Source organism: Salvia splendens, chromosome 4 (assembly GCF_004379255.2).
Source record: "Salvia splendens isolate huo1 chromosome 4, SspV2, whole genome shotgun sequence".
NCBI lineage: Eukaryota > Viridiplantae > Streptophyta > Magnoliopsida > Lamiales > Lamiaceae > Salvia > Salvia splendens.
Genome location: NC_056035.1, coordinates 19,286,054 through 19,346,922, shown reverse-complemented (window position 1 = coordinate 19,346,922; position 60,869 = coordinate 19,286,054). Strand labels below are relative to the sequence as shown.

General features: G+C 39.1%; 1 protein-coding gene and 1 pseudogene across 1 annotated transcript; one reads left to right on the top strand and one right to left on the bottom strand.

The window, feature by feature from the left end:
* The first annotated feature begins 52,161 nt into the window (after positions 1 to 52,161).
* Positions 52,162 to 54,590, top strand: LOC121801337 (annotated as a pseudogene).
* Positions 54,591 to 54,717: 127 nt separating this feature from the next.
* Positions 54,718 to 57,338, bottom strand: LOC121801336 (ACT domain-containing protein ACR10-like). The gene is made up of 6 exons (XM_042200808.1): positions 56,958 to 57,338; positions 56,651 to 56,866; positions 56,075 to 56,180; positions 55,608 to 55,938; positions 55,238 to 55,522; positions 54,718 to 55,064 (listed from the first exon to the last, which is right to left on the bottom strand). The coding sequence occupies exons 1-6, from the start codon at positions 57,109 to 57,111 to the stop codon at positions 54,927 to 54,929; spliced, it is 1,230 nt and encodes a 409-aa protein (XP_042056742.1). The 5' UTR covers positions 57,112 to 57,338; the 3' UTR covers positions 54,718 to 54,926.
* Positions 57,339 to 60,869: the final 3,531 nt, after the last annotated feature.

Below are 60,869 nucleotides of genomic sequence, written 5' to 3'. Positions count from 1 at the left end.
AACACTAACAGGTATATTACTTTTGTTGCTAAAAGACATAAAATGATACTTTTAGCTGATAAGATGATATTCTTAGCTGATAAAATGATACTTTTCTGTATGTATGAAAATATAATTCATTTTTATGTTATATTCTGAAGGTATTGCATGATTTTTGCTCCATTCACTGGAAAAGATAACCATTCCAGAGCAGTTACATTTGGAGCTGGATTGTTATCAAGTGAAGGTAGAGACTCATATGCTTGGTTGTTTGGCTATTTTGTTCGATGTATGGGGGTAGCACCCAAATTGATTATCACTGATCAAGATTGGGGATGAAACTTGCTGTTCAACAAGTACTTTTACAAACAAGGCACCGATGGTGCATGTGGCATATTATGGTTAAGGTGTCAGATAAGTTGCCCAAATCCTTGCTTGGTAATGAAGATTTCAAAAACGAGTTGAATGCATGTGTTTGGTCTGATTTGTTAGAGCCTGGTGAGTTTGATATAATATGGAATGATATAATGGAACGGTATGGATTAGAAGACGTGCACTGGTTTGGATCGATGTTTGAAGATAGAGAATTCTGGGTTCCTGCATATTTTTGAGATTTTCCCATGGGGTCGCTTCTTAGGACTACATCGATGTCTGAATCAGAGAATAGCTTTTTAAAAAACTACACAAAGCCTCGTGCAAATCTTGTACAATTCATCAATTTCTTTAACTGTGCTGTGGGAGATCAAAGGAATGCCAATTCACGATTGAACTACTTGGATTACTCAACTATTCCTGATTTGTCAACCCAATTGCCTATTGAGAAGCATGCATCTACAATCTACAATGATTCTATTTTCAAACATGTACAACATGAAATAAGTACGGTATGTGAGATTGTTTCGATAACTGTTGAGGATAACATGAAGATGCATAAGGTCAAGGACCAATATGGTAGAACATGGGATGTTAAGTATGATTGTAAGCAAGACACATTCGACAGTGGTTGTAAGAAGTTTTCCAGAATTGGTTTGTTATGCTGTCATATATTTTGTTTGTTAAAGAATAAGTCTGCTAATCTCATTCCTGAGAAATATTTTAGTCGAAGGTGGTTGAAGAGCTCTTTACTAAAGGCAACCCATGGTCTACCATCTGAGGAGATACAACCATTTGAACGTGTGCTCCATTTTTAACCTTATTTGTAAAAACTCTATTTTTCAGTCAGAGAAATGATAGTATTTATTGTAATAATGTTATCTTTTACCTTGTAGATTTGGATGAAAAGCAGGAAGTTAAGAAAAAGTTGTTCTCCAACTTTTATCGATTAGTCCAAAAGTCTGAGGGAAGTATGGATCATCTGTCTTTGTTATGTGCTGGTCTTGATGATTTGCAAGAGCATATATTTGGAAATTGTGCAATACCTTCAGTCATTGAAAAGAAAAAGATGGTTGAGGAATTTTATGGAATGACAGTACCTGATGTAATTGATGTACATCCTCCAGACGTTGTTAGAACCAAAGGATCAGCTAGTGACAAAGTATCAAAGAGGGAGAGTGCAATAAGGAAAGCAAATAAGTCTCTACGACGGTGTGGTAAATGTCATTAGATGGGTCGTCATGATTCAAGAAATTGTGGTAGATTTAATGAGAAGGCAGATTGAAGCCATTTGATATAAAATGACACTTTCAAGCGATAAAATGCTACTTTTAGCAGATAAAATGATATGTATTTTTGGTGTATAAAATGACATTTTGTGGGATAAAATGATAGTTTCAGAAGGTAAAATGATAGTTGCACTTGATAAAATGATGGTTTCAGGGGATAAAATGATAGTTTCAGAAGCTAAAATGATAGTTTCAGATTATAAAATGATAGTTTCTGTGTTTATATTTATTAAAACCGTAGTTTATGTGTTTAGATTTATAGTTGTTTCACTGATGTTAAGTGATTATGAAAACCGAAGTTTCTGTGGTTAGATTTATAATTGTTCCACTGATGTTAACTGATTATGAAAATCGTATGGCCTTTGTATTATGTTTACATGGTTATATTTATAGTTGTTTTGCAAATAAGAGTGAAGTGAAATCATAATAAGAGTGATGTGTTTTGTGAACAATAGTGAAGTGTTTTGTGAACAAGAGTGATGTGTTTTGTGAAAAATAGTGAAGTGTTTTCTGAACAAGAGTGATGTGTTTTGTGAACAGGAGTGAAGTGTTTTCTGAACAAGAGTGATGTGTTTTGTGAACAAGAGTAAAGTAAAATCAGAATAGGAGTGAAGTGTTTTCTGAACAAGAGTGATGTGTTTTGTGAACAAGAGTGATGTGTTTTGTGAACAAGAGTGAAGTAAAATCAGAATAAGAGTGAAGTGTTTTCTGAACAAGAGTGAGGTGTTTTGTGAACAAGAGTGAAGTAAAATCAGAATAAGAGTGATGTATTTTCTGAACAAGAGTGATGTATTTTCTGAACAAGAGTGAAGTAAAATCTGAATAAGAGTGATGTGTTTTGTGAACAAGAATGAAGTGTTTTCTGAACTAGAGTGATGTGTTTTGTGAAAAACAGTGAAGTGTTTTCTGAACAAGAGTGATGTGTATTGTGAACAAGAGTGAAGTGTATTCTGAACAAGAGTGACGTGTTTTGTGAACAAGAGTGAAGTAAAATCAGAATAAGAGTGATGTGTTCTCTGAACAAGAGTGATGTGTTTTGTGAACAAGAGTGAAGTGTTTTCTGAACAAGAGTGTTGTTAGAACCAAAGGATCAGCTAGTGACAAAGTATCAAAGAGGGAGAGTGCAATAAGGAAAGCAAATAAGCCTCTACGACGGTGTGGTAAATGTCATTAGATGGGTCGTCATGATTCAAGAAATTGTGGTAGATTTAATGAGAAGGCAGATTGAAGCCATTTGATATAAAATGACACTTTCAAGCGATAAAATGCTACTTTTAGCAGATAAAATGATATGTATTTTTGGTGTATAAAATGACATTTTGTGGGATAAAATGATAGTTTCAGAAGGTAAAATGATAGTTGCACTTGATAAAATGATGGTTTCAGGGGATAAAATGATAGTTTCAGAAGCTAAAATGATAGTTTCAGATTATAAAATGATAGTTTCTGTGTTTATATTTATTAAAACCGTAGTTTATGTGTTTAGATTTATAGTTGTTTCACTGATGTTAAGTGATTATGAAAACCGAAGTTTCTGTGGTTAGATTTATAATTGTTCCACTGATGTTAACTGATTATGAAAATCGTATGGCCTTTGTATTATGTTTACATGGTTATATTTATAGTTGTTTTGCAAATAAGAGTGAAGTGAAATCATAATAAGAGTGATGTGTTTTGTGAACAATAGTGAAGTGTTTTGTGAACAAGAGTGATGTGTTTTGTGAAAAATAGTGAAGTGTTTTCTGAACAAGAGTGATGTGTTTTGTGAACAGGAGTGAAGTGTTTTCTGAACAAGAGTGATGTGTTTTGTGAACAAGAGTAAAGTAAAATCAGAATAGGAGTGAAGTGTTTTCTGAACAAGAGTGATGTGTTTTGTGAACAAGAGTGATGTGTTTTGTGAACAAGAGTGAAGTAAAATCAGAATAAGAGTGAAGTGTTTTCTGAACAAGAGTGAGGTGTTTTGTGAACAAGAGTGAAGTAAAATCAGAATAAGAGTGATGTATTTTCTGAACAAGAGTGATGTATTTTCTGAACAAGAGTGAAGTAAAATCTGAATAAGAGTGATGTGTTTTGTGAACAAGAATGAAGTGTTTTCTGAACTAGAGTGATGTGTTTTGTGAAAAACAGTGAAGTGTTTTCTGAACAAGAGTGATGTGTATTGTGAACAAGAGTGAAGTGTATTCTGAACAAGAGTGACGTGTTTTGTGAACAAGAGTGAAGTAAAATCAGAATAAGAGTGATGTGTTCTCTGAACAAGAGTGATGTGTTTTGTGAACAAGAGTGAAGTGTTTTCTGAACAAGAGTGTTGTTAGAACCAAAGGATCAGCTAGTGACAAAGTATCAAAGAGGGAGAGTGCAATAAGGAAAGCAAATAAGCCGCTACAACGGTGTGGTAAATGTCATGAGATGATATATTGGGCTTATAAAATGATACATAAGCTGAAGAAATGACATATAAGCTGATAAAATGATACTTTAACGTGACAAAATGAAGTCAGTATTCATTCTTCCTGCCAAAGTCGGTGTCTGAATGGCTTTATCATCTTAAACAACTTTTTTCTTGCATTTTATACCCTAAAACTATCATTTTATCCCATGAAACTATCATTTTATACCCTGAAACTATCATTTTATCCCCTGAAACTATCATTTTATCAAGTGCAACTATCATATTACCTTCTGAAACTATCATTTCATACCCTGAAACTATCATTTTATACCATGAAACTATCATTTTATCCCATAAAACCATCATTTTATCAACCCAGACTATCATTCTATCCGGCAAAACTATCATTTTATCAACTTAGAGTATCATTGTATGCAGGAATGTACATACCAACAAATCAATAAAATTATCATTTTATCAACTCAGAGTATAATTCTATTCGGCAAAACTATCATTTTATCAGACAGAAGTATCATTCTATCCGGCAAAACTATCATTTTATCAGATAGAAGTATCATTTTAATCAAACAAAACTATCATTTTATCAAATAAAACTGTCATATTTCGTTTATATAAGGGCAAAATTGTCATTTCTTTATAAAATTGGCGCGTCGAAAGAAAACGTGAACTAGACGCTGAATTCAATTTCTCACACACTCAAACCCTTCGAATCGCATCCAAACCCTCCGAATCGCATTCAAACCCTTGCTTCTTCAGTTTCAAAGGAAAAACAATTCATCCTCCGAAATATGACGACGGAAAATGCTCTAGTATCATCGAAGAATGGTTGGATGAAGTTTTTTACTTATTTCACTTTTGTTTTTAATCGATTTTATCATTTTGCCTGCGATTCTCGTTTTTTTAGATTCTATAGTTTTTTAGTCTAGATTTAGAGTTACATATGTCAGCATGATGAATTTACTTGAATTTACTTTATATAATGACATAAACCGTTTAACACACTGAAATCTTTTATGTATTAGGAAAAAACATTCGTGATGCTTCTGCTGATGATGATGATAGACAATTAATGATGGTTTCAGAAGATAAAATGATAAATCTCATGTTTATTAATGATAAATCTTTAAATTGAAAATGATAGTTTCAGAAGGTAAAATGATAGTTGCACTTGATACAATGATGCTCTCAGGGGATAAAATGATAGTTTCAGGGGATAAAATGATAGTTTCAGAAGGTAAAATGATAGTTGCACTTGATAAAATGATGGTTTCAGGGGATAAAATGATAGTTTCAGAAGGTAAAATGATAGTTTCAAAGTATAAAATGATAGTTTCAGGGTATAAAATGATAGTTTCATGGGATAAAATGATAGTTTTAGTGGGTAAAATGATAGTTGCACTTGATAAAATGATAGTTTCAGGGGATAAAATGATGGTTTCAGGGTATAAAATGATAGTTTCATGGGATAAAATGATAGTTTCAGGGTATAAAATGCAAGAAAAAAGTTGTTCAAGATGATAAAGCCATTCAGACACCGACTTTGGCAGGAAGAAGGAATACTGACTTCATTTTGTCACGTTAAAGTATCATTTTATCAGCTTATATGCCATTTCTTCAGCTTATGTATCATTTTATAAGCCCAATATATCATCTCATGACATTTACCACACCGTCGTAGAGGCTTAAAATGATAGATTCAGTGGGCAAAATGATAGTTTCATGGGATAAAATGATAGTTTCAATGGGTAAAATGATACTTTGACTTTATATAATGACATAAACCGTTTAACACACTGGATCTTTTGTGTATTAGGAAAGAACATTAGTGATGCTGCTGCTGATGATGATGATAGACTATTGGCAGATGAAATAGAACGTATAATAAATAACAAGAAAAGAAAGAATGATGATATAAGTAATAGTAAGGCAGCTTCAAAGAAGGGCAAGAAAATAGTTGTTCAAGATGATACAGCCATTCAGACACCGACTTTGGCAGGAAGAAGGAATACTGACTTCTTCGTTGACATGCTCGAATCTCTAAACAAGAATCAAAGAAGAGCTGTTAGAGAGATTGGGTTTGGCGCACTCCTAAACTTCAATATAAGAAGTTTCCCAAGATCATTGGCATATTATCTGATTTACAACTTTAACCATAAAAGTTCATCAATTAAATTGAACAGCGAGAAATCACTATTTTTAGATGATGAAGATGTTCATATAACTCTTGGGTTGCCGATCAGATCTTTACCTATGAATAGGATCAAATTTCAGAAACATATCGACGTCAAAATTCAAATTGCTAGATTCTGTAAAGGTGGAGAGAAAAAAATGGTGTCAGCGTATGTTGTAGAGCAGATGATGAAAGATGAAGAAGGTGGTGAGTGGTTCAAATGGACTTTTATGGTTCTCGTGGAGTATGCCTTGATTAACACTCCTGCTGATGGAAATGTGAGTCCACAAATTTTAGATTACATAGCTGATGTTGAGAAGATAAAAAAATACAATTGGCGTAGCTATGTCATATCTAAATTGCTTGAAACACGAAAGAGATGGAAAAGAAACACAACAAAGATATTTATCGGACCAGCTATCTTTGTAGTGGTAAGAATATATTTGTTTTCCATTGTCTATGAATCTATTTACAGAAAAACTAATATTTAGTTTTTGTTAATGTAGGCTTGTTACGTGGACATAATTGTCTTTGAAAAAAAAAATGGTGCTAAGATATTATCCAACAGTTAAGAGATGGACTGTCGAACTGCTGAAAGAAAGACAAAGAGTAGAAATGAATGATTCAGATTTTGGTATCGGTCATAAGTATGACCGATATAAAAAGCAACCACATGAAGAGAATGATGAAGATGATGAATCTGAAGATGAAGATGATGAACCTGAAGATGTAAAAGCTTTGAAGATGAATGATCATGATGAAGAGGGAACAACCAGTGGAAGTCAAGTAAAGACTTTCATAGATCAATGGAAGGAAGCTGCCAGGGATTGTAAAGCCTCAATGTCGAAGATGCTTGATGTCCTTGAAGCAGCGCCCGATGAACTCAGGAACCTTGATAGCTTTAAGATAATCTGTGATACAATAAGAAATGCAATGAGATTGAGAGAGGAAGGTGTACAGAATGTTACAGAAAGTCAGAAAACATTGTAACATGCTATGAGCAATGATGAAATTGATGATCCTGAATAGATCGATATCATGATTGAGCTAACTAAAGCTGCTGAGAGGACATTTATACTGAAAATTAGGAATGAGTTCCTTACCTTTACTCTGATACCGGAATATGACCAAACTCCTGACGAGAATCAAAATATTAATCGGGAAAAGGATATGGAGAAGGAAAAAGATGATGAGGTGGAAAAAGAGCAAGAGAAACAGAATGAAAGCGAATAGGAAATGGCTAATAAAGCAGCTCGAGAAGAGAAGGAAAAAGTTCTAGAGAAAGAAGTTGAATTCTTTCACAATGATGAATATGAGGTAACTTTTAAAAAATGATAGTTTAAGTGCATAAAATGATTGTTTATATGGTTAAGATGATATATGTTTGATGATGTTTTTTGGTTGTTCTGTTTTATTTGAAAAATGATACTTTTGCATCATAAAATGATAGTGTAAGGGGATAAAATGATAGTTTCAAATGATAAAATGATGCTTTTGCATAAAATGATAGTTTCGTTGAATAAAATGATAGTTTCAGTGGGTAAAATGATAGGTTCAGTGATAAAATGATACTTTTGCATCATAAAATTATAGTTTCAAATGATAAAATGTTACTTTTGCATAAAATGAGAAAATGATAGTTTCGGGGAATAAAATGATAGTTTTAGTGGATAAAATGATAGGTTTAGTGATAAAATGAAATTTTTGTTTCATAATGATAGTTTTAGATTTTTGGCTGATAAAATGATACTTTTGGCTGATAATATGAGTTCCATTGGGTAAAATAATATCCCTTATGTCAATAACAATTTATATTTTTGAATGAAAGCATGACAGAGCATATACCATAATATCCACTGTCATGGAGGATGTGCATGGTGAAATAGGAGATGATGAAGTTTTAAAAGAGAGAGAAGAATTTTGAAAAAGGCCAAAGGAAAGAAGATGGTTTCCCAAGAACCTCCAGTTGAAAAGGAGAAAGTGGCCAGAACAACAAAGAAAATTGTTGAAGCACTGTGTTCTCCCTACAATGTCAGAGCAGTAAATATAAAAGGAAAACTGAATAATGAAGAGAAAGAAATAATGTACTGGTTGATGACACATGAAGAAAGCGAATAGTAAGTTTTGAATTACATAATTATATTCTTATTAAATTCTTTTAACTAACATTAAATATGATTTTGAATTCAGCTATGAGATGGTTTATGAGAACAACATGATGAGCATGTTCAAGATTGATTTCCACAGCCTTGCTCCACGTACATACGTCAGTATCAACATCATAGATGCATGGGTTGTGTACCTCAACTACCATGAAAAATTTAAATCAAAGGCATCACCGAGTCGTCTTTTCATCAACACCACACCTACGGTACAGTAAACGAGTAAATAAATAATAGTGTTACATTAAAAGTTAAATTTATTTACAAAAATGTAAACATGACAGGTATACAATATTACTGCAAGGAAATCTGAATGGACTCAAGTCGAGGCTCAAGAAAAATTTTGCACAGCGTTAAATGAATTTGTGTCAAAGATTGACAATTTCAAATGGGAAAATTATGACATGGTAAGTCATAATGAGATATACATTACAGAACAACATACCTATATTTTTGAAAATGACATTTGTATATAATGTTTTGAAAATTAGATATTCTTTCCGATCTGGGCACATGAACATTTTTATATCATGTGCTTCAATCTCAAAATGCAAATGATGGATGTGATTGACAATGCTCTGATTAGTGAAGAGTTGATTAAGAAGAAATATGGAGCTGCACCAAGTATGCTGGTATGTTTAGTTAAATGCATTCAATATTTATTAGTTAAAATGCATTGAATATCATTTAGTACGAAACATAATATCATTTTTAATCAACCTCATGTATGTTTTGTGTTATTTGAATAGAAACATTTCTTCCGAATTTATCTTGGAGATGTAGTTAATCCATCAATGGGGAGAATTGTCAAAATGTCAAAAATCAGACACATGACTATGCCATGGTAGAACTATACAAATAAAGTTGACTGTGGAGTTTATGTGATGCGCCATATGGAGACTTATATGGGTGGTGATGTTCGTAACTGGAATTCGAGCTTAACGAAGAAGGGGACAGAGCCTTTCACAAAACTCCGTGCCAAATATACTAAAGCATTACTTATTGGAGATACTAACAAGAAGGCTTTTGAGACATTTACAATGATACAACAGAAGTTTCAGAACGATAGCAAAAAATGGGAAATCGATGTTGAAAAGATGATTAGAGAATTTGAACCCCCTAAAGAGAGCTAGTAGTTGTAATAGTAACTTGTAAGACATTTTGTCACGTTAAAGTATCATTTTATCAGCTTATATGCCATTTCTTCAGCTTATATATCATTTTATAAGGTTACTGTCATTTTATCCGCTTACATTATCCTTTTATCAGGTTAAAGTGTATATAGTTTCAGAGGGTAAAATGATAGTTGCACTTGATAAAATGATGGTTTAAGGGGATAAAATGATGGTTTAAGGGGATAAAATGATAGTTTCAGGGGATAAAATGATAGTTCCAGAAGGTAAAATGATAGTTGCACTTGATAAAATGATAGTTTGAGGGGATAAAATGATAGTTTCAGAAGGTAAAATAATAGTTACACTTGATAAAATGATAGTTGCACTTGATAAAATGATAGTTTTGGCTTATAAATGTTAGGTTTACTGCAAAACTAAAATGATAGTTAAAACTAAAATGATAGTTTTGCCGGATAGAATGATATTATGAGTTGATAAAATGATAGTTTTGCCGGTTAGAATGATACTCTAAGTTGATAAAATGATACTTTTTGTCGGATAGAAATATACTATGAGTTAATAAAATGATACATTTGGCTTATAAATGTTAGGTTTACTGCATAAATAAAATGATAGTTTTGCCGGATAGAATGATACTCTGAGTTGATAAAATGATAGTTTATGGATTTGTAGGTATGTACATTCCTGTTTATGATGATGCTTTGAAGCCAATGATTGGTATGAAATTCAATACATTATGCAGTAAACCTAACATTTATAAGCCAAAAGTATCATTTTATCAACCCAGAGTATCATTCTATCCGGCAAAACTATCATTTTATCAACCTAGAGTATCATTCTATCCGGCAAAACTATCATTTTATCAACTCAGGGTATAATTCTATTCGGCGAAAGTATCATTTTATCAACTCAGAGTATCATTCTATCCGGTAAAACTATCATTTTATCAACTCAGAGTATCATTGTAATCAAACAAAACTATCATTTTATCAAATAAAACTATCATATTTCGTTTATATAAGGGCAAAATTGTCATTTCGTTATAAAATTGGCGCGTCGAAATAAAACGTGAACTAGACGCTGAATTCTATTTCTCTCACACTCAAACCCATCGAATCGCATCCAAACCCTCCGAATCGCATTCAAACCCTTGCTTCTTCAGTTTCGAAGGAAAAACCATTCAACCTATGAAATATGACGACGGAAAACGCTCTAGTATCATCAAAGAATGGTTGGATGAAGTTTTTTACTTATTTCACTTTTTTTTTTTGCTATATTGATTTTTTTCCTCATATCCATGAAGCTGCTGCAGCCGAAATAAGGTCTAAGATGCGTGAGGATAGACCGCAACAAATTGCTGCACCTACAACTGAAATAAGGACAAAAAATCAACAAGATGTCCTTCGAACAACAACTTCTCCAGAAATAAGGTCCAAAAACAAACATGATATGCAACAAAAACAGAAACCAGAGAGTGACTTATTTAATTATTTAGTATCTCAGTGAATAATTTTGAGCTATATTAAGTGTGTATTCATGAATTTGACCACTTTTTTTGTATGTCTTCCAGCCTCAAAGCGTGGGAGGTCACAAACCAACGATGAAGAAGAAATGATTGCCAGAAAGAAACAGGATAAAAGAAAGAGTGTTAAAGATATTAGTTGTAAAATTAGAAGACCTAAATTGGTCGTAAAGATAGGGGTGAAAGTTCTGGTTGATGCCATTGAGAAAATGAACTCCAAACAAATAGCTGCTCTGGAAGAGATGGGTTTTGGACAGCTTGTGCATTTGAAGACACGATGTATTCCTGCTGACATGGCATTTTCACTACTTGAAAATTTTAATAATGACAACTGCTCCAGAATAAAACTTGTTGATGATCAACCATTACACATCACTGAGGAGGATGTGTATGCTACATTGGGACTGCCAAGAGGAGAGTTGATGATTAAAAGAGAAAAGAAGCATGAAATGAATGATGTGATGAAGACCATTGTCAAGGCTAAGAAGAACAAAGCAATAACCCCAGTTGATTTGCAAGAGCAGCTTGATAGTGATGTAGAAGGTGGTGAGTGATTTAAGAAAATATTTCTTATTCTGTTGGACAATGTTCTGATCTCACCAACTGCCAACGGAAAATGTCTTGGCCGTATCTTGGACGATATTGGCAACATTTCAAATGTGAGGCAGTACAATTGGTGCAGCTATGTGTTGGATACGCTAATCACAGCACATGATAGCTGGAAACTCAAGAACAAATCCACCCCATTCACTGGACCAATCACTTTCCTCTTGGTGAGATTTCTATTTTAACCACTCCTTTATAGTGAAGTAAAAACATGCTTAGAGTGAAGTAAAATCATATTTAGAGTGATGTTTTACACGGTTAAGTAGTAAATGCATGGTTAAAGTGATGTGTTATTTATACATGAGTCAAGTAAAATCAGAATAAGAGTGATGTGTTTTGTGAACAAGAGTGAAATAAATTTGAATAAGAGTGAAGTGTTTTGTGTACAAGAGTGAAGTAAAATCAGAACAAGAGTGATGTGTTTTGTGAACAAGAGTGAAGTAAAATCATAATAAGAGTGATGTGTTTTGTGAACAAGAGTGAAGTAAAATGAGAATAAGAGTGAAATGTTTTGTGAACAAGAGTGAAGTAAAATCATAATAAGAGTGAATTCCTTGTAATGCATTTTATTATTGATCTGATTTTGCAGGCATGCTATGTAGATAGGGTTGTCTACAGAACAAGACTGGTGGTTAGAAGATTCCCAATTGTCCGTAACTGGACAGAATCTATTCTTAAGGAGAGAGGACAAATGGAATTCGATAATGGAGGCACCATTGGAAGAGGAAGCATAGAAAGTATCATTGATCCTGTCTCCATTGAATCTTTATATGCCAACAAGTATTCAATAACTGTCACTACCTCTGTCCCTTCAACTGAGGAAGCTCCTTTACCTGATGAAGCCCCCCTTCAACTGATGAAGCCCCCTTCAACTGATCAAGTTCTTTCGTCTAATGAAATTAAAAGTTCAATTAGGGAGGCTGCAGATGCTATTAGTAAAATGATGAGGTATATAAAGAATGCTCCAGCAAATACAAATGACACCAATTGCTTTAAAGTTGCAGCTATAAATGCAATAAAGATGGTTGGTGTGGAGGTTGATCAAGGGGACCAAGCTGTGTCTAAGCCAATTGAAAACATGACACAAGCTATGGAAGAGGATCAAGAAGATGATCCAGAATGGATTCAGCTTATGGAAAAAATGATGGAAGCCCATGATGAAAAATGCAAATTAGTGAATGAAGGCACATCAATTTTGCCTGATATTAACTTGGGAAAGAAACCAGTAAGTTGAAGATTTTGGGAAATAATTTATTTACTTTTTTTAGTTTTTATTCTTATGTTTATCACATTTCACTATTTGCAGGAGACAAATGAATTTTATGAAGATGTAGCTAAAGCAACATCATGAAGGTATAAAAAAGTGCTTCGAGTGATATGTTCCATTGTTAAGTGAGGTTTCTGTGTTGCATGTGTATAGTGATGTGTTTTGTGAACAAGAGTGAAGTGAAATCAGAATAAGAGTGACGTGTTTTGTGAACAAGAGTGAAGTGTTTTCTGAACAAGAGTGATGTGTTTGTTACAAGAGTGAAGTGAAATCAGATAAGAGTGATGTGTTTTCTGAACAAGAGTGATGTGTTTTGTGAACAATACACATCATTCTTATTCTGATTTCACTTCACTCCTGTTCACAAAACACATCACTCTTATTCTGAAGTAAAAATCGTGTCAATATTGATGTGTTTTCATTTCTTATTATGAAAATAGGAAGACATTGTGGATGCCCAGATTGCATTTGCAATAGAAGCATGCATGGAGATATATGCTGATGATGATTGTGTTCAATCAGAGTTGAATGTATCTGGCAAAAATCCTTCAACCGAAATAGTAGTTTACAATCCAGACATGGTAAGTGTTAAGCAATGATATATCTCATCCATTCACCAACACTTTTAACAAACATCAAGTGAACTATATGCCTTATATAGTGAAGTTTTCATATCATTCTTGCCCTGACAGTCAACTGCTAGGATTGAACAAATGGAGATACGTTCAAAAGCTGAGAAGAGAATATCAGCTGCATTGAAATCTCCATTCCATAAAAGGGTGGTCTAGGCCAAAACCAAGTTTACCTTGAAGGAGTCACAAATCTTTTTGTGGATTATGACAACATATGAATCAAATGAGTAAGATATATATTATAGTTCTGATTTAGAAGAAAAATATACAAAAGATGTGCTAACACACACACATATTTGAACAGGGACGCCATAGTGTATGATGATAATGTCATAATGGTAACAAAAAGATAATTCTGTTCACTATTGCCACGTACGCTAATAGAAGTGGGTGTGATCAGTGCATGGGCTTCTTATTTGAATAATATGGAAGAATACAGGGCTCTATCTTCATCAAGACGCCTCTTTTTCACAACATACCCATCCGTAAGAATAATATAAATTTTGAAAAATTTATTGCATGGTATATGTTCATTATAAAGCATGTTTACTTCACTACTAATCATATTCATTTCACTATATGATATTTAAACTTCATTAGTATATATGCACTATATTCTGATTTCACTTCACTCTTGTTCAGAAAACACTTCACTCTTGTTCACAGAACACATCACTCTTACTTCGATTTCACTTCACTCTTGTTCACAAAACACATCACTCTTACTTCGATTTTACTTCACTCTTGTTTACAAAACACTTCACTCTTATTTCTTATTTACAAAACACTTCACTCTTATTCTGATTTCACTTCACTATTGTACACAATACACAGTTCATTAGTTCTATAAAACAGGACACAAAGTGAATTATTTCCATCCAGATTTGACTTGTCTCATCTTTCAGCTGTATACAATTGTTCACCGGCCTGATGGGGTCGACCTCATGACTCTAATTGATAGATTCTGTGACAATTTACAAACTGAGGTTGAACAAATTTCATATTTCAAATGGGGCGATGTAGATTTGGTAAATACTGAACACAATTGATTCTTTGTTATATTCACTAATTGTTTTTATTCTGAAATTATTATTATTATTATTATTATTATTATTATTATTATTATTATCCGTGTAGGTGTTCTTTCCAATATGTGCTGCAGAACATTACTATACCATATGCTTCAGATTTAGTACTAAAAGTATAGTGGTGATTGACAATTCGAAGAATGCTGACGATGAGGACGTATTAATCAAATATGGTTGCATACCTGTAAATGTGGTAAGTATACATGATATATAGTGAAGTATTTTTGTGATTAAAGTGAAGTATAGTACTCTTTATAGTGAACTACATCTGATATTCATAATGATATATTGTAGAGATTGTATTTTTGTCATTTTTTGACAAAAATGGGGTATCACAACCAAAGCAAATCAATAAAGGATGTGAGCATAGTAAGGCTCAAAATGCCTTGGAGAACAACATCAAATGTAGAAGATTGTGGAGTTTTTTTGATGCGACATTTGGAATGTTATTATGGTGAGCGTGAACAAGATTGGAAGTGTCGATTAACTGCAAGAAGCAAGGGAATACTCCAAAGACTAAGAGCAAAGTATTGCAGCGCATTATTATTGTTGGAAAAAAACAATGAGGCATTGAATATCTTGTCACTAGCATCAAAGCATTATGAAGAATATGGGAAAACAAATAAAATAGAAGTGGAAAAAATGATTGTAAACTTCAAGCGTTTATGAACTATTGTAGAAAACTTCATTTAAATTCAATAGCAAGTACTTATTGTACATTAATATCTTGTTTACTATTTTATCCACTGTTGTGGTGTATCTATTTACTTCACTGAATAAGGAACTAGTGTTTTGCGAACAAGAGTGAAGTAAAATCCGAATAAGAGTGATGTGTTTTGCTTGATAAAATGATACTTTTACTGATTTGTAGGTATGTGATGATGCTTTGAACCCAATGATTGGTAGTTAAGATGATACTTTTGGCTTATAAATGTTAGGTTTACTACATAAAATGATAGTTTTGCTTGATAGAATGATACTCTGAGTTGATAAAATGATAGTTTTTGCCGTATAAAATAATACTCTGAGTTAATAAAATGACACTTTTGGCTTATAAATATTAGGTTTACTGCATAAAATGATAGTTTTGCCGCATAGAATGATACTCTGAGTTGATAAAATGATACTTTTACTGATTTGTAGGTATGTACATTCCTGTTTATAATGATGCTTTGAACCCAATGATTGGTAGTTAAGATGATACTTTTGGCTTATAAATGTTAGGTTTACTGCATAAAATGATAGTTTTGCTTGATAGAATGATACTCTGAGTTGATAAAATGATACTTTTGCTGATAGAATGATATTATGAGTTGATAAAATGATAGTTTTCCGGATAGAATGATACTCTGAGTTGATAAAATGATACTTTTGGCTTATAAATCTTATGTTTACTGCATAAAATGATAGTTTTGCTTCATAGAATGATACTCTGAGTTGATAAAATGATACTTTTGCCGATAGAATGATACTCTGAGTTGATAAAATGATACTTTTGCCTTATAAATGTTATGTTTACTGCACAAAATGATAGTTTTGCCGCATAGAATGATACTCTAAGTTGATAAAATGATATTTTTACTGATTTGTACGTATCCTCAATCCTCAATGATACTTTTACTGCATAAAATGATAGTTTTGCTTCATAGAATGATACTGCATAAAATGATAGTGATTGGTATCTATTTACTTCACTGAATAAGGAACTAGTGTTTTGTGAACAAGAGTGAAGTAAAATTCGAATAAGAGTGATGTGTTTTGCTTGATAAAATGATACTTTTACTGATTTGTAGGTATGTACATTCCTATTTGTTATGATGCTTTGAACTCAATGATTGGTAGTTAAGAAGATACTTTTGGCTTATAAATGTTAGGTTTACTGCATAAAATGATAGTTTTGCTTGATAGAATGATACTCTGAGTTGATAAAATGATACTTTTGCCGATAGAATGATACTCTGAGTTGATAAAATGATAGTTTTGTCGGATAGAATGATACTCTGAGTTGATAAAATGATACTTTTTGCCGGATAGAATGACACTCTGAGTTAATAAAATGATACTTTTGGCTTATAAATGTTAGGTTTACTGCATAAAATGATAGTTTTGCCGCATAGAATGATACTCTAAGTTGATAAAATGATAATTTTGGCTTATAAATCTTATGTTTACTGCATAAAATGATAGTTTTGCTTCATAGAATAATACTCTGAGTTGATAAAATGATACTTTTGCCGATAGAATGATACTCTGAGTTGATAAAATGAAACTTTTGGCATATAAATGTTATGTTTTTTGCATAAAATGATAGTTTTGCCGCATAGAATGATACTCTGAGTTGATAAAAAGATACTTTTACTGATTTGTAGGTATGTACATTCCTGTTTGTGATGATGCTTTGAAGCCAATGATTGGTAGTTAAGATGATACTTTTGCCTTATAAATGTTAGGTTTACTGCATAAAATGATAGTTTTGCTTCATAGAATGATACTCTCAGTTGTTAAAATGATACTTTTGTCGATAGAATGATACTCTTGAGTTGATAAAATGATAGTTTTTGCTTATAAATGTTAGGTTTACTGCATAAAATGATAGTCTTACTTGATAGAATGATACTCTGAGTTGATAAAATGATAATTTTGAAAGGATTGAACTTTTGACAAATCCAAACTTTTAAAGGATTGAACTATCATTTTATCCCTGAAACCATCATTTTATCAAGTGTAACTATCATTTTATCCCCTGAAACTATCATTTATTACCTGAAACCATCGTTTTATCAAGTGCAACTATCATTTTACCTTCTGAAACTATCATTTGCTAAATTTCAATGAGTTCAAAACAGTAGAGAGCATAACTTGTCACTTAAGTAGAACAAAACACTACTCACAAAATCAGCACTCAAATAAACTGCTTCGAATCTGCATTACTGCTGTACACAATAATATGGAATAAGGTATGAATTGATGATACAAAACCAAGTGTGTAGTAAATTCAAAGTAAATTCATCATGATGTCATATGTAACTCTGAATCTACACTAAAAAACTATAGAATCTAAAAAAATGAGAATAGATGGCAAAATGATAAAATCGAGCAAAAACAAAAGTGAAATAAGTAAAAAACTTCATCCACCCTTTCTTCGATGATGCTTGATCGTTTTCCGTCGTCATATTCCAGAATTTGGATGGTTTTCCTTCGAAACTGAAGAAGCAAGGGTTTGAATGAGATTAGGAGGGTTTGAGTGTGAGAGAAATTGAATGCAGCGTTTAGTTCATGTTTTCTTTTTACGCGCCCAATTTTATAACGAAATGACAATTTTGCCCTTATATAATCGAAATATGATAGTTTTATTTGATAAAATGATAGTTTTGTTAGATTAAATCTAGACCACATTTTAAAAATGTGTGGTGGAGATTTAGTTATAGGGTTATCACACAAATTGGGGTTATCATTATAATGCACCCCTATATATATAGGGGAGCGTTATTCTCCTATTCATCTCTTAGATCCTTTATTCTTCTTAATATGGGCCGTTAGTATATATATATATATATATATATATATATATATATATATAAAATATATATATATATATATATTAAACAATTGATAATACTAAAATATAATATTATACTAATAATATAAGTTAGTTTATAAGTGCATCCACAATAGGAGGGCCGCGGCTCCCGGCCGAGAGGTGGCTCGGGCGCGGCCCCCTATTGCTAGGGCTACAGATAGGCGCGGCCAAGGGGGTAGCCCAAGGGAGTGCCACAGAGCCAGCCCGGCCGCGGCTCTTGGGTGCGAGGCGCGGCCCCCTATTGCGGTGGTCGAGAGCCGCGGCCCTTGATCATTTCCGATTTTTTAAATTTTTTTTCTTATTTTTATAAATACACCATTTTCTCCATTTTTTACCCCATTCCAAACTTCACTCTTTTCAATTTATCTCAATTCAACTTTTAAAATATGGATTCCGATGATAAACAGTATAAACAAGCGATCGATCGGGAGTTCGATGAACTGGTTGCAGCGGTAGAACGTGAAGCTGACGAGGAGGCGGTGGCGGCAGTCCCTTGGCCTATCCTTTATCGGCAGACAATCGGCCGTGACCATGTTGGGGCCGACCTGCGGTTGATGGAAGACTACTTCGGTGATAACTTCCATTATCCGCCGGAGATTTTCCGTCGCCGATTCAGAATGTCGCAACAACTCTTCATCCATATAGCGACGTGTTTGGCGCAGCGGTTCAGGTGCTTCACAGCGGCCGAGTCGGTTTGTCGACATATTAGTAGTGTACCGTGGCAATTAGGCAGCTTGCCTATGCCGAGCCCGCAGACATGTTCGACAAATATCTACAGATGGGCGAAACGACTGTCCTAGAGACGCTGAGACAGTTTTGTAACCGGAGTATCTACGGAAGCCACCGGCCGATAAATGCCAAAGATTGATACATATGCATGGGACTGTGCACCATTTTCCAGGGATGTTGGGCAGCATCGATTGCATGCACCGGGAGTGAAGGAACTGCCCGGCGGCTTGGAAAGGGTAATTCACTTCTGGATTCTAAGGGAGACACCCACGATGATCCTGGATGTCGTTGATGACTACCGTTTGCGAATCTGGCATGCGTATTTTGGTGTCGCTGGGTCGAACAGCGATATCAACGTTCTATAATCGTCGCATCTCTTCAATAACGAGTGTTGGGGTGAGGGTCCGCAAGTCAGATTCGTGGCCAACGGCACGCAGTACAACATGGCATACCATTTGGCCGATGGGATATACCCTCCCTGGCCCGTGTTTGTCTAGACGATCCGGCAACCGGTTGGGCCGAAGCAATCCTATTTAGCGCAAAAATAAGAGGGTGCTAGGAAGGATGTTGAGCGAGCTTTTGGTGTCCTCCAATCGCGATGGGCCATTCTACGGTGCCCGGTACGAGTTTGGCACGAAAATGATGTCGCCGACATCATGATTGCATGTATCATATTGCATAATATGATAATAGATGATGAATGATTTGTTGCAGAGCGCTGGGCACCGGAAGAGGGTGCTAGTACAAGTCACCGTATTGCCACCGCCTCCCTGCAGATGGGTGTACCACGTAGTAATGCATACTTGATTCAGCGGTTCACCAATGTGCGGAGGGAAGCATCACACACGACACTGCAGGCTGATTTGGTTAAAAAGGTCTGGAACTGTAAAGGAGGGGGTGCAACGTGATATGCGTCCGCGGTGTTGTTTTTGTGATGTCGATAATTTTCGCTTGCGGACACCAGAGTTCCGCGGATTTCCGACGACGTCCGTCGTGACGTCCGCCATTGTGGGTTCTCGATGGACGTCCCGATTTTTAAATTTTTTATAATTATTGTGGTTGTCCGTCGGGATGTCCTTGGGGATGTCTGCCATTGTGCAGTGGGATGTCTTTATGACGTGGTCGTGCAGTGGGATGTCATTATGACGTGGCAGGAAGTATTTTTGGGAAGTCCGTCGGGATGTCCGTTGGGACGGATGTCCCAACGATGTGGAAGGAGGTGTTTTTAGGAAGTCCATTGGGACGAATGTCTGTTGGGACATCCGTCCAATTGTGGATGCTCTTATAGACATAGGAAAAATAAAAAGTTGTTGCTTTGCAGTCCTAGAGTATAGACATAGATGTACTAGACAAGCTTCCAAACTATAAACAAATTCTATATATATACCAGAAACAAATCATAATAGTTCAATTCAATTAGCATATTTTGACTGATCTGAGCAAGTAAAAAAATGCACAATGGCTCAATGTTTTCTACCTTTTTATCTTGCCCAAGCAAAAACTGCCGGAGCACACAAGCCGGCAGGGAAGGTGAAGCAGGATGGAAGGAACCCGGCGAAGAAAGCGGTGGAGCGAGGAGCAGGGCCGTAGGCGTGGTGGCGTGGTAGCGAGGCAAGGCGAGTTCGGCCGATTGAGAGAGAGAGAGGAGGCGCCGATTAGGAGAGAGGGAGAGGAGGTCGGAAGGAAACCGGCGAAGCAGGGCGGTGGAGCGAGGCGGCGTGGTGACTATAAGAGAGAGAGAGAGGAGCGCCGACTGGGAGAGGAAGAGAAGAGGCGTGACTGTGTGAGAGAGAGAGAATAGAGAGGGAGGAGGAGAGAGGAAGGATGGCGCCTTTTTCATGTAGGGTTTCTAGAGTAATGAATGTGTTTTTGGGATTTATATTTTACTTTTATTCATTTATTGGATTGTATTTAGACATCACCACGGTTCGGGAACCGGCGGTTCACGGTTCGGAACCGCCGGTTTCGGTTCAAGAAATGAGTGAACCTGAACCGGCCCGGACAAGGTTCGGCGGTTCCGGTTCGTGAACCGTGAACCGCCGGAACCGCCGGTTCGTCCGGTTCGGCGGTTTATTTTAAATTTTTTTTTATACATTGTAAATTTGTAATTCAAGTAAAAAATGTAAATATATTTGCATAAATAAAATTAGAATAAAGCGATGTACAAATGCAATTTTATTGATACAAATTACAACTTCAAAATTACAAATTACAACTTTAAAATTGCAAATTACAACTTAAAATTTACAAATTTCAACTTTAAAATTACAAATTACAACTTAAAATTTACAAATTACAACTTAAAAATTCTAAATTACAAAAGACTTAAAGTCTTGATTACAATTTACAAATTACATATTAGAAACAAAGGGGAGAAAAAAGAAATAAAGGAAAAGGACTTGAGCTCAACTTAAATTTAAAATTTAAGTTGAGATGTCTACGTATCCTCAATGCTCAATTGCATTTTGGAATCAAAGTCCACGTAGTTCTCTTACCTTGCTTACCTATTTGGCTTGATCGGAGGAATTGGCGCCTACTCTTTTTCGTCGGGGAAGTAGTCTTGGTCGGGTTGTACTACTTGATTGTCCCAATCCGGTTCTTGGTCTCTAATTTCGGCGGAGCACCAATCATCAAGTAACATGGTGGCTTCCATGTTTTGCCCGATGAGTCTACTTCTTCTGTCGTCCAAGACGTTGCCTCCAACACTAAAGGCGGACTCGACGGCGACAGTGGAAGCCGGAACCGAAAAGATCTCCTTGGCCATTGATGCAAGGATGGGAAAATCTTTCTCGTTTGATACCCACCAATCTAGGACGTTGATTTGTTGGGGAACGAGACCTCCTTCTTCCTCATTGAATGAAAAGTGTGAGTCAAAATATAAATCTAACTCACTTGCCAAATTTGTCGTCCTTCCTCCGCTGCTGAAGCCGTATAGGTCCGCCAATTGGGATTGGGAGTCGGGGTCATCAACTTGGAAGAAGCCAAAGTTATGTGTTTGACGGGGGGGTCTAGGTCTCACTTGGTGGGTACTGTTGTACTTGGCTTCGTAATCGTGAAAAAGAGCCTGCAAGTCGAACTCAAAACTTCTTTGGAGGGTTGGGATGTGGGGGAGGTTTATTTGGAATGTTTGGGCTAGGTTTATTTAGTTGTCGTCCTCGTCATTTTGCAAAGCTCGGAGTGGTTCAAGATCAATAGAAGTCAAATTGTTGTAATAAAATTCTAAAATTTTTAAAGTACCAACTAGTTTCCACTTTGGATCCAAAACTTTGGCAAGCAAAAAAACCGTTGGGATCTCATTGAAATACTTGAGCCATTTTTCAACCATGTAATATAAAACACACATTAACTCAATATTGTTTGTGGAATTTTTCATTGCAGTTTTAAAACCAAGTGATATGTATATGCAATGTTCTAAAACATGAACAAATGTGCAATAATACACACCCGATAACTCAACGGTGGCATTTAAAAAACCTTTGAATAATTTAAATAAGCTCATGTTTTGATCCCAATAAGAAGAGGTTAGATATAAATCATCAACAGGGAAAGTTCTATAAAGACAAAACATCTTGTACACATAAATTTAATATATGACATACATCGTTGGTGAAAATACTTACCACTTATCACCGGGGAGCAAGCCGCAATTAAATCGGGTATACCGAAAATATCTTGTTGCATAACTCATAATCATTCAAAACTTGAATAATTAAATATGCAATTGCTTGTGCGGTGTGTGGTGAAGGAAATTGTCTAAAACCAATCAAATGTTTATTTAAAGACCAACTATTGTCTATAAAATGACATGAAACTCCCATGTAAGAATTTCGTTGGAAAGAATCCGTCCACACATCGGAGCAAATATTAACTTTGTGCCCCAAGTTGGATAGAAATTTTCCAACCTCTCTTTTTTTATCAAAAAACTGCCGGTTGTTAGATCTTTGAGCAGTTGAGGGGGGAATTCTTTTTGTTGCAACATTAAAAGCGGTTTGCATAGTAACTTCATATTTTTTATCTTTAATAAAATTGAACGGCAAATGTTTCATTGCCGCCCATCTTACCATGGCATCGGTAATATTTTTGGGATCATATTTAAATAGAGGCGTACCTGTTTGAGACGATGAGCCGGCGGGGAAGTTTATTTGGCTTTGGGACTTAGTATGCCCATATTCCACGGGGTGTTTTGTCTTCAAATGGCGATGGAGAGTACCATATCCCCCACCGGTTCCAAATGGATAGACTTTATCGCAATAGTTGCAGTATGCTTTGAACTCACTTGTCTCCACGGTAGTGGTCGGATCATTAGGATTTGAAATTACCACCGGGACCTTCTTGTAATGTTTGGTGAAGATATCGGATTTCAACTTGGGAGGCATCTTCTTCTTTTGTCGTCCTGCGGAAGGAGGAGCATCGGCCTCTTCATCATTTTCGCCAACTTGGCCGGTGCTAAAAGGGGGGAATTGATGCGATCCATCATCGCCTTCGTCCGAAGATAGATTCACATCGTACTCGAAACGCGAATCCGAATGTGAATGCCCCCCTTGTTGGTCGTCGTCGGCGAGGGCAAATACCAAGGCCGCATTTCGATCTTCTTCCTCCTACGAAAATTATACAACTAAGTAAAAATACTAACACAAAAATAAAACACATAGACACATAGATGTTCAAAAATGACATTATGAATTTAATAAAAATGAATTAACAAAAAACAAAAACATATTAGAACTTACTTGTGCTCGAAGAGCGGCTCGCCTTCCCACCTCCTCCGCAACTTGTGCTCTAGTAGGGGCACGTTGACGACGAGTATCACTTTGATCTTGGGCAATTCCCTTGCCCCGATCACCACCACGACGAGATGAAGACATGATATTTATGGAAATTGAAAGTGGAGAATAGAGAGTAGTGTGATTGTGTGAAGATGATAACGTGAACAACGTGAGTAAATTATGAGCGCAAATAACGTAAACAACTTAAGAGAATGAGGATAGAGAATAGAGAAATTGAGATTGAGAAGAAAATTTCTTATTAACACCAGAATGGGGTGAGTAGAAATGAAGAGGATAGGGGGTATTTATAGGGGAAAATTGTGATTAAATTTTTTAAAAAAAGTAAAAATTTGAAAAAAAATGGCGGAACCGCCGGTTTTCGGTGGAAACCGGCGATTTTTCGATGGATTCAAAATTTCAAATTTTTGAAAACAACGGCGGAACCGCCGGTTTACCGCCGGAATTGCCGGTTTTCGGTGCAACCGCCGATTTTTGGTATAAACCGCCGGTTTCGTCAACGGTTTTCTGACGAAAACTGGCGGTTTCTGAACCGGTTTCTGCAAAGGCTAAGGGTAGGTCAGAAATAGGCCTGAAAAGTTGTCGGAACCGCCGAACCGCCGGTTCCGAATCGGCGGTTCCGGTTAAACGGTGGTTCTGAACCGCTGCCGACGGTTCGGTCACGGTTCCGGGCCGGTTCGATTCGGTTTGGGGACCTCTAATTGTATTGGGTGTGTTTGGTTGCTGTGCAAGTGTAAATCCACATTTGCGTGAACCTAGGCCTTTCATGTAAAATGGGATGGTGTTTCTCTATTTATTTGTGATTGGTTGTTAGTATGGACTTTTGTTAGAGCATCTCCAATGATTTTAGGTTAGTCATAGGTCAGCCATAGGCTAGCCACAGCTCCTTCTGCCACATCATCAGCATTAAAAACTCCTCCTGCCATATCATCAGGGCAAGCAACTAGACAAGTAATAGGCTAGCCACAACAAACAAAATTATAAAAAATAAATAATTAACAATCACACAAAATACGGAATTAAATTTACGACACAGATACGAGAAAATTCAATAATAATAGTAAAATTTAAAAAAAGTACATTAATTAAAAAAATTACATTAATTTTAAAAAAAAAACATCTTCCACACACGAGCCCCCGCCTCCGCCTCACTCCTCGTGGCCATCGTCGTCGTCGCCGCCGTTGTCGCCGCTATCCGGGACCCCCACCTCTGTGGCATCTGAGCCCGCGTTTGTGCCCCCAACCGTGCCGCGGAGGCATCCAAATCGACCCGCATACTCTCGAACATTGAGTGAAGAAACCTCTTCTCCACGGGTCAGTTGCCGCCCTTCATTCAGCTAAGATCTTGTGCATCTGAGCCCGTGTTTGTTGACGCGCGAAGAAGGCGAGCTCGGTTGGCGACGAGCCAACAGGGTGGGATACCGACTGGACCTCCTAGGACCCCTGGACGACCCCCCTCGCTACTCGTTGCGCCCGCCTTTGCTCAACCGAGCGAGTACGGTGAGTAAACGATGGAGGGGACGAGAACTCCTGAACATCCTTGGGGAGGTCGTGGGAACCGCCGCTGCTGCCGCTGTAATCACTGGCATAGTTCAGTCGCTGCTTCTTCGGCTTGCCAACATCAGAACCTGCCCAAAACTTCTCGGAGTCCAACAAGACCTCATAGCAGTTCCAGTAGGTGAACTCCTTATAAAGCCCGGGCACGGGGAAGGCTTTCTCCACTATCCTCCTGCAGTCATCGTCAGTTTGGCCACCGGTCTGCATGCGGAGGGCGTTGGTGTACAAGCCCGAAAATCAGGAGACCGCAGCCCTGATTCGGTCCCACCCCTTCCGGCACTCCTCCCCGCTGTGTGGCCTCCCCTCCGGGCAAAAAATGCCTTGTAGGCTGCTAATATTTTAGCCCACAAGTTGACGATCCTCTGATTGTTCGAATGGAGGGGATCATCGCAAACACTCACCCAAGCCTTGGACAGCGCGACGTTCTCCGCATCCGTCCACTTCCTTCGTGTCGGGCTGTCGTCATCAGCCGGCTGCGACGACTCGCCGACCACCCTTTTGCCCTTCCCCTTACCCTTCTTCTTCTTTGGTGTGCCCCGACCCCGCCCTACTCCCCCGTTTGAACGGGAGTGTCCGCATCCTCGAGATCTATCCCCAACTCCACTAAGGAGAAAGTCTCACACCCAGTGAACTGCGTGCCCGATGGGGTGGATGTGTACGAAGAAGCTGTCAAAAAATCAAAACTGCATCCTGCCACCCCGGCATCATCTGCATCCCGGGTTGCATCCTCGGTACCCCCTGCCCGCCCTGCATCCCCTGCCATCCCGGCATACTACCCCCCGGCTGCCATCCCGGGCATCATCTGCTGCCAAGGGTACATGTTGTAGTACCCGGCCATCGGACCCCATCCACCTCCCACCGGTACCGTGGGAGTTTGAGACCCGCTCGTCACTGGAAACCCCTCGTTGTTGTTCTCCATTTTACTTTATTGCTCTTGTACAGAAATTAAATGAGAGAGAAAACTCGTTAAAACAAGCGGTGCGAATGAAAATGACGTGCAAATCGCGTATATATAGTGTTTCGAAAATTTTAAAAAAATGTGCTGGCCGATCGCTCGCCGATCGCCCACCTACAATGGCGGCCAGCCGATCGGCGAGCGCATCGGCCAGCCCCCGAGAATTGGCGTCCGCTCGCCGATTTTTTTGTCAATTTAGCGCTAGCCGACTTCAATGGTTTCGCCGGTCTGCTAGCCGCCATTGGAGATGCTCTTACTATGAGTTTTATGTGTTTGGTTTTAGTTTGTGGATTCATGAAAGCATATGTTATTTTCCAAATATTCCCATATTTAAAATTATTTCCGAAACTGGGAATTTCACAAAAACTAGCTTTGAGGTATAAGAGCATCCACAACGCGCGCCGCCCGCGTTCCGCGTTTCGTGTCGGAGCAACGAAACGAGCGCGCGACGCGTTGCGGACATGCGTTCCGTGCCCGTGCCGTGCCGTGTGCCGTCGTCGCGAGACGCGGCACGGCCTGCGTCACCACGCGCTTCGGCGACGTGGTGCGCCCTGCGTCGTGCGTGACGCCCACTCGCCGGCCCGCGAGTGGTCGTCGTCATTTATGACGCAATAAATCTTTTTTGTTAAAATTCAAATTTATAAAAAAATAATTAAAAATGTGTAAACAGTAATATTGTCGTTTTATATCCATTTTTTCTTTTTTATTTTTTTACTTTGTAAATACTCCTAATTCATCCTCATTTCACACACAACTATACATCTATTCTTCCTAAAATCAACTTCATTTCATCTCCAATATTCATCTAACATCTCATCAAAAAATGTCCGGCGACGGCAACTCCGGCGGTGGCGGCTCCGGTGGGTGGGATCTTAACACGTTTACTGATTGGGATACCATGTACAACACACTTGGTGGTTCCGGTTCGTCGACGCCTGGCACGACGGGTTCGGCGACGCCGGGTGGGTACCAACCACCCACTTTCGACGTGGATTCATACGCTCGACCCTCCGCCCCGCGGTATTCACAGGGATTATCCCAGATTCGGGAGGATTTTCCCGTTGAACCCACTCTGGGAAGAGGCCGAGGCGGGCGAGGAGGAGGAGGGGGAGGAGGCCAAGGCGGTGGAAGCTCCAAGGCGGAGTCGGAGGCGGGCGAGGAGGAGGAGGAGGAGGAAGAAGAGGAGGATCTAGGTCGACATCCGTACAACAACAACGAAACGATGGCGGTGTACAACGCCTGGATCACCGTCTCGTACGATCCCATCGTCGGGAATCAACAAGCCCACAAGCGCTTCTGGGAAAAGGTTACTGTGATCTACCACCAGATTAAGCCGAAAGGCTCCCGGAAGTGCACATATACAATGCTCTGCTCTCACTTTGGCCGAGTCGACAAACAGGTCAAAAAATTCTGCGGCATCTACTCGACTGAAGCGGCGCACTACCAAAGCGGAGCTTCGGGAGCCGACATTCTGAGGACGGCTTTGCGCGTCTACAACTAGGACACCGGCAAACAATTCAGATTTGTTGATGTTTGGCAGGCTGTCAAGGACGAGGAACGGTGGGTCGGCGGTGTCCGCTCCAGCTCGTGCTCAACCTCGAAGCGCATGAAGCACACGGCGAATACTCGTCTGGTGACACCGGTGAGGGCAGCGGCGGACAAGAGGGTGCACTGCAGGAGTTTGCGGGTACGGCCGGCGATGACGGGGGATCTAGCCGTGCGCGCTTTCGGCCGCAAGGGACGAAGGCGGCGAAGGCGGCTAGAGCGAGGAAGGGCCTAGGCGAATCAAGCCAGGCAGGCTCGGGGGGAGGCTCGAACACCCTTATGGCGGTGTACATGACCGCCACAATGGCGGACACTTCCCGCTTCTCGCCCTCCCAATACGCGGCCTGGTGGAACGGAATTGTGCATATGGCAGCACAACTTGGCCTTCCGACTCCCCTTCCACCTCGACCGCCTTCAGGGGATGATTCGCCGGCGGAGTAGTTTTTTTATTTTCTTTAAAATTGTATTTTAAATTATGCAACGTTTAATTTTTTAGGATTTTAATTGTGTTTTTTATTTTTTAGAATTTTAAGTTGTAATTTTTTTATGTTGTGTGTTTTTTAATGAAGTGTGTTTGTTTTAATTGAATTGGGTTGGAAATAAAAAAAAATGAAATTAAATGAATAGTAATTTAAGAGAATCAATCTACTTAATTAATCTTATTAGTCAAATTTTATTTAATTAATTGTTCAATGAGATAAATGACTAAACCCATTTAATTAAGTTGAGACAACTAATCAAATTAGTTTAACCCAAACAAAGCGCATTTCTATTTACTACAGTAAATAACCTAAACCCATTGAATCAGGATTAATTATATTAAATCTAAATTAAAAGCGCCGCTTTGTAGTCTTCTTCCTCATAAGGTTTTATCTGCGGATTACCTTTTCTCCACAATCACATCGTCCAAAGAATCTTTTGCAATCCTCCAGGTAAAAATTCTTCGCCACATAAATAAAACAATTAAATTTGCAGGCATCAATCGATTCCCTGTTTAGGCCAAAGCAGCCACGCCTCATTTGAAATACTTAATTAATTCACTAAATCTTTAGAAATGTTATTAATCAAATTGTGATGACAAAACCCATACAATCCCAATTCGCCAAGTGTGGGGTTAAAATAGAATTTCTAGGAATGGAGGTTTCCATGCAACAAATGAGTTGCAGAAAATAATTTGAGTAATCACGAGTAAGTTTAGCAAGGGCAAAGGGCGAAGGGTTCTTTCTGGGATATCAACCTGCTGCAGTCCAAATCGGAGGCTTGATCAACGGTGAGGCGGCGCTTCAATGAGATCCATGGTAACTGGGGAGTAGGAAGGTATATGGGAAAAAGAAAGATTTTCTACAACTAATAATAAAATAATTTGAAGGAAATAAAATACTCCCTCCCTCTGTCCTCAAATTTTGTCACAGCTTGACCGAGCACGGATGTTAAGAAATGTAATTGAAAGTGAGTTGAAAAAGTAGGTAAGTATATGGTTCATACTTTTAAAGTATTAATTTTATAATAAAATGTGGGTGAGAATAAGTTAATGGAATGTGGATCCACTATAAAAAATGATAAAAAGTTAAATGTGACAATTTTTGTGAGACGGACAGAAATGGAAAAATGTGAAAAAATTTCAGGGATGAATATATATATAAATATTGAAAACTTGGATTCTAGGAAAAATCTATAATTAATTTTCTTTTAATTTGTATACAGTTCTAAAGTAAGAGCTATATTATTATTATGTTTTTAAAAGTAAGGTTTAATTTTGGATTACTAATTTATTATAATTTGTATAATATCATTTGTTTAAAAAAATTAAGTAATTAAATTTATATGTTAATTTGCTTTCTATTTGGGTCAAAATTAGAATTTTATTCATTATTGTACTCCCTTCATCCCACGTTATTTGAGCCTTTTCTTTTCGGCACGAAATTTTAAAAAGTTGTATTTAGTGAGTTAAATAAAATATTATCGTACATTTCTTATTTTTAAAGTTTACGCAATAATATTAGTTATTATTAGTACTGAGTTAATTAAGAATGAGTAATTAGTACGTGAAAATTATATGGTCTGTGCAGCACGGGTGATGATACTAGTATAAATAAACTAAAAGTTATTTTATGCTGCCAACCACTCAAAGCCATCCCCCAGGCGACATTTCTCATACTCTATTTGATAATTTAATATTATTTTTATTGCAAAGGGTTGTAAACACACATGAACATTAAAGAGAGCTATTTAATTTATTATTTATTTTTTATGTGTATTGACCAAAATATCCTATTATGACCAGCCATAATGTGGCCACATAGACTTATCCTAAAAAATACTAGTCTCTAATGGACAACACAAGTTTTGATGTGAAATTGGTAAAGTAAGAAGGATGTTGACAAAAAGTGGGTAGAGTGTGAAACAAAACATTTTTTATTTTAAAAAATGAGACTATTTTTTGTGGACATCCCAAAATGCCAAAATAAGACTATTTTTCATGGATAGAGGGAGTATCGTTTTCTTTAATGGTTATAAACACCCTTTAAGAAGTTTGTCAAGAAGATGTGGACATCCATATTGTATTTAATATCTTAATCTATTTGGGATATTATGAAAATGATCACATTTCAAGACTTCAAACCAAAATGGGAGATCGAATAAAAAAGGTTGTTGCATCTTGGCACTTAGATATGTGGCAGGAGCCCAAACTTTTTCTTTCCACGATTGAAAATTTGAAGAACATAATTAAGAGAATGGCAAGACATGGGAAACATAAGGAGAATAATGGGAGTATGAATACAAATGAGTTATAGCATGGCGAGCATGTCCTCACCTAGTATGATACGAGCATATTCCTAAATTATCCTCCTATCTATATTATTTAATTAGTTATTGATTTACCATATCTTTTCATAATTATTAGGATTATTTTCTTGTTCCTTAAGTTAGGGTATCCATTGTTATTCATTTTAATCATTCAAGAAATATCAAATTATCTTATTTTCCTTTTATCATATTTTACATTCTTTTGCAATCCTAAATCTTTGTTTGAGCGACGGGCAAAGCTCCCGTGACTACCGTTTATCCCTCCGCCGATCGCCTCTAGGACGCCGGAAACTTAATAGAGTATGTTGTCTTCACCTAGGGGATTGTCTTTTTAGCTGGGCGTTTTTTTTCCTGTTGTCCCTTTGTTTTACTTTTTTCCTCTTCTTTTTTTTACTTTTTGATAAGGCCCATTTCATGCATCGGTTTAAGGGTGAAATACATGCTACTTGATCGGTTTATCGCGCAAAACAAGTGTTAAATGTGCAGAAATACCACTTAACCAAGGTAGCAAGGTGGAACTGATCAAGCAAGTACAAAAGGTGAAAAAAGGCCAAGAATCGGGGGAGTTGATCAAGGGGGAGCGGTCAAGCAGTTAGGAGGGGACCGTTGGCTTCTAGAAGAAGAACACGTGAGGAAATGAGCTGGATATAGCGCACCATTCTGTTATCAAGGACGACGTTCTAGAAGGGGACACGTGCTGGAATATGAGACGCAAGGACGGAGCTGAGTCACGAATCTGTTACCAAAAAGCGTCGTCATTCTAGAAGAACAACGCGTAGCAATCAATGAGTCGCTCACTCTCAGAATGAGCGAATATTCCCTGTCAAGATCGTTATCCAGCTGGCTGCCGAATCGAGCTTATAAATAGAGGGTGTGCCACCACAAGAAGGCATCCGAGACATTACTTTCCGTCTAATTTAACTTAGCTTAGTTATTTAGTTTAGTTCATCTCTCTAGCTTAGTTTAGTTAAGCTCTCTAGCTTAGTTTAGTTCAGTTCTCTAGCTTAGTTAGATAGCTTAGTTTAAAGGGCGACCGAAAGGGAGCGCTGCAGAATACTCATTTCTGTTAGCGTTATCTTAAGTTTCCCGCTGAGATTTTTCTCAGTTTTTACCGCTTTCTTAGATTCTAAAGTGTTAGCTTAGTTTAAATTTCACGTTGTACTCAGCTTTTAGTTTAATCAAAGTTATTTTCGCTATTAATCCACGCATTTACTTTTCTGTTATTACCTGCAATTCACTTGATCCAGTAGTTAAATTTCCATTGATCAAGCTAGCTAGTTTAATTCTGTCTAGATTAAAACTAGAAGTTAAAAACTCCCAAGTTAAAGTGTGGCAGCAGCCAACCCTCCTGTTCACTACTCACACACTCGACACACCAACTTCTATGTGGGATCGACCCCGAACTTGCCGCTTTACTGTTAAAGTTGTGCAAAATTGGGAGTTATAAATTACTTTGGCAAGACGGAAAGGGCGAGAGCTAGATTGCATTGATTAAGTGGCAACGACATTTGCTAACTGATCCAATCGGTTCGGTTATCATTCCATATAACTTGATCCGCATTCTATTGGTGTTTTCGATCTCTTTCCAAGTCCTTCCAAAATGGCGCCGTTGCCGGGGAAGTATGGTGTTACTTTATGTTTGTGCGTAGTGCGTAGGTGTATATAATTTTGTTTCTCTTTTTTTTTCCTGCTGTTGATGAGAATGTACCACCAAGGCGATTACTGGAATCATCCATTGATATTCAGAAGAACTAACGCTCAGTGGAGAGTCCAGGAAGCCGGCGTAGTGACCACTCATTACAGAGCCACACAAGCAGCAGCAGCCACCGAGCATAACACAAACCCACCACCACCTAAACAAGCAGAAGTAAAAATGGCCCTTGTCCCTGACGACTCAGGAATTGGCTCTCTACACGCTCATGATGAGAGAGAGCCCACACATGCCATCGCCGCTATTCCTGGAATGCGGACCATCGCAATCAAATCAGGAGTACTGGCCGTTTTGTCCCATTTCTATGGCCTTTCGAAGGAATGTCCGTATGCTTTCCTGGAAGAATTCTGCAGATACTGTGATATTCAGCCCGTGCCAGCTGGATCCACGTCCGAAGATTACAGGCTTAAAGCTATTCCCTTCGTTTTGAAGGGCGATGCGGGTGTCTGGCTGTCAAGGCTGCCGGAAGGATCCATCAGGACGTGGGCTGAGTTCCGTATGATATTCCTCGATCGTTTCTTTCCAGCATCGAAAACAAGTGCCATGAAAAGGGAAATTACAGAAGCCAGACAGGAGTATGACGAGCCCCTCGGCCAGTACTGGGATAGGTTCCAAGGGTTGCTTCAAGCATGCCCTAACCACAAGCTGTGAGAGAAGGAGATCTACTCGATCTTCTATAGCGGACTCACGGTGGACAGCAAGAACGACCTCAACCTCGCAGCACAAGGGGATTTCTCAAAAACCCTTTTTAGCCAAGCTAGGAATATTTTGGAGAGGCTGATTGAGGCTAAGCGGTCGTACGAAACATCTCGAGGGCAGTACAGAAGAAAAGCAGTGCACGCAGCTGAGGCGCGCAACGATGAAAAGCTGGAGGCTCGATTTGAGCAGATGGAGAAGAAACTGTTGGAAGTAGTAGAAAAAACGAGACCGCCGCCACCGCCTGCACCGAAGGAGGCACAGTATGTGCCGCAGCCGCCACCGCCAGAAGAGCATCATTACTATTACTGCGAGTTTTCCCCTGAGGTAGAGCAAGTAAACGCCGTAGGCCACTGGAACACAAATGGCAACTGGATCCAGGGGAAGCAGAGAGATGCTCCGTGGAAGGACCACCCCAACTTCAGATGGACTTATCAGAATCAAAGCCAACCACAACAGGTACAGCCCTCTGACGGGCAGTCCAACTGGCCAGCTCGAATCTTGGATAGACCAAACACTGGAGGGAATAGAATGCAAGGAGGCCAGACAGGTTGGTCAAGTGGACCTCAAGGGAACTGGTCAAGTGGAAGACAGCCTAACTGGTCAAGTCGACAACAGGAAGTAGAATGGGGGTACCAACACCAAGCCCCTCAGTATAGCAACCAGGGTAAGCAACCAAGTAATCAAATGGTGAGTTATGTCCCGCAGTACCACAGGGGAAACCAGCAATCCCAAGGGAACCAACAGTACTTCCAACGAAACCAACAAAATCATCTGTCCCAGAACCAACCAGAGCAGTATGGGTCTTCCGGTTTTTACCAGCAAGGCCATGGAGGAGGCCGATTTAATCAGAGAAATAACAGGCAGCAAAATGAAGGTCCAGGGGATATGATTCCACACCAGTCCCATGATGCTGTGCGAGAAATGCAGGAAGCCCAGAGAGAATAGAGAGCTGCATTAGAAATGCTTACGAAGCAGTTATCTCAGGTCGCCATGTCACTGGGCGAGCTAAGAGGTAATGAAGGAAAGATTCCGGCTACAGTGCAACCTCCAGCAGGGCGAGAGAATGTCAACACAGTCTCTCTGAAATCAGAAGGAGTTTATCAGAGCTCAACTGCAAGTTTTCCAGCATCCAGGACAAGTCTTAATAAAAGCCTTGAATCAAGAGCCCTTGATCAAGTCATAGCGAAAGAAGAGTCAAACATTTGTGAACAGGGTGCTGAAAAGAAGAGGAAGGTCGAAGCAGAGGAAGTGACCGGTATGATCCAACCTAGTGATCTTCCCTCCAAGAGAACTGACCCAGGGGTATTTACGCTCCCAATTTCCATCAGAAACGTTCAAATGGAGCACGCAATGTGCGACCTAGGGGCTTCCATCAATATTATGCCATATTCTATATACAAGAGGCTGGAGAATGCTAAGCTCGTCAAAACCGATATGGAAATACAGCTAGCAGACGGGTCTTGCATTTACCCCGAGGGAGTTCTGGAAGATGAAATCGTCAAGGTGAACAGATTCATGTATCCCGCCGACTTCTTTATTATAAAAATGACGGAACCAGGAGCAGGGGAATCTATTGAGATCCTTTTGGGGAGACCTTTCCTATCCACCGCCAACACAGTCATTGACGTCCTCCATGGGATAATTAATCTGGAGTTTAAAGGTGAGCGACTTACGGTCGGCATTAATGAAGCGGTAAAAAAGCCATATGGCAGAGAGAGCATACAAACAGTAAACGCTATCAGCCCTCGGAAATAGGAGTATTCGAAAAAGGAATCCTTCGAAGAGCCATACTCTGGTTACACTGAAGATAAACAGCTGAAGAGAGAGGCAGCAGAATGGTTTGATACGACAGTGACTGGAGCAATGGATGATCAAGCCATTAGAAGGGCAATTATGGAATTTTGCCAGCCGTCACAACCAGCCGAGGCAAGAGAGATTACTCAACCAAGAAGGGTCGAGAGACCACTTGACCAAGCCTCTCCATTAAAAGGAATGCTGAAGAAGGAATCCTCGTTTACAAGGCAACTACCTGAATCGTCGAATGCCCTCAAGGACATGCCCGACCAGGCGTATCACAGTCCAGTTGAACCAAGTCTACATGGACAGGAGGTACAATCAAGAAAAAAACTGAGGCTGGGTGAAGAAGGCGTCAAGTGGAAATCAGCAAACCCGATGGAAATAAATCTGAATTTATGCATGCACCCATCCACGAAAAAAAAGGAAGTGACCAACTTTTCCTCGAGAAAGGAAGAACTCATCGGTAAACAGAGGAAGCTACCATTCCAGAGTCAAATCAAACTAATGACAGGGAAGCGGAATTCAGAATGGGCAGATCCTGAAACCATCAAGGCGAGCACGCACCAAGGAGACACCCCCAGTTCGTTCTTTTTCGAGGTGAATGGTCCTCGGGTTGAGCCCTACAGTGACAAGACCAAAGTGGGAGTGGTGGAAGAAATTCCACTAACCTTCCCCAATCTCAACCATTGACAGGTAGAAGGAGTGATCGGGTATTCATGGATAGTTTGCTTGATCAAGCGACAAATTCTAAATCTCTTAATCTGATCAAGTGACATTCCAAGGAGACATGGTCAAATCCTTGTTAGTGTAAATAGTTTTTTTTTAGTGTGTCAAGTTTTTCTTAGTTAATAAAAAAATCGGAAGTGGAGGAAAGGAACTGGTCAAGTGGAATTATGTGAGCTGCCATCGGGATTTAATGTTCCACGTGATCAGTACAAATTGAATTTAATTGGTGGTGCAGTGATTAAGTTGATAAGAGCAGGTGATGATAAGACGTGCGCAGTAATTAGAGAGGTGTCAGGCGCCGACTATTGAAATGAAAGGACAGCCTGGAGAGAGGAAGGAAGCGTATCGGAGAAGCTTTGCCATCTGGCATTCTGAAAAGGCGCGCCAGTACGTGAAAATTCGCAGAGATCTCAATAGGCAGGGATCTCAACAGTCGGAGTTTGAGTATAAAAGGGGGTTTTCCGAATCTCACTTTCTATCAACTGCCTTCAGAACCCTTGTGCTATCCTCATCTAATTCTCTCCAAATTCAAGTCACCAGCAAACATAATCAGAAAGAAATGCAGGGCAATCAACTCGAGACCTCCAATACCTCCTTGTTTTCTTCAGGATCCGGTCTCAACAGTAATAATCAGAGATACTTTTCACCACCGAGTCCACCAATCACCAAAACACCATTATCGCCCCCTAGATTCATCGGCCCACTCCAATATATGGACCCGGCTGACATAGGGCGTGTGGACTCTGTGCTCAGAAGTTTTCCCGTCGGCACTAACCCTGTGGAGATTTACACTGCCCTAAAAGCTCGCCTAAGAATTTCTCGATCTAAAGACCCTGCTTCGCCACCATCAACAGAAGGGATGCCTCGTCCTAGTGACCTCCTTCTACCACGAAAGGAGTCAGAATTTAACCTCTCATTGACTATAGAGGAAGACTCCATCCCGAGAAGGACGCGCCACCAGACAATGAACCAGCTACTTCTTGAAGCTGAGGGTTCAAGGCAGCAAGCAAGACTGTGGAGAGCAGAGGAAGAGAGCATAGAAAGGGGGAAGAAAATATCCTTCCTTCCCCTAGTACGGGCCACTATACCAACCAAGGTATGAGGCTTGCTAACGCTGCCAGCATGCTTCCCCCCCCCCCCCCCCCTCGAAGGAAAAAAGAATAAAAAATATACCAATGAGGAGGATCTCCGATAAACACGAAGTCTTAGAAGCAATAAGGAAGGCCTGTGTAATGAAGGCGATAAGGAAGGCGCGCAACATTCCCCTGATTCAACAATCTAGAAGGCAGTAGTATCACCCTTAACCCTGTTTCTTTGTGTAAATTGTGTTTTTGACTCCGTTCTCACACTTAGTCCTGTGTCTGGACTAAGTGTGAGAAATTTATGGAAGTTGTTCTCTGTTTTGCCTATATCTGTTTTATTTTTTGTGTGGTTATTAGCATGTTTTAATTGTTGGCACTGCCTCATACTTAGCCTAGTGTCTGGTCTAAGTGTGAGAAGTTCCCTTGTTTGTTGTTATGCCTTCTCCTCCATCCAGTCCCTTGAGGACGAGTTCATATGCAGTGGGGAGGGGGACGGGTTAGTTACAATAAAATCATACATGCTAAAATTTTTCTCAAAAATAACAAATTCCAGGTAGTAATAGATAGGCAATATGCATGAAATTGGATAAATGGAAGACTTGATTACTTTTTGGGAGAGTTAAAAAAAGGATTCAGTATGCTCACATGTAAAACTTGATTGCAAAAACTTGATCAATTTGAATGACGCAAGTATGATGGAAACGCTCAATTTCTAAACCAACTGTGAAGCCTCTCTATATGTGAGTTCTAAGTCAAAAGTAGAACACTTTCTACTATTTTTACAAAAGAAAAAATTACGAGAGGCTAACTTTTAATATTGAGATGAAAATTGCACAAGTAGTAATGACTAAAGGCATTAGGACTTAACCATTTGAGCCGTGTTCTTCTTTCGTTCCACAAACCCGCCTCATTAGTCAAGGCACCCCCTAGTAGCCAATTCGAGCTCATACACTCTTTCCCTTTCTTTGAAGCCTTAAAACCAACTTCAAAGTTTCATATCACATGAGGAAAGATGGTCAAAGAAATGAAGTTTGTCAAGGGAAACAAAAGGGGGATAGCAATAAGAATGGTCGGAATAAAGGGTAGCCGGGTTGATCAAGTTAGACAATCAGGTAGATCATATGAAAAAAAGGGGGGCAGGAAATAGTTGTAACCTGACCCAGGAAATCAAAAGTAAAAATAATAATAAGCCGAAGGTTATAAGGCTAAAGGTCGAAATCTGACCAAGAGGGAGCACCAAAAAATAAATATCTCAATTCTAATCCAGCGAGTTTAGTAAAATCTTTGGCCTTTCGACTCATGTGATTTTTCTTTAAAAATTTTATATTTAAACTTAGAACCCCTAGGACCCTAACCTAACACGTTACTACCTCTGAGCCCCGTTACAACCCAAAATAAAGACCTTAAGGAACTATCTTGTGTAGTCCGATTCAAAGTATTAAATTTGTGGCAACACCGAGTGAACAGTCCTAACATCTCTGGTGAGAAAGGAGTGACTGAGTGAATCCAACAGTGGTTTTTAAATTGAGCAATCTTGACAAGCTGACACCTTGATCAAGCAAAGGCGAAAGAGAAGGAACAAAAGCTACTGACAAATGGATTGACCTCGACCTCGGGTATGATTGTTGGAAAATTATCCGGTCTAATGCATACATGTGAATACGTGTTTTTATCTTAAAAGTTTTGTTTTTCTTTTCGTTTTCCTTTACTAGTGAAATAAGTAAACCATGCCTGAAATTTGCCTTATCTTTTTCTTTTATTTTTCTTTATATTTGAGGACAAGTATGTTTAAGTATGAGCAGTTGATAAGGCACATTTCATGCATCGGTTTAAGGGTGAAATACATGCTACTTGATCGGTTTATCGCGCAAAACAAGTGTTAAATGTGCAGAAATATCACTTAACCAAGGCAGCAAGGCCGAACTGATCAAGCAAGTACAAAAGGCGAAAAAAGACCAAGAATCGGGGGAGTTGATCAAGGGGGAGCGATCAAGCAGTTAGGAGGGGACCGCTGGCTTCTAGAAGAAGAACACGTGAGGAAATGAGCTGGATGTAGCGCACCATTATGTTATCAAGGACGACGTTCTAGAAGGGGACACGTGCTGGAATATGAGACGCAAGGACGGAGCTGAGTCACGAATCTGTTACCAAAAAGCATCGTCATTCTAGAAGAACAACACGTAGCAATCAATGAGTCGCTCACTCTCAGAATGAGTGAATATTCTCTGTCAAGATCGTTATCCAGCTGGCGGCCGAATCGAGCTTATAAATAGAGGGTGTGCCACCACAAGAAGGCATCCGAGACTTTACTTTCCGTCTAGTTTAACTTAGCTTAGTTATTTAGTTTAGTTCAGCTCTCTAGCTTAGTTTAGTTCAGCTCTCTAGCTTAGTTTAGTTCAGTTCTCTAGCTTAGTTAGATATCTTAGTTTAAAGGGCGACCGAAAGGGAGCGCTGCAGAATACTCATTTCTGTTAGCGTTATCTTAAGTTTTCCGCTGAGATTTTCTCAGTTTTTACCGCTTTCTTAGATTCTAAAGTGTTAGCTTAGTTTAAATTTCACGTTGTACTCAGCTTTTAGTTTAATCAAAGTTATTTTCGCTTTTAATCCGTGCATTTACTTTTCTGTTATTACTTGCAATTCACTTGATCCAGTAGTTAAATTTCCATCGATCAAGCTAGCTAGTTTAATTCTGTCTAGATTAAAACCAGTAGTTAAAAACTCCCAAGTTAAAGCGTGGCAGCAACCAACCCCCCTGTTCACTAATCACACACTCGACACACCAACTTCTCTATGGGCTCGACCCCGAACTTGCCGCTTTACTGTTAAAGTTGTGCAAAATTGGGAGTTATAAATTACTTTGGCAAGGCGGAAAGGGCGAGAGCTAGATTGCATTGATTAAGTGGCAACGACATTTGCTAACTGATCCAATCGGTTCGGTTATCATTCCATATAACTTGATCCGCATTCTATTCGTGTTTTCGACCTATTTCCAAGTCCTTCCACTTTTGGTTTTGTCGAGTTGCATCCGGTCTTGGAAGATCTTGGAGAGCTTGTGAGGGCTTGTTTTGCTTAGACTCTTTATGTGTATTTTGTAGCAGAGTCTTGCCAGTTGCTTTATTAAACATTTATTCACTATTTTTTTTAGTTCGAGCATTTTTCTTGTATATTAAAATATGACATGCTGTATAGTCAAGATAATCTCAAATCATCCTTAAAATTGATCATGCAGTCCCTATATTACATAAATACGTACTAATAATATGCTGCAGAGCTCGAGGAGCCAACAGAAGCTGAAAATTTGATGAAAAGTAATAATTGCAATTTTAGCTTCACATGAAAAAAAAACACAAAGCGAGTATTCAGGACATTAGCAATGGGCCGCCCTATAGCATGCCTTATAGTGTGCCCTATGCACTGCCACATCATCATTTATCCTTCTACCCTTACACCTGCAGTGGGGCGCCCTATAAGCCGCCCTAAAGCATTTTCTTTATTTGAATATTTAAATAACTTCAAAATTTGGAAAAAAACCTTCATTTCATTTAAAATTAATACATTACAATACGAATTAAAAAACTACGCATTCTCAACGACGGAGGTTACGGTCCCAAACTTCTTAAATCATGTCTTTCATGAGCTGAGCATGGTCTTGTTGGTTGCGCATTGAGGCATGTCTAGATAGAACCTCTTTGAAGGCCGTCGGTAATCCTCGAGCGTGGGGCGCGGTCGCCGTGCTGGAGCTAGATCCACCTTCATCATCGGCTCAATCGGTGACGCTTCCACCTTCGTGTTCGACTATCATGTTGTGCAAGATTATGCACGCATACATGACATCGGCGATGACTTCCTTGAACCAGAGACGCGCCGGCCCTTTCACTATTGTCCACTGTGATTGGAGCACACCAAATGCCCGCTCCACATCCTTCCGCGCCGCCTCCTGCTTTTGCGCAAATAAAACTCTCTTCTCACCCATTGGGCAGGTGATCGTCTTCAGAAAAACAGGCCACCTTGGGTATATGTCATCGGCCAAGAAGTACCCCATGTGATATTGGCGCCTGTTGGCAGTGAACTCGATGGCCGAGCCGTTGTCATTGCATTGCTCGGTGAAGAGGGTGGATGAGTTGAGGACGTTGATGTCGTTGTTCGACCCCGCTACACTGAAGTAAGCATGCCAGATCCAGAGTCGATGGTCAGCGACGGCTTCCAGGATCATCGTCGGGTGGCTGCCCTTGTATCCACTAGTAAATTGGCCTCTCCACGCCGTCGGGCAATTCTTCCACTCCCAGTGCATATAGTCGATGCTCCCTAGCATCCCAGGAAAGTCGTGTGCCGTCTCGTGCATCTTCATCAGGCCCTGACAATCCACAACAGTCGGTTATCGCAAATATGTGTCGCTGCAAGCCTCCACAACTCCCCTACAAAATCTCTTCAGCCACTAGCGGCCAGTTGTCTCCCCGACTGAAGGTACTCGTCGAACATGTCCGCCGTGGTGCCGTAGGCCAACTGCCAGAGAGAAACCGTGCACTTTTGCAATGGCGTAAGTCCGGGTCTACCAATGCCATCTTCCTGATAATGAAAGTATTCATCACGTGACTCCAAATGTCTGGACAATGCTGAGAAAAAGATAACGATGCATTCTAAACGGGTGGTGAAAAACAATCGGGCCCCACCGTGGTTGCTCGCCAAAATTGTTTGCAAATAGACATTCGTGAGCTACGGCGTGGTCGCGGCGGACAAATGTCCGATGTCGAATAGGCATGGGGATCTGCTCCGCCCCGCCGCAACCTCCTGCCCGCGCTGCATTTCAACTAAGCAATCCGCCATTGCATCATTAACGGCATCGAATAAGGCTCGAGTCAAGGCCCGACTAACTCCCTTCGAGGTACTCCAGTCGTCGTCGTGGTTCATTTTTGTTTGTGAGAGATGATCGAAATATTCGTATGGAAAGTGAGAGATGAGAGAAATGTTCGTATGAAAAATAGAATGAGAAACGAGGTTTAAATAGACAAAAAATTTTAAAAAAATGAAAACGCGTTGCATCGTCCTCGCCATCGTCCGCTTCGCCTACGGTGGGCGGACGATGGCGCAGACGATGCCCTATCGTCCGCGTATAGAGATGCCCACCGCGAACCGGAACCGTGGTAATTTCCTCGAACCGGAACCATCGCAATTCTGGTCGCGGTCTGGTTCAGGTTCAAAATTTTTCGAACCGGAACAGTCATCGAACCGCCGGTTCGGGATGGTTCGGAACCGCCGGTTCGGGCACGGAAACCAAGGCAAATGGGAGGGGGCCGAGAGGGGGAGCTTTTCATGCGTGAAAATCGACCGGTTTCGGCGGTTTTTAGACCGGAAACCAGTGGTTAACCGCCGGTTCAGTGGATTTCGGTGGCAGCGCGGGACACGAGGCATTCGGGCGCACCTTTTGGCAGACGGTTTATTGACCGAACTGGCGGTTTCGGCGGTTTTCCGCCAAAACCGCCGGTTTTTCCGAAAATTCTAATATTTTTTTAAGTTTTCAAATTCGAATTCTTCCATTCCCCCCCCCCCCCTTTTTTATCTATAAATACCCCCCTCTATCCTCATTTACATTCACCCCACTCTTGTGTTAATAAGAGTTTCTATCTTCAATCTCCAAATTCTCTCTCTTTGTCTCCAATTTCTCATTTGTGCTATTGTGCTTCCATTTAATTACTCAAGTGCTACTCTTATTACGCATTGTTATACACTTATACTTGTTCCCGTAGTTCTATAAGTTGTCTTTCTTTCTCAATTGCTAAAACAAAAAAAATACTATTATTCCATATTTCTACATTTCTACTATATATCAAGATGTCTTCATCCCGAGAAAGTCGTGTTGATAAGGGAAAGGGAAAGTCCAAGAGGTCATCTCGGAGATTCGTTATTGATGAGATTTCTCAAATGAACATGGATACGTGGCAGGTTAATATTTATTATCTACTAATTTAATTAATTTTGAATTACATTACATTATTGTTCATAATTTTATTTGATATTTACAATACAATTATTATTTTGTAGACTCGAGAAGAGCAAGATATGGCACATGCTATTGCTCTCTCTCGGTCTCAATCCCAAGGCGATGCTTATGTTGGTACCGGTAGTGGTGCTCCCGGTCGCGGTGCCTATTCTCAACAAATTCCAACCCATGTGAATCTTGATGAAGACGACGATGATGATGATGACGACGAGGAGGAGGGGGGGAGGTAGAAGAGGTTCAAGAAATGCCACCCCCACCACCACCAAGGAGTCGTCGTTGTCGTAGTCGTAGTCGTGGACACCCTCCTCAACCTCCTAGACCAGTTGAAAGGTCTTTAACCTCAAACATCATGGTGAAACATTTCAAGAAGGTACAAGATAGTAACGATCCTGACACTTATAATGTGTATTGCAACTATTGCAAAAACGTATACACATTCCGAAAGGGTGGGGGATACGGTACATTTACCCGTCACATGGAAAAAGCGCATCCGGTCGAGTTTGGTATCGCTCCAACCCGAACTCAACTCAACTTTCAACATGTAGTCGGGACCGGGAGTGGGACGGGTTCATCCCAAACATCAGGTATGTGTAGCAATACTCTTTTGAAATATGATCACAAAAATGCTCTTAATGTGATGTCTAGATTTGTCGTTATGAAATATTTTCCATTCAATGCTTTTGATAACGATGCTTTTGAGTTGAGTATGCGACAAGTTAATAATGCCGCTGCAAGAAAATTGAGTCGAACTTCTATGACTCGAGCTGCTGTTAGACAATGCATGGAAAAGAAGGCGCAATTAGGTACGTTTATTGTTAAATTAGGGCATAAAGTTTCTATTTGCTCTGATGTGTGGACTGATTGTTTTTGCAAAAATTCGTATATGGGCATCACTGTGCATTTCGTTGATCACAGTTGGACTTTAAACAAACGTTTGATTGCATTTCGTGAATTTCCCGCACCACACACTGCACAAGCAATTGCTCAATTGATCATTCAAGTTTTGAATGAATTTCAATTGGTCTATAAAATTTTTTCCATTGGTTTTGACAATGCTAGCGCTAACACTGCTAGTATAGATGAACTAATCAGTGCATGTTCTCCTGTTATTGATGGCAAATATTTTCATGTGCGATGTATTGCCCATATTTTGAATTTGTGTGTTCAAGATGCGATCGATTTGTGGCAAAAGTATGTTGATCCTATTAGAACTGCTGTGAAGTTGATTCATAACAAAGCTCCTATTGGTAGAGCTTGGAAGAAATATTGTCATAGCAATCAATGCACGTACACCAACTTTCGTTTGGATGTTTCAACTCGTTGGAACTCGACGTATGATATGTTGGAGTCAACTTTGAACCACATTGAATATTTATATGATTTTTTTAGAACTTACCCTCGTGTTCCTTCTGATTTGCTTTTGATACCCGCTTGTTGGGACCACAACATGGATTTGTTTCGATTATTCTGCGCTTTAAAAAATGCCACTATTGAGTTATTCGGTGTTTATTATCCTACTTCTGTGCGCGTTTTGGAGCATTGCATGTATGTGGCAATTGGTTTTAAGACATGTGTGAAAAATACTCAATTCATTGAGTTGAAGGCTATTTTGTTTTACATGGTTGAAAAATGGTTAAAATATTTTGCCCGTATTCCAAATGTGTTTTTTATTGCAAAATGCTTGGATCCAAAGTAGAAGTTGCATGGTGTTTATAAAATTTTAGACATGTACTATGGTTGTTTGCACGATTTGGATTTTTCTCAACTTCGCGAAATGGGCTTGACAAGGGGAGAATGCTTCGAACTAAGTATTCCGGATGTTGATGAAATCAAACTAAGGTTAGATAGTGCACTTCGTGCTCTCTACGCGGAATATGAAATGCGGTATAACACCGATCACTAGGTACGTGCTCCTCCTAGTCCTTCCACATTTGATTTTGGTGGTGGGAATTTTAGCAATGTCATGATTGATCCAGACGTAGTATCACATTTGCAAGATCTATACGATACTGCAACCAATAGGACTAGAGCTACTAGTGAGTTAGATATATATTTGGAATCGCGCTCTATTTTTCAAGATGCAGGTCCTCCTACTCAACAAATTGACGTCCTTAATTGGTGGGAACACATGACAAAGAGTTTTCGATACTCTCCATCATGGCTATGGAGATTTTCGCCGTTCCCGCTTTCACCGTCGCCGTTGAGAAAGTTTTTAGTGTCGACGGTTGTGTCCTAGACGACAAAAGGAGCAATCTCTCCGCCAAGAACATGGAAGCCACTGTGTTACTTGATGATTGGGCAAAGGCGGACATGAGAGCACAAGAGCCGGATTTCGACTTCCGTGTAGAGAGTGATGGTGAAGAATTTTCCTCCGATGGCAATGACGAGGTCAGAAGCGAAAGCACTCAACAATAGCAATGACGGGGGCGATGAATGGCGAGCACAGCCGACCAAAAAGGTAAGCAAGGTAAGAGAACTACGTGGGCTTTGATTCCTCAATAAAATTTTGGATACGTAGGCAACTCAACTTAAATTTGAAAAGTTTAACTTTGAAAGTTGAGCTCAAGCCCTTTTCAATTCCCCCCCCCCCCATTTCATGTTTTTTTGTTTGTAAATTATATTACATTGTTGTATGTTGTATACTTGTATATGTATTGTAAATTGTAATGTATCGTTGTCCGTTACAACTCAAATTCAATAAAATTGATACCATTTTCACCTTATTTGTCTTATTTCAATTTAAATTATCCATTGTCTTGTTCCAATTTATTGTATAAGTCCAAATTTCAAATTTATATTACATTATTGTATGTTGTATACTTGTATATGTATTATAAATTGTAATGTATCGTTGTCCGTTACAACTCAAATTCAATAAAATTGATATCATTTTCACCTTATTCGTCTTATTTCAATTTAAATTATCCATTGTCTTGTTCCAATTTATTGTATAAGTCCAAATTTCAAATTAAAAAAAAATTGAACCGTGAAACCGCCGGTTTTCGAACCAGAATCGTGTAAACCGTCAGAAAACCGGCGGTTCCGAACCTGAACCGTGAAATAGCCTCACGGTCCGATTTCGGTTCCGACTTCAACCAAACTGGAACCGGCGGTTCCAAACCGGAACCGCCGGTTTTTGAACCGTGGGTAACACTATCCGCGTATGTGTTTATTGATTACTCAAAGAATATTTACAAGAACACAGCGATTACGTGGTTCGGCTCTAGACCTACGTCCACGGGCAGAAAACTGGTGTATGTGTTTATTGATTACTCAAAGAATATTTACAAGAACACACTATTCTCTTGGAAATTTACAAGTGATAACGCTCTCAACTCGCTCAAAGTCGACCTGCTTCGAGAGCACAAATGCACAGTTGAAAAACTCTCTTCTTCACTTGATCTCTCTTGAATTATGTTGTTCTTCTTTCTCTTTCTCTTTCTTTTTTTCTCTGTTGAATGAGTGGAAGTATCGTCCCTACTTATAGGAAGTTGGGCTCGATCAATTCAGCTCAACCGCTAGCCTTTTCCCGAATTCTGTTACAACCGCTTAACCAAACTGTCACTTTCGGTTTGTGCATAACGGCTAGTTTCTGGAAATGCTTTCTCCTTGATCAAGCTATCTCCCTTTTCTCCTTGATCAAGTTATCTCCCTTTTCTCCTTGATCAAGTTATAGCTCTTGACCTTGATCAAGCTGCATCTCTTTTCCTTGGTCAAGCTGCATCTCCACCGTAGTCTGCAGTGCACCCAAGCTTATGCCTTGATCTTGATCAGCTCAATACACTAACAAATCCTCCACCTTGAGCGATCCAAGAACCCCATACATCTAGCTCCACCTTTCTCCTTTCACTTACAAATTCTGAACTACCCCAACCAAATCTAAGCAATGTCGAAACTTAGACTTTGGTAGAGCTTTTGTAAGAACATCAGCCGCGTTGTGAACGGTGCTCACCTTCTCAATTCTGACCGCACCTTTTTCAACCTCATCTCGAATGAAATGTAACCTCACGTCGATGTGTTTGCTCCGCTCATGAAAAGTCTGATGCTTTGCGAGGCAAATTGCGCTATTACTGTCGCATTTGATAGCAGCGTTTTCTTGCTTCACTCCAAAATCACCAACCATTCCCTTGAGCCAGAAGCTCTCTTTCACAGCCTCAGTCAATGCTATATATTCGGCCTCCGTTGTTGACAAAGCTACCACAGATTGAATATTGGACTTCTAGCCTACTGCCGAGCCAAACAAGGTAAAAATGTACCCAGATTGTGAGCACCTATTGTCGAGGTTAGCTGCATAATCTGAGTCATAAAAGCCAATAAGAGCATCTCCACTTCCATCATCTTCTATTCTGAACATGATTACCAGATCAGAGTTTCCCTTGAGATATTTAAGAATTCCCTTTAATGCTAACCAATGCTCTTTCCCTGGACAGGATGAGAAATGTCTGGTCTCGTGCATATCATCATGTACATTACACTGCCCACTATGTTGGAGTAAGGTATACGGCTCATCTCTTTCTCTTCTTGCTGATTTCTGGGGCACTGCTCTTTTGACAACTTTGTCTGCTGGGATATTGGAACTGTTGTTGTCTTGCTTCTCTAAATCTGATACTTCTGTATGACTTTCTTGATATAATCTTCATGAGACAACCACAAAACTCCCTTGTCTCTAACTCTGAATATATCCATGCCCAGTATCTTCCTAGCACTCCCCAGATCCTTGATCTCAAAGCCTTCTTTCAGCAAGTGCTTTACTCTATCTAACTCTTGCCTATCTGGTCCAGCAAGCAATATGTCGTCTACATACAGTAGTAAGTACACCATTGGTTCCTCTCCCTTAGATTTGAAGTAGACATAACTATCATACTTGGAATTTACAAATCCCATTTTCTTCATATGCTCATCAAATTTGATATGCCACTGCCTGCTTGCTTGTTTTAAACCGTAAAGGCTCTTTTTCAACAGACACACTTTATCCTCATTGCCATGTATCACAAAACCCTCTGACTGGTCCATATATATAGTCTCTTAAAGATCTCCATGAAGAAAAGCTTTCTTCACATCAAGCTGATCCAAAAACCAGTTTCTTTGTATAACTATGGCCAGTAGAATTCGAATTTAGGCATGCTTTACCACTGGAGAAAATACCTCATTATAGTCTATTCTCTCCTCTTGTGTGAAGCCTCTAGCTACAAGTCTTGCCTTAAATCTGATCTTGTTCTCTGCCTCCACCTTTTTCTTGAAAATCCATTTACAACTTATTGGCCTTTGTGTGGATGATCTATTCACAAGTATCCAAGTCTTATTCTTGAGTAAAGATTGTATTTCCTCTATCATAGCTTCCATCCACTGTTTGCTCTCCTTTGACCTCATGGCCTCCTTGAAGTTTGCGGGCTCTGCATACTCAATATTCTCTGCAATGCAAAATGCATAGAGCAAGTATTCTGCCTCACTGTATCTGGTTGATGGTTTAGGGACTCTTATAATCCTGTCTCTAGCTAGGACATAGTCACTTAGATCTTGCTCAGACTCCTCAGGGTCCAGAGTATCAGTGCCTGGCTCTTCTTGTTCATGATGAGCCTCTAATTGCTGCTCAGCCTCAGCATCTCTGTCAGATCCAGAAGCCTCCACCTGAGCTGATTTCTCAAGTTCTAAAATCTTGATCTCCATTAGTTTTTCATGCTCTGGCTCCTTTCTTAGATGGGATGGCCTTTCACTGTCCTGAGCCTTCTCCAGAAATGACATTCTATTCTCTTCAAATTGCACATCTCTAGATATAATGATCTTATGGTTTCCTGGTTCTATGCACCACAGCCTGTAGCCCTTTACTCCCTTCTGGTATCCAATCATCACACATCTCAAAGGTCTTGGCTCCAGCTTGCTTTGCCTGATGTGAGCATAAGCCATACAACCAAAAACTCTCATATTTGAGTAGTTCAGAGCCCTTCCATGCCACTTTTGATCTGCAATATCAAATGCTATTATTGAAGATGGACTTCTATTAATAAGCACTGCACCCATACTTACAGCCTCCCCCCAGAACCTTTTAGTCATTCCAGAGCTAAACAACATGCATCTAACCCGCTCTAAAATGGTTCTGTTCATGCGCTCAGCAACCCTATTTTACCGGGGATTGCTTGGAGTTGTCCTGTGCCTTCTCATCCCTTTCTCCTTGCAGAAAGAATCAAACTCATTGCTTAGGAATTCTAACCCATTGTCAGTTCTCAAGCACTTCAGTGAACAACCCTTCTCAACTTTAACTTCTCTACACCATTCTTTAAACCTCAGAAAAGTTTCTGACTTTTCTTTCAAGATAAACACCCAAAGCTTTCTCGAAAAATCATCAATGATGGATAGGAAATATTTACCTCTACCCAATGTGATTGGTGTAGCTGGCCCCCATAAATCACTGTGGGCATAGTTCAGTGGAGCTGTTGAACTGTGGATGCCCATTTCAAAGGGCAATTTCTTGCTTTTCCCGAGCACACATTACTCACATAACCCCAGCCGTTCACTAGGGTTTCCCAGCTTGATCAGGCTCTTCTTAGCTAGTTCTCTGATTCCTGCTTCCCCTAGATGCCCAAGCCTGAGATGTCAGGTTCTCAGATTCAAATCCTGCACCAAGTTCACTGATCCAGCAATCACAGTAGCCTTCAGATAGTACAAGCTCCTTCTTCTTTCAGCCATCATGACAACCTTCCCATTCTTGACAATATTCATGACTCCATCAGATAAAATGCAAGAGTAACCTGCAGCATCTAGAACTCCAATGGAGATCAGGTTCTTTTAATCTCTAGGATGAATCTCACACCAGTGAGTTACCTTACAGATCCATCATGAAGTCTGAGCCTTATACCCCATATTCCTCTGATTCTGCATATCTGATCATTTCCTAACAAGACTGATCCAGTTGCATCTTTGATTTTATCAAAACAGTCTATGTTGGACACTTGTGAAAACTGCATCCGGAGTCCATGATCTAAGGAAGCTCTTCCACATCTTCAGATACACACAGGGCCTTTGGGACTTCCAACTCTTCTGCAAGATCAGTAGTGTTCTTCCCACCTTCTTCCTCTGCCTGCTTCTTCTTCCAAGACCAGCAATTCTTCTTTAAGTGGCCAGGTTTCTTGCAGTAGTGGCATGATCTAGTCTCTTTCCCATCAGCTCCTTTATTCTTCCAAGGCTTCTTTTGTGATTTCTTCTTTCCATTCTTCTTGTAATCAGCAATATTCAGGCTCTCAGACACTATATCAGCAGGCTTGGAATTGTGTTTTTGGACCTCCTTAAGTTTCAAGGCGGAATAGACTTCCTTATAACTGATCTTAGACTCTATTCCCATAAGCATAGCATCTTTAAAGTGTTCATAGCTTGGTGGCAGAGAGTTTAACAGCATTAGAGCCTTATCCTCATCCTTGATCTCTTCATCAATATTCTCAAGATCATCAACACATTTTCCAAACTCTTCAAGCTACTCCAACACACCTTTCCCATCACCAATATTGAATGTCAACAGCTTCTGTTTCAAATGCAGCCGGTTGACCAATGACTTAGCCATGTACAATGACTCCAATTTGGACCAAACTCCAGCTGATGTATCTTCCTTTGAAACTTCTCTCAGAACTCTGTCAGTGAGGTTGAGGATCAAGGTGTTGTATGTCTTGTATTCCATATCTTGAGCCTTTGCATTTTCCTTTTCGTCTAGCTCAGGCTTCTTCTCCTCACCGCTGCCTCCACCATTCAAGATTTCCCATAAGCCCTGCTGCATTAGGATTACCTTCATTTTGAGTCTCCGCAGGCTGAAATCATTCGACCAGTGAACTTCTCCACATCAAATCTTGCTGTAGACATTTCCCCGAACAAGTGATGCCCTCCTGGAAAAAACCCTTTATGCCTTCACGATTACAGAAACGTTCCCACATACGGCGCCACGTTGTGAAGATTTTGATCGCGAAGTTGTGAGGGTTGATTGATCGATTGAATGAACCGCAACAAGAAAAGAAAATGACATAGCGATTACGTGGTTCGGCTCTAGGCCTACGTCCACGGGCAGAAAACTGGTGTATGTGTTTATTGATCACTCAAAGAAGATTTACAAGAACACTCTGTTCTCTTGGAAATTTACAAGTGATAATGCTCTCAACTCGCTCAAAGTCGACCTGCTTCGAGAGCACAAATGCACAGTTGAAAAACTCTCTTCTTCACTTGATCTCTCTTGAATTCTGTTGTTCTTCTTTCTCTTTCTCTTTCTTTTTTTCTCTGTTGAATGAGTGGAAGTATCGTCGCTACTTATAGGAAGTTGGGCTCAATCAATTCAGCTCAACCGCTAGCCTTTTCCTGAATTCTGTTACAACCGCTTAACCAAACTGTCACTTTCGGTTTGTGCATAACAGCTAGTTTCTGGAAATGCTTTCTCCTTGATCAAGCTATCTCCCTTTTCTCCTTGATCAAGTTATCTCCCGTTTCTCCTTGATCAAGCTGCATCTCTTTTCCTTGGTCAAGCTGCATCTCCACCGTAGTCTGCAGCGCACCCAAGCTTATGCCTTGATCTTGATCAGCTCAATACACTAACAAAATCCTTTTGCAGATGCTAGTAGTCATTTTATTAATCAATTCTATATCTATCTAAGAGAGATGGGAAGAAATAGAGAGAGATATTTTAAAATGGAGAAAAAAAAGAAACAGAGAAATAAATAAAGCGAAAAGAGAAAATACATAACCAAACTATTTAAAAGTAGGGGAATTTTTCACTTTAGACAGTAAAGTAGCAAAAAAGCTAGTAGTATAATTCTATATCATTAAGAGTAGCTAAAATAATAGTATTGCGTTATCAAAGGTGACAACTCAACGAACCCAATGATATTTAATCTGTGTTTTTTGTTTTGATTCGTTATTCATTGTGTGTATCTTGATACGTACTCTTTAATAATATACGCTTACTGACACACTCAAAATATCATAAACTCACTCGTGTTTTCATGATAGTTTAATAGTTACACATTATTATTATCGAGACAGGGCATTGATGCTTGCTAACTTTGACCCATCTCATTTTCAACTGTTAAATATACGTGTTGCATTTCAAGATATTCAACAGACATCAAGCTAGACCTGCCCTTTGATTTTTCTAAATGTGGACAACATAAGTATCATATTTTAAAATGCAGACTAAAGTGAGGTATTGTCTTATTTGGTTGATTTCAAGACTTTTAATTTTAGAAAAATATAGAGTATTAGTACCTTGATTGGAGGATCACGGCGTGGCATCTTTGTATGCATATGGATTTGTTGTTGTTGTTGTTGTTGTCGTCGTCGTTGTAACAACAGCTCTTGTTTTGTCCGAGTTGAATCCATGTATGTCGGACCCCAGCTAAGGCCGGCACTGAATTTAGAGTTGTCCCTTCCTTCTCCTCTTCCCTTATATATCATTACATTACTTATAACATAACTTGTACTAACCGAATTTTTTCATGGAGGACTCGAACAAGTTGGAGGAGGGGTTCGAACCTGGCCCACAGCTCGCAAGCAAAAACGAACAGCTTGAGGGAGACAGAGCTGCTGCTCATGATGTTAGCATTGAGGCTGAGAGTAAGGGCACGACGACGTCAGAGGGGCAGCCAGTGAAGAGCAAGAGAGTTGCGACGTTGGATGCCTTTAGAGGGCTCACGATAGTGGTATGAAAAGCAATGCACTTTTATTAACTGTTGTGTTGTAACTGATTAAGAAACGGTTTGGTGTGTTTGCAGTTGATTGATACTTGTAGATGATGCTGGAGGGGCGTACGAACGCATTGACCACTCGCCATGGAATGGCTGCACGCTTGCAGACTTCGTTATGCCCTTCTTCCTCTTCATCGTGGGAGTCGCCATCACTCTTGCCCTCAAGGTGCATTCATCGTATCTTTTATTCATCCGAGTTGCTTGAACAAGTCTACTAAAATTATGATTTTATTGTTTTGAAGAGAATTCCGAAGGTCTCATTTGCGGTTAGGAAGGTGATACTAAGGACATTGAAGCTTCTGTTTTGGGGAATTCTGTTGCAAGGTATAGAATAATAATACGGATTTCCTTGTGAAAGTAGTTCCGTGTAACCTTTTTTCGAATAAACAATACGAGTTTGTGCACATTGCAGGAGGATATCTCACGCACCGGATGATTTATCGTACGGAGTTGATATGAAGGTGATCAGATGGTGTGGCATTCTCCAGGTGAGAAATGACAGTTCAAAACTATTGAATTCTTGACATGACTAATTGTCACACATTTTGTTGATCATGGATATAGAGGATAGCTTTGGTCTACTTCATCGTAGCCCTAATCGAAATTCTGACCACGAAGATCAGGCCGACTACTCTAGAACCTTCTCGGTTATCCATCTTTTCTGCCTATAGGTGGCAATGGTAAGTCTACTCATTTTGATTTAGGCTTCAAAATTCGGAATTTGGTTTGTGTAAAAATAAATTATTGGTTTCAGGTTGGGTGGATTTGTAGCATTTGTGATCTACATGGTTACGACGTTCTCTCTGTATGTTCCTGATTGGAGTTTCGTGCTGCACGAGCACCACAAATCAGAAAGATACTACGTAATCTGTGATGACTTTTACTAGAAAATGAGCTTAACGTTAGCGTAAGATGTTGAAAATGAGGTACGATATTACAGGTAAAATGTGGGATGAGAGGGCATTTAGGGCCTGCTTGCAATGCAGTTGGTTATGTGGACAGACAAGTCTGGGGGATTAATCATCTCTACTCCGATCCAGTTTGGAAGCGGTTAAGGGTTAGCTCTAATCGTCGTCAAATTCTAATATGCTTCATTCATTTAGAGAGAAAACATTATGTTATGTTTACTGGCCATGTATTACAGGCTTGCACTTTCAGTTCACCGAGTTCTGGTCCACTGCGCAAGGACGCGCCTAGTTGGTGCCGTGCTCCATTTGAACCCGAGGAGCTGTTGAGGTCTGAATACATGTGAATGATTCTTGATTTTTGAACTCTTGATCAATGCTTGGATTTTCATGCAGCTCGATTTCAGCTATCGTGTCTGGCACAATTGGGATTCACTATGGCCATATTCTGATCCATTTTAAGGTGGTTGATTGAAGATTGAGAAAATCACTATGGTATTGGTTTGTTTGATAATGGAGAATGTGTTTGTTGGTTGCAGGGTCATGCTGAGAGGCTTAAGCATTGGGTGCGTATGGCTGTTGTTTTGCTAGTAGTGGCCTTAATTCTTCATTTTACAGATGGTAATGTGGTTATTACTACTTTAGAAGAGGTGGTTATTTTAAGAATGTAGTCAATTTTTTTAACTGTGGTTCAGCTATTCCCATCAACAAGCAGCTCTACAGTTTCAGCTATGTTTGTTTCACAGCTGGTGCAGCAGGCATTGTATTCTCTGCCTTCTACATACTGGTATATATTACTACTACTATATACAAATGGATGTATTGAGGTGTGATCCGTTGCTAAGTTTCTTAAGTTACTAACTCATCAATGCAGTGTATTAAAAATGTCAGCGTAAACTTAGTTGATATTTTAATACACTGTGTTGACATTGATATTTAAAATTTCAACACAATATATTAAAATGTCAACACAAATTTGTGCTGACATTTTAATGTGATTGTGTTGACATTTCTAATACAATTGCATTGATGAGTTAGCAAATTAGCAATTTAAGGAAATTTAGCATTACAACGCACCCCTGGATGTATGTTTGCATTTCTGTGTGTGTGTGCCTGAGAAAAGAAGCATATGCAGATTGATGTTTGGGGAATGCGAACGCCGTTTCTGTTTCTGGAATGGATAGGGATGAATGCGATGCTGGTGTTTGTCATGGCAGCGCAGGGAATTTTCGCGGGTTTTGTAAATGGGTGGTATTTCAAGGATTCTGATAACATGGTGTAAAGCTGATTCATAAATAAATACATGTAGAATTTGAGAGTGAAAATGTATGTTGTTCAGGAGAATTGGATTCAGGAGCAATGTGTGGAAATCAGAGAGAGTTGGAACTCTGTTGTATGTATTGTTTGCTGAAATCACATTCTGGGGTGTGGTCTCTGGCATTTTGCACAAACTTGGTATCTATTGGAAATTGTAAGCATAATGTATGTCTCAACATTTTCATAAGCTCATTGAGCAGTTAACTGTATTAAACTAAGAGATACATAGCTCTAAGTAAGCTTAGCTTTACAATACAATAGTAGTACATAGTCAAATATGTACATATTTGTAGAGTGAAAAACAGTAACTTCGGTGACATATTACGAACTATATACAGATTGCATCGTGCACCCAAGTAGAGTAAAACACCGCGAGACGAGTAACAATTACTTCCAACTCATCAACATCTTCCAAACCGTCTCCTCTACCTTTTCCTTTGAGACACAACCAACGTCCCCTTCATCAAGTAAAACCCGATAAACTTCCCACTCCCGATCCCTAATCACATACCTCCCGATTTCAGCCTGCGACACCAAACGGGATTCTTATAAACGTGACATGTTTGACCAAGTTTAAACAAAGCTATTTCATCTGCGATACAATGTAACATCTAAACCCAAAAAATAAAATTATTTGGAAAAAGGATGTTTCAAACTAACAGTAACGGATGATGAGGACTGTGAGCAGTGAGAATTACCGAAAAGATTGGCGTATCAAGCATCTTGAGAGCTAGTGTAATGTCGTAGAATACTAGGGGGCGACCTTTTCCTGATAACTCGACTGGATTCGCAACGAGCAGCTCAGTATCAGGGCCACGGCTGATCAAGGATACTCTGAGAGGACGACTCAGTTCCATCTCTAGGCGAGATTTCAATCTGTCCTGCTTGCTCGGGTCAACTATCTTCTTTCCGTCAGCGTGCATGATAAACAAGTCCATCTCACACTTTGTGTTCTCTTTTGTAGTGATGCGTCCATACGAAATCTGGTTAATAATTCAGATGGCCATTAGCTCTTAGTGGAAAAAAGGCAAGGTAGCAGAAATTTGGACAGTCAAACGAACTATCTACCTGGATGTTATAATCCTTCAAAGTCCGCATAACATCGTACAAGAGACCTTTGTGATCCTGGCAAACGAGTTGGAGAAGAGTGTGTGAAGGGCTCAATGAATTATCCATGGCGACCGATGGCCATTGAAGGGCAGTACTGGAGTCATCTCGAGGTTCGTCTATGTTGAACATGCCTTGGGTAACTGCGTCTGAAAGAAACGAGGTTCCTTGACAACAGACAGTAATTTCAGGACCAACCATTTCTATCTCGCAGCTCATCATGGTATCCCCAATAACGCCTTTTAAATGTTCGTATGTGTCCTCCTTTCCCTTCTTCGTATGTAGAAGTTCCCTGATAAGCCAACTGTGAGATGGAATAATACTCTATCGACCAAAATCGACGTTCATATTTGAAACAAAAATTGATAACGCATAAGGCATAACGGTGAAAGCTTTTCAAAACTCATAGCAAGAAGGATTGTGGTAACCTTGCATCTGTTAGGAAGAAGAGATCCATCACTTTCCCATCCGGAGTTGTCGATACCTTCACTCTCTTTATCGTCAACTCGAGCTCACAAAGAACCTCCGTCACATCTGCCAAAAAAACCCTCCAAATTTCACCATTCTTAAGTTGAATACCTTACTACCTAACATTACATCAGAACTAGGCACATAAATCGTCCGAAAATCCCGAGATAACTAAGATATACTCCATCTGTCCACCATTTAAAGAGTCATTTTGTCATTTTGGATTGTTCACGATTTATAGAACCATTTACTTTTTAGTATGCGAACCCCACATTTTACTAACTTTTTACCCTCACAATCCAATATAAAACTAATACTAAAAATGGGTCTCACATTCCACTTCCTTCCTCCCTTTACTTTTCTTCACAAATTCAAATAATTTCTTAAAACCGTGCGAATCAAAAGTGTTCTTTAAATGGTAGACGGAGGGAGTAGAACCAAACTACAAAACCTATAGTTTCTGAAACAAAAACAGCAAAACCAATTGAAAAACAGAATTACTAATAAAAAGGAAAAATGAAGCCTGAAGAATATACCATGCAAAAGGCCTGATCTGTCAAGGCAACAGAACTTCAAGAGGAAGACATGAGGAGGCTTAGGAGGTTGCAATTGGGCATAATAGAGAATCCCAGAAGCCAAGGAAGAGGAAGGGCAAGCCTCCATCAATCTCTTCTTCAGCAAACCCCACCGTGTATTCTGCCTGCCCACCACCCACAACACTATGTAGCACCATTTTCCGTCGGTAGACACATCTCCACAAATCCAGTAAACACAAAATTTATCAATTTTTATAATCACTGGATAAAATTACAACATGAACTTGATAAATAAAATTGAGCATACCAGTTCGGACAAGAGTGAGGCCAAAGAAGAGAATTATGCGGCAGAGATCAGAACCCAAGCCGGTCTTGTCGGGGCAATTTACGGTAATAACAGTGGGCTCTTCTTCTTTCTCCGGCTGCCGAATTATCACAGCATCATCAAGCAGTATCCCCATCTCTTGTTTTCTTTTTCCTTTCTTAAAAAGATTTAAACTTTCCTTATCTATACCGCAACCAAATCGAAAGAACCCACCTTTTTGTGTTAACTTTATACATGATAATGCATCAACATTCCTCAGAAGAATTCACGATACTGGTCTTTAACATTTATCTCTTCTATTTAGTGATAGTGAAATTGTGAATAAATTAGGTGTTAATTCAAAGGGGGTGCCTTTTTCTTCAAAATTTTGGGTTGATGGAAGGCGGGGGAGCCAGCCCCCAATTTGCCTTTTTTTTCTCTTCTTCTCGTGAATGTGACGGTTCACGAGATATTGCCCTCTTTTTTTCATAATTAACTTTTCATCTAATTATTTAAAGCTCTGTATGGTAAGTTTATGAAAAAATTAATGAAGCGAGTATAAATTTGTTGTGGTATTATATATAGATTAACCAAGGGAATAGGATCAAATGCAAACTCTAATTATTGTACAAACTTCAAATTATGATCTTGACAATTAGAAAATGTCAATAGATGACAAAATACTAGCAACAGAAATGTCATTACAGTGTCAACCGTTATACTGTGTTGATATTTCTTGTTGCTACTATTTTGTCTATCTGTTGATATTTTTTAACAGTCCAGATCATAGTTTAAAGTTTATACAATATATGAATTTGCATTTTATCACTACCTATTAACCAAAGTTAGATGTTTTTACTTGCGCATTTCTTTCTCTTTATTTTTACTTTTTCTTCATGTGATCGTTCTCTTTTTGTTATAGTAATAATTTTAATGCAGCCTTTCATTTTACTATTTCTTTCTTTTATTAATTTTTTAAATATTTTCTTTCTTATATTGATTTTTTCTACTCCCTCCGTCACTTAAATTTGTCACATTTTTTCATTTCTGTCTGTCCCGTAAAATTTGTCACTTTTCACTTTTTATCATTTTTTGTAATGGACCTCATATTTCACTAATTCATTTCAACTCACATTTTATTAGACCATTAGCAGTGGGGCGCCATAAGGCGCGCCACGTCATCAGTTTTATCATCCTACCCCCACCTGCAGTGGGGCGCCCTGAAGCGCGCCCTATGCATTTTCTTTTATTTAAATATTTAAATAACTACAAAAAATGGAAAAAAAACTCCATTTCATTTATAAAAATTAATACATTTATTAAAATTAGTGTTCATACATTTATAAAAATTAATGTTCATATGCTTATGAGTTAGTCAAGAGTAGAGTCACATTATTAGTAATGTAATTGGATTTAAAATTAGAAAAATTCATGTTATAAAAATTACATACATTTTATAAAAATTAATACATTTTATAAAAATTAATTTTTATCACATTTTCATCTTAATAAATGTATAAAACAATTTAGTTTTCAAGATATCTCAACTAGTGTGTAGTCCAATGGTTAGGATTATTGCCTTCCAAACAATAGACCTGGGTTCGAACCTCGGCAAATGCATTTTTTTAAGTAAAATGCGTGCCTATCGCCCGCCGCGCCCACAATGGCGCGGACGATGTATCGGGCGTGGGCTTCAGGCGCGCCCGATGGCAGGCACCCACAATGGTGCCATCGTTCGCGCCCGAGGACGATGGACGCCATCGGGCATCCCATTGTGGGTGCACTTATAGTTAGGGCCGGCAATTTTTGACACGACACGATAACACGACACGAACCGGTACGAAATTAATGGGTTTGGGTCAGAGCTTATTGGGTTCGTGTCCTTATCGGGTCGACCCGTTAAGGACACAAAAAATTCGTGTCGTGTTCGTGTTATCCGTTAACAATACGTGTCTGTGTCGTTTTCGTGTCGGGTTCGTGTTATCCGTTAACAAATAATATTTTAATATTATTAATTCTTATTATTTTTATTTTTCAATATTTATTAAATTGACTCTCATAGTCTCATATGGTCATATCTCATTTAAATCATTTAAATATTTAATCACTTTCCAATACGTGTTGTTATCGTGTCGTGTTGATCCGAAGTGGTTCGTGTCGTGTTCGTGTCTGAGGGTAGCGGGTCGTGTTCGTGTTCGTGTTTGGGGTTTTCTTAACAGGTCGTGTTCGTGTTTGTTGTTATCGTGTTCGTGTCGTTATCGTGTCGACACGATAATGACCCGACACGCACGATTTGCCACCCCTACTTATAGTATTAACACTATATATAGAAGTCGGACTCACTCTTCACCAAATTATTTAACTCATCTTCATTATATTTCTTAAAATTTATTATATTTCTTAAAACTCGTGTCTCATCAAAATGTGATAAAATTGAAGTGACCTAGGAAGTACTGTTTTTATGTTGCAAACTGAATTTATAACAATCACTACCGCCTTACCAACTTAATTTAGCACGAATAAATTGAACATTATATTCACTCAAAGCAGTTTTGGCAAAAAATAAAGCTATTGGTGAAAATAAAAGGCAGAAATTATTGGACCGAAAAATGGTCCAATCAATAGAAGTCTTGAAATGCTTATATATGGATGTATAATTAGTAGAAGTTGCATGTATGTATTCATGTGTACTAATGTAAACTACTTTTCTGATTGTAATGCATATCACGGAGGCGATTCTTCCCGGAATCCGGCAACCACTCCGGTGAATTTCCCGGCGACCCATTACCGGTTGACAGCAAAAAAAAACTGCATCTTCAAGTAGACAGTTTAGATTAAAACTATGCGGCATGGTTTATACCTCTGTCCTTTCCAACCTTCCGTTGAGTATGCATCAATTAGATTCTGCTCCAACTTCACTTTATTACTCCTATAGTTATCTTGGTTTTTTTTTAATTTTCAGCTAAAGTGATTTAAAAATATAAGAATATCTTTACTTTAATATAAAGAAATTATGTAATCAAAATAAATAAAAATGGAAAATATATTAAATTATTATAAAAGAGAATAAAAGTATTAACATATGATTTTATTGAATTATTAAAATAGTTAAATCATACCACTTTGTGGATCTAATTGGATGACAAAAGTCGTATTGTTTCATGGGCTCCTGTGCAAGCACAACATGCTTAACTACCTACAATAAAAAGAGGACATAGGAAAAAAAAATTGATAGAGCTACATTTTAAAAATTTTATTATCATTTTAGCTGATTTAGTAGATCATTTAGCTAACAATTCACATAACATTTAGAATAAATGAATACAGCGGTAAAGAAAAAAAATGTTGTGTATGTACTTATAAACATAAAAAACTATTAAGAGCAAGATATGAATATTAGAGCATCCAGAGCATTCACCAAGTGAGCTGCAGCTCGTCCGTCCGTTCGTGCTAACGGCGCGGCACCGCCGTGCCAGCGAGCAGCATACGTGGCAGGCGGTGATTGTAATTTGATTTTTTTAAATCAGATTTTAATTAAAAAATCTGATTAAAAATATATATATATATTTTCCCACTTCGCAAAAAATTATATCCGTTTTCTACCCACTTTTAATTTATTTTTTGATTTTTTTCCCCAAAAATACACATTTTCATCTATAAATACCACCACTTTCACACCCAAAAATTCACACCACACTACACAATTCTCATCTACATTCTCTCATTTCCATTCTCAATTCTCAATCTTTCTTCCACTCCTACAACATAACAATGTCCGGCCACGGCGATCACCCCCGGCTCCCACGGTTGGAACCCCGAGTGGTTCGGTTCACAATTGTTTCCTAGTTCGGAAACGGAATATTCGGCCCCTCCTCAAACCCAAGGTTCGGAAGTTCCGGGTGGCTACCGGCCTTA

Coding starts and splice junctions, on each gene's coding strand:
- LOC121801336 (XM_042200808.1), bottom strand. CDS start 57,111: ATGGGGATACTGCTTGATGATGCTGTGATAATTCGGCAGCCGGAGAAA. Junction 56,867..56,957: donor CCTCACTCTTGTCCGAACTG/GTATGCTCAATT, acceptor GGATTTGTGGAG/ATGTGTCTACCGACGGAAAA. Junction 55,523..55,607: donor TGAAGGATTATAACATCCAG/GTAGATAGTTCG, acceptor ATTATTAACCAG/ATTTCGTATGGACGCATCAC.